Source organism: Calonectris borealis, chromosome 15 (assembly GCF_964195595.1).
Source record: "Calonectris borealis chromosome 15, bCalBor7.hap1.2, whole genome shotgun sequence".
Classification (NCBI taxonomy): Eukaryota; Metazoa; Chordata; class Aves; order Procellariiformes; family Procellariidae; genus Calonectris; species Calonectris borealis.
The window spans coordinates 16,137,372-16,207,314 of record NC_134326.1 but is presented as its reverse complement, the minus strand read 5'-3'; the positions used below and the strand labels follow the sequence as shown (position 1 = coordinate 16,207,314).

At 51.0% G+C, this 69,943-nt stretch overlaps 2 protein-coding genes across 2 annotated transcripts; one reads left to right on the top strand and one right to left on the bottom strand.

Moving 5' to 3' along the window:
- The first annotated feature begins 14,739 nt into the window (after nucleotides 1-14,739).
- SH3PXD2B (SH3 and PX domains 2B) lies at nucleotides 14,740-24,655 on the top strand. The gene is made up of 7 exons (XM_075164852.1): nucleotides 14,740-14,935; nucleotides 16,452-16,556; nucleotides 18,640-18,757; nucleotides 20,034-20,260; nucleotides 20,823-20,872; nucleotides 21,346-21,471; nucleotides 22,397-24,655. The coding sequence occupies exons 1-7, from the start codon at nucleotides 14,740-14,742 to the stop codon at nucleotides 23,891-23,893; spliced, it is 2,319 nt and encodes a 772-aa protein (XP_075020953.1). The 3' UTR covers nucleotides 23,894-24,655.
- A 7,301-nt stretch (nucleotides 24,656-31,956) lies between these two features.
- Nucleotides 31,957-66,271, bottom strand: NEURL1B (neuralized E3 ubiquitin protein ligase 1B). The gene is made up of 5 exons (XM_075164400.1): nucleotides 66,138-66,271; nucleotides 39,350-39,910; nucleotides 35,839-36,546; nucleotides 34,754-34,879; nucleotides 31,957-33,936 (listed from the first exon to the last, which is right to left on the bottom strand). Exons 1-5 carry the CDS (start codon nucleotides 66,166-66,168, stop codon nucleotides 33,692-33,694), a joined length of 1,671 nt encoding a protein of 556 aa, XP_075020501.1. The 5' UTR covers nucleotides 66,169-66,271; the 3' UTR covers nucleotides 31,957-33,691.
- Between the last annotated feature and the right edge of the window lie 3,672 nt (nucleotides 66,272-69,943).

Below are 69,943 nucleotides of genomic sequence, written 5' to 3'. Positions count from 1 at the left end.
TGAAGCAAGATCCTAAGTGGTTATTTAATAATTGTCCACAGTGTATAAGTGGGGTGTGCTGGGGAAGGAGCCGTCATCGTGCTGCTTCCCAGGGGCTGCGGAGCTGCTGTCCTCTGCACGGGAGGTACCCCTGCCCCTGAGAAGCCTCTTCCATTAAAAGCATCTTTCATCGTTTTCTTTTTGGTAGCTAAGCATCCCATCATATATAAGACACTTAAAGTTGTTGTTTTGAACCTTTTAGCTTATGAACCCGATTTTTTTTTGCAGTGGGGGCACAGGCACCTATAGAGCAAATTTACTATCTCTTAACATGCTTAAAAGAGCTTCTCAGGCACCCCTCCTCGCTCCCTCTGAGGGCTGTGGATTCACAGTCTGAAAGCTACTGGCTTCAGGAGGTCCTGATGTCTTTAAAGGTGTAAATTCCTCTTCTCTAAAGTATCATCTTCATCCTTATGTGCTGGGTCTGTCAGGCAAGCAAAAGGAGGGCAGGGCCGAAAGGCTGGCGTGGGCTCCCTGGCTGCCCAGACAGCATGCGGAGGCTTAGCGCAGGATTGGGGTGGGCAGCAGTCCTGGCACCAGGACTCTCTGAAGGCTTGTGTCCTGGTTTTGGCTGGGATAGAGTTACTTTTCTTTCTGGTAGCTGGCGAGGTGCTCTGTTTTGGGTTTGGTATGAGAGGAATGTTGATGGCACATTGATGCTTTAATTGTTGCTAAATAGTGCTTGTATGCTCAAGGACTTTTCAGCTTCCCATGCTCTGCCGGGTATACGAGAAGCTGGGAGGGAACATAGCCAGGACAGCTAACCCAACTGGCCAATGGGGTATTCCATACCATATGACGTCATGCTCAGTATATAAACTAGGAGGCGTGGTCCAGGAAGGGGGATTCACGGCTTGGGGCATCGATCAGCAGATGGTGAGCAGTTGCATTGTGCATCGCCTGCTTTGTATATGCTATAATTGTTGTTGTTGTTATCACTACTGGTCTACTTTGTTTTATTTCAATTATTAAACTGTTTTTATCTCAACCCACGAGTTTTCTCACTTTTACCCTCCTGATTCTCTCCCCCATTGACTGGAAGCAGGGGGTGGGGGGGAGGGGTGTGTGTGAGCGAGCGGCTGTGTGGTGTTTAGTTGCTGGCTGGGGTTAAACCACGACAGCTTGTTAAGGGCTCATGACCTCTACAAGAGCAGATGATAGAGGTGGAACCCATGTCTTAGCGGAGGCTGCGGCGCCTGGGATTACATCTGTGCCCGTCCTGTCTTTGGACACCCCAGCTGAGGGTTTGGCCGGTGAACTTCAGCTGCTGCTCCTCCCTGCTTGCTGAGGTTGCTTGGCTTTCCCAGCTGCTACCACCCGAATAGGTGTACTGGGAGCAGTGCTTTCCGCCTGCTGGGTGGGCCGTGGTGTGGTGGGAACCAGAGAAACCCTGTGTCTGACTTGTCTATTCTGCAGATGGATGAGAAACCTCCTGCCGCCGCTAAGCAAACATCCTCCAGGAAAGGCATTGTGCACATCGCTTGGGCTGCTGCTTCCCAGTTGAGCTGATCTTCAAAGCGGTTGGCGTGAAGCGAGAGTGGGTGGCTTTCCCTGCCGCCGTCTCAGTCAGTGGCATTGCTGTGGGGCTGTGCTTTGCTTTAGAAGGTGGCCTTTGGGGCTTGGTCCTCTCCTGGCAGGAAGGCAGCCCAGGCAGGCAGGGAGGTGTCCCTCTGCCCCTGATCTGCTAACACAGGTCCCGCTCACAGCAGTGGGTCCCTGCCCCAGCTTCCCTGCACTCCTGGGTCATGGGGGCTGCAGGTTCTGCTGCTACAGTTTATTGTTATACATCTCAAAGACGTTGAAAATGGAGAGAGGAAGCACTGAGGAACTACATTTTCATTCCAGTGATGTCTTCCAGCTCTGGCACTGAGCTGTAGGCAGGCACGAAGCCTCCCTGAGGATTTTGATCCAAGGTACTGGTCTGTGCTTTGCTCCTGCCTGCTGGGAAGCGTGAGCAGTGCTCAGGGCCAGGGTTCCTCCGCGGTGGCCTGGAGCCCACCTGGCGTGTGCCACCACACAGCAGGAGCAAAAGTGTCACTGCAGTTTCCATACCCCTGGCAGCGGGGCTGCCTCTCCTCCCCTCCTTCTCCCAGCTTACTGGAGAATGGCTCCTTTTCTCCTTCCTCCCACAAGCCTGGCATGCTGGAGCTCTTTGCTCCCCTGGGGCACCAGCAAAATGTCGCTGTTACTTTGGCCGCCGCGTGCGGCTGCGGCATTGCAGCTCCTCTGGGCAAACACACCCTAGGCAAACTCCACTTGCAGCAGGACCGCTGATGGCAGCCAAAGCCTGGGACAGCTTTTAAAAATGATTTTCTTCCTTCCTTTATGTACGTGCGGGCATTCTCTGAGCTCACATCCCTAGCTTGCATTCCTGCAATTTCTCCCAAACAGCCCTTGGCTAAAGGGAGATGATTTTGGAGTGTTTCAAGGGCAGTTCAGCTCTGCTGCTGTGGAGGTTTTCCTTGCTGGGGTGGAAGACCAAGTGCAGAGGGAGTAATCCTGCTCTTCCCTGCCGCGCGCCAGGGCAAGCATCACCGGTGGGAGAAGGGGGACAGTCAGGACCCAGGTCCTGTGTGGGGGCTGAATCCCAGCTCTGCTGAATCAGCAAAGGGCCGTGATGGCTGGGGGCTGCCTGTGCTCTCTGGGCTGGAAGGTGCATGATAATGAGCTGGGACCTGACCAGAGGAAGCGTATGCTGCTAACGAGGTTATGCCTGCAGCAGCTTCAGCAGTCCGTCATTATTCTATTTATACCGAAGCCCTGGTGATGTGCGGTTAGGTGGGGGTGGCACTGGCAGTCGCAGTAATGGATTGCTTCCCGCACGCAGACTGACAGGGACTCCAGGCAGGCACCAGCCCCAATAAATCAGAGAAGGGAGAACTGGGCTAAAAGGAGAATCAGCCCTGATGTGATCTGACTGTGCCAGCTTGTCTCCCATATGGGCTAATTGAAAGGTCCTGCTTAGGGCCACGGTGCTGGCAGCCATCGGTGGATAAAAGATTTCAGTTTGGTCCAAAGCGCCAGAAGCAGACGCTGGGCAGAAACGTGTTTCCATCATTGCAGCAGGGACCAAATGTGTTCCCTTCCCCTGTTTCCCTATTCCTTTCCTTGTTTTGGAAGTGCAAACTCGTAGCCAGTGCCTTCCAGAAGCAAGTCTCCTCTCTTCCTGCTTCCCTGTAGCTTTCCGTGTGCTTACCTTTCCTTGTGGTTGAGCTGTGCCAGGAGCAAATATTTTCCTTGTCACCCTTGTGTGGTGTTTGGGGGGCAATAGGGGCATGAACTCCTGGGCCAGGTGACAGGGGATTTAATAGAAAAAGGGGAGGCTCAGGTCCCTGCTCCAAGATGGAGTGGCTGCCCCATCTAGGAAGCCATTCCAGGAACTTTTGCTGGTAAACTAGAGATCCCTGAGTTGATGGATGTTGGTTTGGATAAGGGTGCTTGCTGGCTCGTGGCTTTTGAGCTGTGTCCCGCTATCCAGACAAATAACACCTTGTATAAGGAATCGTTTGTTTTGCAGTTCTGCCGGTGCCTACGTGCAGATTCACCAGGAGCTCGGGCTGGATCTCAGCTCCAAAATAGTCGTCTCCTTTACTCTGCTGAGAACTGTCTTTCCTAGATGACAGCGGACAGAAATATCAGAGGGGTTGAATCCACTCTGCAAAAATATGCTTTGTGCCCAGTGCAAGCCCCTTGCATGGACTGGATTTTCTGTGCTAACAGGGCAGCTTTCTGAGCCCGAAGGTTCAGCTTGGCCAACTCTCCAGTGGTTAAACACAGGGATGGCACGGGCACTGCAGCGCGGGGGACAGGGGCTCCATTCAGTGCTCGGTGGAGCATTTGCTAAACATCAGTTCTCCCAAACAAGAGCTCTGTTGTACCCCAGTTCTCAGTCTCTCTTGCCTGCATAAACTTTGCTAACATCTCCAACCTTGCTGAATACTTACAAGATTAACTACCTCCTGACAGCTGTTTTGATGGCATTACTGTATTACGGGAGGATTTTTTTTACAAGAGCTAGATTTTTTTCTGCGGGAGATGTTTTCTTGGAATGGTGACCTCAGATCCATCTCATCTTGTGTGGTTGGCTTTGCAGCAGCTGGAGTTGCCTTCCTTGCATTGGTGTTGCACTGTCCCTCTCCAGCTCCGTGAGCTGGCTGTGGTCAGGGCTGTGGTCAGGGCGGGGGTGGTACTGAGGTCCCCGAGCTGCGTGTCGGGACACCTTCCTCCCGCAAGTCCCACTGCAAGGTGGGCTCTTCTGCGTGGCAACCTCAGAGCCACCTCCCTGCAGCACATCACGGTCTGCCTAGCTTAGCAGCCAAAGTGTGAGTGCCTTAGGAAAGAGTTTAAAGTCAAGCAAGCGTGTAACAGTTCTTCTGTAGACACCGTCCCAGCCTTTAGGGTTTTCTTGGTTTTATAATTAATGGTTTTTAATTAACATTTCTTTCCTGAGTTATGACCTCGTAAGCCCATGAAGACTTTCAGTGTCCGCAATACCCTGCAGTAAGGAGTTCAACAGCTCACCTACATATTGCTGAAGAACAGCCAGCTTCTGTTTGTTCTGAACCTACCTCCCAAGCTGTTAGCTTTGCCTCGTGCCCTCACCGCAGCCTTGTGCTCCCCATCTCACTCCCTCCCATCACTGGATCCAGAGGGATGCTGTCTGATACACTAGAGAAGATGCTTGAGAAACCCGACTCTCTTGTCCTAAAAAAAAGTGGCATGGGGATTATTTATTGGTGCTAAGAGTTCTCCATGTGTAAAAGTTTCCTTTCAGGTTTGCACTGGGGGATTATTAGGTTCCTGAAGGACACTGAACTGAGCCCACTGCACCCTGAGACTGTCTTGTTGGCTCAGTGCTTTAGGTGAGACTCTGGTCACACAGGAACCCTTGCCTTCAGTGTTCCTGACAAGGAGCTGGGAAAGTCCTGGGAAGCAGCTGGAGAACCGGTCCTGGATTTTACCACCTGGGCAGCTTTGTAGGGCTGGTTGGTGGCACACAGTTATAGCTGTGTATCGGTGTAATTGTGCTGTGACTGGTCTTTGAAGGGTCAAGTCTTATGAGGAGCAGCTGAGGGAACTGGGACTGTTCAGCCTGGAGAAGAGGAGGCTCAGGGGAGACCTTATCGCGCTCTACAACTACCTGAAAGGAGGTTGTAGCGAGGTGGGTGTTGGTCTCTTCTGCCAAGTAACAGCGATAAGACAAGAGGAAATGGCCTCAAGTTGTGCCAAGGGAGGTTTAGACTGGATGTTGGGAAAAATTTCTTTACTGAAAGAGTGGTCAAGCCTTGGAACAGGCTGCCCAGGGAAGTGATTGAGTCACCATCCCTGGAAGTATTTAAAAGATGCGTCGATGTGGCGCTTAGGGACATGGTTTAGTAGGCATGGTGGTGTTGGGCTGACGGTTGGACTCGATGATCTTTGAGGTCTTTTCCAACCTTATGATTCTATGATCTATTACTGCCTGGTTCATCTGCATAGCCTGGCTGTTGTGGGGGTGAGAGCTAAATGAGTTTCACAGTGGAAGGCAGAGTGGCCTTTCCTTCTTCTCTTCTTCTGGAGCCACTGGTTTCCAGGAAGCCGTGCATGCAAGCTCTGCTGCATGCCTTTCTCTGGCCCACGGGGAATGGAGGAGGAGGAGATGCTGCCGGGAGTTTATTGCTGTTTCCTGTCTTGTCTGAGCTCTTGTCCCCTCTGAGGTGGCGGGCTGGGGCTGCTGGTCTTCAGACCTGCAGCTCTTTGTATCTGTGCCAGGAACAACCCAGCAACAAAGTGAAATTGCAGCTCCTTCCTTGCCCCCTCACTCAGACGGAGCAGCCGGTGAAAGGAAGCAGGGGGATGAGTTACAGTAATAGGTTTAGCAGATGGTAGGGGAAAAACAACAGTTATTTCCATCAGCGCCCTTCTGTCAGCACAAGGGTGCCATGCCCACCTGCTGGTCTCCAGCGTGCTCGTCTGGCCTCGCTTCACCTCCCTTCCCTGCCGTACCACTGAGCTGGGGTAAATTTAATGGGGCTTATTGATAAACTCTGATTTAGCTCTACAATGTGGTCTCTGTTTAGAAATGTCTTTGGGATGCTCTGTCCAGTAGATTCCTCCATTGGTCTCTATACCTGGGACATGGTATTCAGGTGTTTGCACAGTTCTGTGGTCTCTGAACGTAACAGATGATAGTCTCCAGTTTCTAGATAACAATGTCCCGTTTGTTTCTAGTATCTTTGTTGCATTTCATTTATTTGTATTGATAGCTCCATGGATGAGAATCAGAGGTTTAAGGTGCAAAGGCAAAGGGGGACCGGGAGAATAAGGCATTGCAAGCAAAACGCATTGCCAGGGTGGATGGGCAGTCTTTGAAGCCAAGTGCCGGCATCATCTCATCACTCTAGGGGAATAAAATGTCTGCGGTAATTATGGTCTGAAAATGCAGATAAGCTTGAAGGAGAACAAAGCATAGCCCAGCTCTGGCTGGCTTTCTTGCTAAGCATGGAGGGGTTTCTCTGCTTGGCCTGAAAACAAAAGGGAGGGAGGGGAAAAGGTTGTTTTGCTCGTGGACTTGATAAGCAGATGAAGGGCCTCCTGGGGTCCATCTGGGCTGGTCCAGCCACCTTTCCAAGTAGTGGTCGGGCAGCTCGAAGCCTCAGGAGGGTCCCCTTACCACCAGGTGAATGTTTTCCTCCTTGGAAGCTCTAGTGCCTGCTGTGTGCTTGTTACTCTTCCTGGAAATAACAGGGATCAATGCATGTCTCCTGGTACCAGAATATTTCATCTTGGCCAGATGGTCTTGATCTGTCACACGTGTGAGTCTGAGGAGTGGGGAAAGCAGTCTCCTCCATAAGTGAACAGGGAGCCGTTACCATCACCCCACGCTACAGCAGCATTTCAAGGCCACAGCGGTGAATTATGTGAAAGTGTTGAGGGCCCTTTTGTAGCAACATGGACCGCTGTGGTTGGGCTGGGAGCAGAGCTGGTGCATTTGTTTGGGTTTCAGGGTGGTTGGGTGTCTTGGTTTGTTACCCATGATTTTTTGAGGCTTTTCTGGGCCCATGTTTTCTTTGATTTGTGTTTGTTTTTTAATCATGAAATGCCCGAGATTTCATTGTGCCTGAAGAGGGTTGTGCTTGTGCCCTGGGTTTGAGGTTGTTCAGCAACCATGTTTCTTGGCAACATTCAGCTAAGAGAAGGGACCCAGGACCTGTGGTTTCTAACCCATCTCATCAGTGGTGTGGCCAGTGCTGGCTGTAGCAAGAGGACTTGGGCTGAAGCTACCTCATTGCCTCCTCATAACCACCAATAGCTCCTGCTTGCTCTGTCCTGGAGGCACTTTTTCTGCTGCCCAGCCCTGGTGTTTATCCTTTGTACAATACTTTAATGATTTGTTCTGTTTTGGGGTATAAATGTTTACCCCTTCCCCAACCACTCCCCATCCTTGTCCCTGAGAGAGATGTGGGACGTGGAGGAACTTCCGTATTTCCCTCTTTGTCTGTCTTCAAAGTGGTGCCCACTTCTGTGGGAGCTGTGGTCCGTGCTGGGAGCAGTTCTGGGGGTTTGGGCTTCCCCAGCTCCTGACTCTGCTGCCAGATCATCCCAATCCACCCGCCTTTGCCAAGTGACATGGTGGGAGTTGTGGCTGTCAGACCAAGCCACCGAGGAGCCCAAGCCAGCAACCGAGCCTCACCCTGGGAAAGATGAAAGCATTAAATTACTAAATGAGGAGGGGAGAGACGGGCTCTTTGCAAGGCGGGTGATGCCCCATGTCACTCGTGGGGACATTAGTTGGTTGAGGGAGGTCAGTGGCCCCACTGGGGCCAGCGCTGCTGTGCTTTCCTGCACGGATTTGTCGTTTGGCCAACAACTAACACAACTACCCCATCCCTCTGCTGACGCTCTTCCTTCTCTTTTTCAGGGAGCCCATTGGAAAGAAGAGGTCTGGTAAGGACTCCTTTCCTCTCCACCGGTTCCACCAGCTCCTCCTTTCACCCATAGCCATGGTCTCCTGGAGTGGGACAAGGGTCCAGCCTCATGGCAGGCCAACCCCCGGCTGTGTTTCCCCGTGGGATGTGGGGCTTCCTGACACGGTGTGCCCCCTCCATCCACCCAGGGTTTCACTGCAGCCTCCAAGTCCCGGTCTCATGTCCCCCTGTACCTCCCATGGTGCTCCCAAAGGTGGGACGGACGCCCGCAGTTCTCCACGCTGTGCTGGCCTCCCTGTTCACTCGTTGAGTCGTTGCCACCGTTGCTGCTACCCCCCTGTTCATTTCCCTCCCCACCTCATGCCTTGTCTCCCGTCATTTTGTTCCTCCATCAGGGTTTATCCAGAGAACGGCCTCTTTCCTGCAGAGAGGTAGTAACAGCCGCTCGCTACCTGGCCCTTGCTCTCGCTTTGCCTTTCGCCGGGGGGACACCTGCTCGGGCTGGGTGGGCAAGCCCCTTGCAAGAAGCTGTCACGTCCCCCGTAGCTTTCTGTGGTGGCTGGTGGACACGGGGCAGTAATGAAGAGGAGGTACGGTGGGCTCGGGGGACTGGCACTTGGCTGTCAGTACAGCTCCGCATGCAGGGGCTGTGTCATAGGTCTTGGGTGAAGGGCAGGGCTTGGTCGGCAGCCAGGAGGATGGGGACGCAAAATTTCCCAAGTCTGAAGGAGGGTCTGAACTGTGTGGTCGTCAGCGTGAGGTTGAAAGTCTCCTGATGCAGCAGTATGTTCTGCTTTGTGATTGCACCAGCTGGGAGCCTTTGGGTGGATGGTTGGATCTGGGATGCTCTACCCCTGCTCCTCAAGAGAGGGGAACATCTCTGAAAGACCCCCTAGTTGGTGTGTTTTAGCAGTTATCTGAGCTTCCCAGAAAGAGGAGAAGGAGACAGGAGGGGAAGAGCCTTCAGTCTGTGGGTTAGGGAGGGCATCTTTCAGCTACTGGAGCCACAGAAGGTACAAAAATAGCGTGAGGGTCTTTGGGAAGGAAGGTCTGAGTCTTGGCTGGATGGAGATTCTGCTGAAATACGTTGTGGAAAAGTTTTTGGCTTGAGAGTTGGCACTGCCATAAGCTGCATAAGCAAATTCACTTGTAGATGAGTGGGTTCCTCTCGGAGGAGAGAGAAAAGCTACAGGGGAGACTCAAAGAATTGATTCCACTTTCCTTTCTTTTCTACTGGATTTGCAGGGCATCCCTCCTTCAAGAACTGATGGTGTACCAGGTTCTTACCCGAGACTAGTTGTAGGATGTATATGAAAAGCTCAGATGTTGTCTGCTTGAACAGTGGCTCCTGGTTTTGCTCTGTTCTCATGGGTCATAACTGGGTGCTCTCCTGATTGACTAGCATGGGTTTACTAGTATAGTTAAAACCTTCAGACAACATTTTCTCCTCAAACTCTGACTGCTGCAAGGTGTGTCTGTCAAAGCTGGACCTTGGGATGGTCATTTTATAGCTCTCATGAGCCATTTGCAAGCACAGACTGCAGTTTTTGTACTAGCTTTCTTGTGCTGAGGTGGTGGGTCTTCAACTAGCTTTGGAGGCAGAGAGAAGTCTCTGGCTGTGGGTGGGGAAAAAAACAGGCTGCAATTTTTTTCCTTCTCTCTTCTGATAAGGATACAGAGGTACAACAAAGATACAATTTCCCTCGTCTTGAAAACTTCGCTTGTGTGCTGGCTCAGCAGGAAGATTTGGTGAATAAGGGAAAGGTGTTGTGCTTCCCCGTGAGATCAGTGTGTGTTTAGATCACTTTGAACCCAGTCCACTTATGTTAGGCAAGAGAAAAGAAGACTTCTCCAACATTGAGGAGAAGAGGAAGAAAATTTCTGCTGCATGACTCAGTTCTTTGAGGGCAGAATTCAATTTAAGGATGCTGACTGCTGGAGAAGCAGGAGTTTTTCTCCTCTTTGTGTACACAGCTTCGTCCTGCCTTCCCACTGCAGGTTCATGGGCAGCTTCATTCTGCCGACCTGTTGGCATGGCGGGTTTGGACGTGACACAGGGACGTTGCTGAGGTCAAAGAGAAAATGCTCTTTGGGATGCTGTTTGCTTGGCACCATTGAGAGGGAGGGAACAGGGAGTTTGGGTAACATCCAAGCCAGAGCCTGCCCTGGCAGGGCAGGATGCGATGTTTTGCCCATGGCACCTGGCATATGTGCAGTAGCCATCGGGGAAAGATGTTTGCGTGCAGTAAGGTTACAAAGGGCCGATGCCTTGTGCCAGATGTGTTCAGAGACTCCTCGCACTGTCTTGCATTTTCTGGCAGCAGAAACGGTTTGGTTCTGCTTCTGTCACCCTGAATCCTCTTCTACCTTGTGGAGGTCCCTAATGGTTGATCGATTCCTCAGGCCAGGCCTGCTTTGAGGTAGCAAATATGCAGCAAGGCACAAAAAAGGCTCTTTCAATAGGGGATCTCCCTGAGGAGGGGGCACGCAATAGCTGTTCAGAGTCAAAACCAGTGAGAATTGTTTCCCAATTGTTTATTTCTCCCAGCATTGCCAGAGAGGGGGTGAGCTGCTCTTCAGGAGAGTGTTGGAAAGAGCTCCCGAGCTCCTGGCACGGCAAACCCTGTTTTGAAATGGGATTTAAGCAAACACTGGGATGCAAAGTGGGTTAAAGTGCTGCCTGCCCTCAGCCTCCTGTGGTGACCAAGAGACTCAAGTGACATTTGCTGTTGCGAGGAGGGCCTGGTGTAAGTGAGCATTGGAAATAAAATCTGCTTCCTCTGCTGAGTTTTTTTACCAGTATTTGTAATCCCCCATGTCTGTGAGCTTTAGGCATGGGCCCAGGCTCCGTACAGCCTGCAGCTTGCAGGGGGGTGGATTATTCCCCAAGCTCTGAAGACTGACTTGGCCACTGATTTAGGTACATCTAAAAGTAGTCATCATATCAGTTCCCAAGACTGTTTTGAGCGTTTCTATTCACTCCTCCTCTCGCAGTTCAACAGAAAGCACAGATGGAGAGTCATGGCTTCGTTGCAGCACTGACTTGGTGCAGGGGAACCTGAAACTGTCTCCAGAGTTTATATTTGGGTGGAGCTGCCCAAGGAGGCTGGCACAGAGCTCCAATATCCCCCTGCCAGTTTTATTTTAGATGCTTTCTTGTGTGGCCACATCCCTTTTGCTGTGCTATGTAATGTGCCTGCAATGGCGTAGAGACCCCAAACCACGGTATTCAGTCTAATGAGAGACAGTGAAAACACAGCTGTCATATTCTACAGCAGGGGACCTTTCTAAAACTCCACTGGTGAATGGTATTTCCATGTGATTATTTTCCAGTTCTGGAAAAATCCCTGGAGAGATGAGAGGGCTTGCAAAGAGCACAGCGCAACGTCTAGTGCCCATTTCACGTGAGAGCAGAAAGAAACCCACTTTTGCAGTACTGATCTTCACAAACTCATCAGATCTGGGGGAGGAGGGGCTGTCCTGAGAGCATGGGACAGATTAGCACAGGCCAGAGGACTAGGAGGGAGAAACTTCATCCAAAGTTGGATAAAGCATGACATTTTTGGAAGGTGCATTAGGCAGGGGCTAGAGTGTACAGCAAGGGCAGCCTTCAAGGCCCCCTCTTTTATTTCAGTCCTGAACTCTTTGTTTCCCTCTGGAGGCATCAGTGTCCAAGCCCCATAAGAAAGTCCTCACTTTTGGCACTGATACTGCAAAGCCCAAAATTGGAAAGGCTGGAAATGTTGCAAGCAACCCTGTATCTGTGAGATTTCCTACCTGCTTTTATAGATCTCAGCACTTTGGGTGAATGGCCAAGTTCCTGGTCAAACAAAACCTGCAAAGATTTACAGGCTGACGCATCACTCGTATGTGACGTGTCTTGAGAGCAAGGTCACTGCGCTGAGCAGTCCTTGGGTTGGTAGCTGGGATGTCCACTGCCTGGAGGCAGCTTCTGCCTGGCCCTGCCTGCAGAGCTGAGTGCATCTCCCCGGCAGCTCTCCACAGCATGCAAGTTCTGCAAGTCCAGTCCAAGGACCTCAGTGGTCTCTTGACTCAATGCACATCCCTTCTCTAGGCCACGTTTGTGACAGTCTCACTCAGGTGAGGGGTGTTCAGGATACACAGTCTGTGCTCCTGCCTACGGCTGCCTGCAAAACTCACTCTCTTGTGGCCTCTGGACTCTACTAATGCTTCCTCCCCTCCCCAGCTGCAGAGCTTTAGTACTGTCTCTCATCTTAGGTGGTAAGGTTTACACCATTGCTATTTTTAAGAGACTAAGTCTGCCCATAAATAGGATGTTTTGTTGTTAACTTGAGTGTGTATTTTTGCGGTTAAGGACGATTATGCCAGGTGAAGACGCTCCTGAAATTAACTCCTACTTCTTCCTCCAAGCTCAGTTTACCACTTCTGTTGCTGGTTTAATAGGTACATTGGAGGATCCAGAATTGCCTGCTGAACCTACAAATAGCCTCAGAGCAATGGGTGTAATTATAGCAAGGGAGGCAGAAAAGAGAGTACTTCTCTCTTCCTATAGCTGTTATTCTTCTCTCAGGGGCTGGGTAGATCCTCTGATCACTTTAAGCACAAACCTTTAATTGAGCTAGTAGAACAGATAGTCCTAGCATCCACCATTCACTTTAGAGAGCTATTTTTAATTGTCTGGTGCCCCACCTCTGGGTTTTGGCATGGAGGAAGCTTTCATTAGCGGTAACAGATCCTCTGTACTTGGCCAGCTCACCTGGAGCTCTGCATAGTGCTGTTTATAGCAGAATAACATGGACAATTTGCCTCCTCTTCCTTTAAATAAGACTGTCCTGAAGATACATTGTTCATTTAAATCTTTGTTGTGGTCTTTCTTTCTCAGAACCAGTTGAGAGGCTTGGGCACAGGAGAACTTCCCTGTGGGGGAGCAGAGCATCCTAGGATTGCTGAAGACCTGCTAGATCTTGTCCATCTCTACTCATCTCTTCTTGTTCCCCTCATTGCAGGATTGTGCCCTGCAATAGGTTCCCCCATAGGAAAGATCTTTTGTCAGGCTGTGACCTCTCACGTGTTGGGGGAACCGTTGCAGTGTAGGTGCGCTTGCCCGTAGAAACTTCTTCCTGATACGTAGCCTGAATTTGTCTTTGCTGCATTTTGCCTTTATATCTCTCTCTGTCCATCCATCACTCTCTCTGTCACTTTTTTCTCACACCCTTTCGAGACTGGGAGGTAATTGTCCCGTGTATCTGCCGTGCCATAGAGGGCTGGGCCAGATGTGATTTCTGCCCCGACCCAAAACTTGAGGCTCCCTGCTCAGAGTACATGCACAGTCCCTGTAAATTTGACTTTTAACACCCATGATCAGGTGTGTGATTCTTCTGTATCATTTGTGCTATAATAATTAAGACTATCCTATTTCCAAAGCACTTGGCAAATATTAATTAATTCTTACCACACCTGGGGAGAACAGGGTAATATAATAGTGTCCTCATCTGACAGGTTGCGAAGCCGCGAGGCAAAAAGTGTTGGGTTGGAGGCCAGAGCCGGGGCTCAGGGTGGAGGGGAGTCGTGGGCAAGAGTTTCTGACGCCTTTTTGCTTCTTGGACGCTTTCGGAGGCAGATGGGGCAAGTGCTGCGGGTGCTGTGGGTAACCGAATGCCTTGTGGCTGGTTTAGCAGGAGGCTGAGCCCGAGCGAACGCCCTGCTCGGTGGGGCTGAATAGGCTGGACTCGGCCCTGAGCACACACAGTGCCTGCTCGTGGGGGCCTGCAAAGCCCTGGGTCCCTTTGTGGTCTCCCTGCACCCAGCAAGCTTCTGTGCACGTGTGGGAAAAGGGTGGCTTTGCTCGATGTATAGGGACAACCTTGGGGCCATGTTTCTAAAGCAGAGACGGATGCGAGTGGGAACCTCTGTTGCAGTGCGACCATAGCAAGCAGCGCCAAGCGAAAGGGTTGCATCTATACCCAGAGCACTCTCCTAAATGAAAATGTGCTTGGAAAATAACAAGCCAGCCTTGCCCTGCTGTGCCTCGCTGCTGGTCCCCTGGCAGAGGAGGGGCTGGCGGCGCTCCCGGGTGTCCCCGGGCCTTAGCCCGCAGTGCCACCTGCAGCCTGCCCGGGCTCTGCGCAGCCACTGCCGCAGCGCCCGGCTCTCCTCCGGGTGTCAGGCCCCTTTCTGGCCGAAGGAAAGCCTTGCTCCTGGCGAGTCCTGCCCCTTTGCTCCTCCTTGGGGTATTTTTTTTTTTCTTTTCTGACATGCAGTTGGGGTCTGCAGCAGGAGGAGCAGCAGCAGGAGCTGAGCAGAGTTAGTGGAGCAAATAGCAGAGAGAGCAAACTGTGCTGGCGCGTTGTGAGAAGGTGACTGAAATACCTAAGGGCAATGATGACAGGGGGATGCTGCTCTGTCCTACAAACGCCCCTCCGCCTGGGTGTCCAGGCTCTTTAGGCAGGACCAGCAAAACTTGCTGCAGATTGTGTGTATTGAGTTGGGATCTGAGCTGGTCCATGCGTTGGGGCGGCTGATGCCAGTGCACAGGAGACTGCCCTGAGCCCCCTCGGCCTCCGACAGCAGGGACCAGGCTGCTGTGCGCGTCCATGGCGGTGGTGGGGTTGCTTGGACGGCTCTGTCTGTGAGCAGGAAGGTGGGTAGCGAGTGAAAGGTCTCACCTGGCTGTACCCGTCTCACCTGGCTGCTGGTTTGGTCTCTCTCCTCCTCACTCTGCCCAAGTTTCTGGCTCACGTCTCTCACGCTGGGGTCCCCCGGGTGTCCTGGAGCTGCTCGCAGGCCAGCAGGTGCTCGGGAGCGGTGGCCCATGCTCTCAGGAGCTGATGCTGACCCCAGCACACGGGTCGGTTCTTGTCCCCCCTGTGCAGGAGCTGACTCTGCATCGGTCGACCCCTTGGTGCTGGAGCAGTATGTCGTGGTGGCGGACTACCAGAAGCAGGAGAGCTCCGAGATCAGCTTGTGCGTGGGCCAGTTGGTGGATATCATTGAGAAGAACGAATCAGGTACAGAGAGTTTGGCTTGGCAGAGGGCTTCAGGTCTACTCTGCGTTGCAGAGCAAGGGCAGGAATAGCCAGCCTGTATTGTCAGTGTTTTCCTAATAGGACCTTAAGCAAAACAGCCTCCAGGCACTTCACAGGGATGTCCTTGGATGGTCGGTTGAGGTGGGATGTGGAGGAAGCAGCTTCAGTCTGCAGGCTGTCTGTGTGAGCGTGGACAAGACTTCGAGGCTGTCCCTAAAGGGAGGGTCTGATTGCCCGTCTGCTGAGCGCCAGGCGCCGTCCATCTTTTACAGTCTCTGCTTTATGCTTCTTCATGCTGAAAAACTTGGCCGATGGGTCCTGAAGACAAAAGCCATTCCCGGAGTTGGCAGACTTGTTTTATTGACAGCGGGGGACACACTCATGGTGCCCATGAAAGCCCCCATTGTGCATTCGCAATTCCTGCCTCCGAACACAATGAAGCACCCGGCCGTAGAGCGGGGCAGGCAGCCAAGCGATTCACTTGCTTCAAAACTTAAACTTGCTCTTAACCTCTGCAAAGGCATCGACTCATATTGTGGGCCCAGCTTCAGGAGTTTGTTGAAAGTGGGAATTTATTCCCTGAATTTAGCAGAAGTTGCTTAGTGGGGATTTAACGATAAATCATGAAAATAGATTTTAAAATTCTGGAAAGCCGGTCCCCAGAGGATTAGTTGCACCAGCAGCTATGTTTGAGAATGAGGAAAATAAAAGCAGCCCTGAAGCAGGTGAAACCTATTAGCACAGCCAATTCAAAAGCTATGGCAAATAATTTATTTATCAAATGTCAGCCCTGATTTTCCCTTCCATGCAGGTGGCTGCTGATTCCCTCCTCGACAATCTAGTTGTCTTTCTAAATGACTCACTGCTTCTGAGGATAACGCTCGGTCTTTATTTTTTTCCCTCTAAAGACACAAATAGCTTGTGCTTTTAATAACTGAGGAGCACGCGTTTATTTTGATTGGACACCCAGGGTGGCCCAGAATTGCTTGTGGCCGCTAAGGAGCTGGCTAGGTTTCCGCTGGGAGAGCTCATGTTTTAATCCTGCATTTGCTCTTAGCCTTTAAAATTTGCTGTTTCCACAAATGTAAAGAAGGCGAGAGCGCAGCAGGAGTCAGCTATCGACTTGCAGACAGTGTATTCATCTCTGCTAATTAGCCTGGGCTTGCTGACCCAGACTGAGGGAAAATGAACCATGCAAGAAAAAAAAAAAAAGGAAAGCAAATGCGGTGGCTGGAGCCATTCAGTTCTCAGAGCCTCTCCTGTTTTTCGTGGGGAGGGAACCGTACGTTTAGATATCATTCAGCTGCGATTCTCCCATGCTGCTGTCTGGGCTCCCTTTCGGATAGCGCTTGGCTCTGTTGCTTTGGGGTCACCCCAGCTTCCCGTGTAGGCAGCAAGGAGGAGGCAAAGCCCCCCAGGCTCAAGGTTTGGAGGGAGGGAGGGAGTTTTGGGCTCGTGGGAGCCCTTGGCTGAGCCGCCTGCTGTGTTTTCTTCTCAGGCTGGTGGTTTGTGAGCACGTCGGAGGAGCAAGGCTGGGTGCCGGCGACCTGCCTGGAGGCCCAGGATGGTGTCCAGGATGAGTTCTCAATGCAGCCTGATGAAGGTAAGAAGCTGTTGGAGACGTCTGTCCCAGCTTCTTCGTGCTGAACCGCACTGAGCTGCTCGAGGACTGCTTAGCCCTCCCTGACTTAGGGCAAGAGCCCAGGGAAGGACAAACCCACACGTGCTGTTCAGTCATGTCTGTCCATAATGGTCCTGCCTGCCCATCACTCTGCTCCAGTGCTGTAGCAGGACTGGGACAGCTGGATACTGGTGGTGTAACTGCTGGCCTTTCTGCTCCCTCACAGAGGAGCTGAAGGTGCCACCTCCAGGGAACACCCAGTTCTGCCATCCCAATGCCTCCTTTAGGCCCCAGGGAGCTGTTTTACCTGCACTGGAGGAGGAGCAAAGCTCAGATCCCAGGACAATTCCCTTGTCTTCTAAACCCATGCAGAACAAAGAGCATGCATGAGCTCTCGTTATGAGAACAGCAAGGTTGCAACCTTTGCTTAGAGCAAATCTGAAACGCCCCTGGAGAATGCATCCTTCCCATTGACCACGGTATGCTCAAAGCAGTGCTGTAGCTGGCTCAGCCCCTTGCTTGGGGGGATGGAGGTGGGAGGGGAGGCTCAGACCGGGGAGGACCCCAGGCAATACAGTCTCTGTGCCACTCTCTGGTGTCAGCCCTGTCTCCTCTTGGACCTGAAGTGCCACCTCCTTACGTCCTCTCTTGTCCTTCTCCTGCTTCCCCAACATGCTCTTCCCAGTCCCATGGAGATACTGGTCTCTGCCGAGGCACGTTGGCCGCCGTCGGACTCTTGGGGACTTGTACACCAGTGGATGGGGTCAAGGTGGACTTCATAGAGACTTGTTCGGCTGCCCATGTTTTGTGCTTGGAGCCTTGTTGTCTGCATGTTTGTTTGCTTTGCATGTGATGGACCCTGCTTGTGTCAGTCCTCAATGTGTGCCGTACATGCTCCTCAGCCTTCCATTAGGCCCACTCATGTCCACCTCTCTTTCCTCTATCAGCTGTTCTTCCAGCTTTTTGAGGCTTGTTTTGTGTACAGAGCTGGAGTTTCTGCTTTCCCCCAACACACGTATGCAGACTTCTTGCAACTGCTGCCTTAGTTCCTGTAAGAGTAACTCCTCTGAGCCATGGCCTTGGGGTTGGTGGCTCGGATGGGGTCAGGAGAAGAGCCAGCTTGGTTTTACTGGATGTGACAGAACATTTCTGCTTTGACTTATTTGCATGAAGGGGGTGGGAAATCAGCCCCTTCGAGGGTTGTGCTCCTCCAAGAAGACAAAGCCAGGAAACATGCACAGTGGGGTTATATGAATGTCCAGAGGTGTGGGTTTTGGAGATGGACTTTTCCCAAAATAACCTTCTCCCTATTGTGGCACTACTTAAGCACAATTGCTTTCTTGGGTTTTCTCCAGAGAGGACAGGGCAAGCTGAGCGAGAGGGTTGGATGGCTGGACCTGTTTGTCTGACATGTTGTCCACGTGGCTGTTAGGATGTTTCCCCTTCCTCTTGAAGGGAAGAGCATCCCTGTCCCTGCTTACCATTGTTTGGTCTACTGGACAAGACATCAGACTCTACTCCAGGCTCACCACGTGGCTTTGACCAATGTCTTGGGGGACCCAACTGTTGAACAGGGAAGTTCAGGTAGACCTGCTGTTGTAAAGTGGTTTGAGAACTGTGCATGAGAGCACATCTGTGTGCGGGGGGTTACTCCCTGATGTCTATGGGATTTCTTTCCCTCTGTAGAGGACAGTTCTTCTTTAAAGGCTCTGAGGAAGAAATTTGAACTGAAATGGATGCGTGGAAGGACTTCTGTGAAGAGCAGGTGAAAGGAAAGCTGTCATGTAAAAGATAGTCTTTAGTTCTAAGGGAGAGGAGGAGCTGTTTTAGACAATTTCTCCTTGGACCAGACTAGCTCACCAAAGCTTACATTTCAAAATGCAGCTGGATTTGTTTTGAAATACATTTCACTGGCATTTCTTTTATGAATGGTTGTGTATCTCTGTGTGTTTGCACCTGTATTACAACAGGAATTATCATTATATAAAGCACTTAACCGTTGTTCGACTGAGTCCGGGTTTCCGTAAAACAATCTCTCTGTGAAACTGCACTTTCTTTCCAACAGAGGAGAAGTACACCGTTATTTACCCATATACCGCGAGAGACCAGGATGAAATGAACCTGGACAAAGGGGCTGTGGTGGAGGTGATCCAGAAGAACCTGGAGGGCTGGTGGAAAATCAGGTACCATCCCTACCTCTTCCTCTTCCCTGGCACTGCAGCTGGGGCTGTGCAAAGCAGAGACCTGGTGCGCGTGGGATGTACAGTCCAAAGGCAAGTCCCGGGTATTGGGAAGAGCAGAGTACCAGAACTCATTTCTCTCCATCCATTCTCTACAAACTGATGTTCAGGGCTTCAGCCAAGCATAGCTGTGGTTAAACATCTTTAAAATCCCCCGATTTGCTGTGCTGGGAGGTGCACTGCGTCACGGCATCACATGCCCCAGCAAAGGGAACGGGTGTGAGAGCATTAGTGTTACGTCATGTGCTGCTGATGGGAAAACCAGTGAGTGTTCTGAGGGCAGGCTGGATCTTCTGGCTGTGTCAGGAGGTTCCTGCGGAGAAGGGCTGCTGTCCGGGCCAGGTCTGCTGTGTGCAGGGTGTGATGAGGCCAAAGACTCCAGATCGTCCCGAGCTGATACTTGTTTTCTCCTGGAAGCTCATTTTCTCTTGTCTAGCAAATGGCCAGACTTGAGCAGGGTGGGAGCACATGCTGCAATTTTCTTAACCTTACATTGAACCTCTGGTCTTGGCAGCAGCAAAGCCCCAGAAAAACGTCCATTGACTTTTTTTAGCAGAGGAGAGCTGCCACGAGAGCTCTAAAGGCAATTACAAGCTCAGTAGCTGATGCCATCTGAGCGTAGTGGCTGCAGCCCAGCCAGCGGGGAGAGTCTCTGACGCTGGCACGGGACCCTCCAGCATGGCAGGGAGACTCGGCGGATGTGGTTTCTCAATCAAATCGCGGGGCTGGTTTCTGTCCTAAACAGTGCAGATTTAGAGCAGGGAAGGGATCCAGGCTGCCGGCGCTCAGGCAGAGGGCTTGTGCTTTCTCCAAAGACCAGGTACATCAGTCCTAGCAGCAACGCTCTGGTTTTCCCTTCTGCTTCCCCTGCCAGTGCGCTTCTTTCCTGAACCGGTGCCATTGCCGAGGTGAAAAGGAAATTGGGCTTCGCACCGTTCCCAGCCCTCAGCCCGCTAGCTGCAGGCGGCTTGCACGGGAGCATTAGCCATGGCTGGAGCTCTCCAGGTGCCCACGTGCCATGGAGCATGACACCGGGCAAGCTCGTTTTGCCCAGATTGTGCAGTACCTTCAGTCATCGTGTGTCCTGAGCTCTGGCTGTGGGGATGTCTGATGGCTCAGCACCGCTCGAGCGCAGTGGGTCGATCCTCCGGGAAGGGCTCGCGGCCCCGGTGCAGCGCGGGGGCTCGGCGCAGTGACGCTGCTGTTGTTGCCACCGCAGGTACCAGGGCCAAGAAGGCTGGGCCCCCGCCTCCTACCTCAAAAAGGGGAATGGAGAGATGTTCTCGCAGAAGCTGGGGTCAGGCTCCTCCACTCATTCGTGTGCCTTGGATCTGGATGGCATCTCCCGGCAGCAGGTCGTGGCGAGCCGAGAGAAGGATGGGCTCACTGGCCAAAGGGATGGGAGACTCGACAGCCGTCCCCTGCCCAATGCTGACATCCGACGCAGTAAGTGACCGGTCGGGAGGAGGCCGGCGGTGGCTGGGGTGTCAGCGCAGCCTTTCCTGCGGGCCTTTGGGTGACATATCGGGGTGTGAGGGAGGCAGAAGGCTTGCAGCTGCTGTGAGCTCTGCAGCAAGGTCTGGAGGTGACATTGCACAGGCAGATGGGGCACGAGCAGAGTGCTGACCTGGGACAAATATGATGGGGATAAAAGCCTCCCCCTCCCAGACTGGAGATGCTCTGCTCTCAGAAGCTGGGGCATTTTAACCCCTCTGCAGACCAGGTCTTCTGCATCAGGCCTGCAATGAAAAAGCAATTTCATGGGTGACCTCAGCTTCATTTCCCAGCAGCACCTGATGGTGCAAAGCTGGTTCCTCTTCCAGTGGGATACTCTCAAAACCTGGTGACCCATGCCACTCAGGGTGCTGGGCAGACAGGTTCCTCCTTCAGCTTCCTTGCCCATGGGGCAGGCTTGGTCCTTGCCTTTCTGTTTTCTCTTTCACTTGTCTTTTGTGAACACACGTGTGACCAAAAGCCAGAAACTCAACAGCATCTTCTTCCTCCACAGAGTCACCAAAGATGAGGCAGAGACCCCCTCCTCGCCGAGATCTCACCATAGTAAGTGCCAGCTGATGTAGGAGAGCAGCAATGGCAAAGGGAGTCGGAGAGGAGCACTGAAAGGAGCTCCGGTCACTGGTTATTCTTTGCCTGGGACCTTGCCCCTGTAGCATGGCCTCTGCTCTTGGTCAAGGCTGCAGTACTCGTCCCACCTCCCTGCTGTCTTAAGACTCTTCTCTTTGCATGTGGTCTTTAAATGAACTTTTGGCCAGTCTGACCCACAAGGCCGGGTTGCCAGTGGGAGGCTGCAGACTGGCTCCCTCCCTCTGGGGAAGGTGACTCTGCTCTCAGCAAGAGCTCTGGTGCTGAGCAATTTCCTGCTCAGCCTGGCAATGGTTTGCTGGTTTGTGTTGGTGAGGGTGCTGCATGGGCACGGCTGATCTCCCTGTCTCTGCAGGCTGGTGGTCTGTGTGGATGTTGTGTCACACCTTCTGTAGAAACACACTGATGGGTTTTCTTTTTTCTTGTCATAGCCACGTGGTTTGAACCTGCCTAAACCTCCTGTCCCTCCTCAAGTGGAAGAGGAATATTACACCATCGCTGACTTCCAGACCACCATCCCTGACGGCATCAGCTTCCAGGCAGGAATGAAAGTAGAGGTAAGACTGTCATCTTCCCTTCTCACATCTTCGTGTCAGTGCGGCGCTCCTGACTCCCATTACCCTGGGACCTGTTTCAGGCAGGAGCTCCCTTTCCAGGCAGGGAAGATCTGCTCATTGCGGCCTTCTGAGTGGAAACCGGGCATGGTGGTGCATGTGATTGCCTCTGTGGACTGTTAACACCCCAGGGCTTTCCTAAAGAGGGAGAGAAACCTGTATGAGCTCATGAGACTTCGGAGTCCCTGGTGCTCTTGGTGACCTCCTGTCCCCGAAGTGTGTGGGTGCTGTGTTGTCTGAGCTAGTGGAAGTTAAAACCACATCACAAATGGGAGTAGGGGTGGTGTTTTTTTCTTATTTAGGCCAGGTGTAAAGTTAAAAGCCCTTCCAGAACTGCTTTCCTAGCACACCCGCTTTTGCTGGCAGAATCCCTCTTGCAGATGTGATTTTGCTTTTCAAAAAGCAAGCTGTGCCTCTGTAAGAGGATTTTTCCCTTTACGGCTGCCCCAGTCAGCTCCTCCCAGGTCCCAGCCCCACTTCTGGAGCACGCAGAGGCCGGACAGTTGCTGATCCGTGCAGTATCGCTGCCGGTTGATCGCTCCAACAGTGCCGCGCAGTGGCCACCGCCAGAACCCAGCATCCCGGTCCTGTCTCCCGGCGGGATGGTGACAGCTCAGCCGCAGCTCCTTGACATGGCTATGTTGTTCCTCGGTCCCGTGGCACACAGGTCCCCTTCCCTGGCAGAGGTTGTTAGCAGGTTCCCCTCCTGTTAGGCTGCCAGTCCTGTGATTACAGGGCTTTTGGTTACCGGGACAGGGAGGCACCGCGGCCGAATACCACCCCGACATCATTTCAGAGACACCCAGCACCCCTCTTGTGCAGAGAGGGCTCCTGCGTGGATGTCTGAGGTTTCCTTTCCCCTCGGCAGGTTATTGAGAAGAACCTGAGCGGCTGGTGGTACATTCAGATTGAGGAGAAGGAAGGCTGGGCCCCCGCCACGTTCATCGATAAGTACAAGAAAACCAGTAACGCATCCAGACCGAATTTCTTGGCTCCGCTACCCAACGAGATGGCCCAGCTCCGGCTCGGCGACACCACGGCCGACAGCAGCGCCGGTGAGGAAGTGACGGGACCGTGCCGTCCTCTGCCGGAGGCTCCTCCTAATGGTACGGACTGTGGTGGGAAGTGGGCCAAAGACTGGAAGGGGAAGGAGGCTCCTGAGAGTGGGGACCTAGCCTTTGCCGGTGGCTACGAGGAGATCTCGGACCGTGACACAGAGGAGAAGCCCAGCCTGCCACCCAGGAAGGAGTCCATCATTAAATCGGAAGGCGAGTTACTGGAGAGGCAGAGGCCTCCCCCCAAGCCCCCGGGCATGATTTTGCCCATGATCCCACCCAAGCAGTCGGTGGCCCCGAAGGACAGCAAGAAACCTGAGCTGAAACCAGATAAGGGCAAACTCTTCCAGCTGAAAAACGAAATGGGACTGGAATGTGGACACAAGGTGTCAGCCAAGGAGGTGAAGAAGCCAAACCTCCGGCCTATTGTCAAGCCAACCAAGCCAAAAGCTGAGCCTGTGGAGGACAAGCCTGAGCCCATCGCCCAGAATCCATTCTTGAAGTCAAGACCTCAGATCAGGCCAAAACCTGCTGCGGCCCCCCGGACTGACCCACCTCCAGCTGATGATAAACTGGACATTTGCAGCCTGCGGAGCAAGCTTAGACCTGCAAAGTGCCCAGAGAAACCCTCCGAGCAGGATACCGCTGCCGGCGAAAACTCCTTCAGTAACGCCACGGTCTCTTCGGAGGCTTCTGGAAGGTTTCCGGAGCGACCAAGCATGGAGAGCAAACCCCTGCCCAAGCTGGACAACCATGCCGCAAAAGAGGCGCTGCCCAAACCTCCCCTGGGCCCAGCAAACACCCCGGCTGCCAGGGACCCCCCGCCGCAGCGCCCCGTTGTGCCACCCCGCAGACCACCCCCCCCGAAGAAAACGGGGGGTCCTCCCTCCGGCCCCGCGGCGGAGCTCAGGTGCCCGGCACGGGAAGCGCCTGAAATCAAGTCATCCCCAGTGCCGGGGAGGCCCATGCTGGTTCCTCCGAAAGCCAAGCCGTTCCTCTCTGCCTCCGTCCAGGATGAAGCCAAAGTGAAAAGCAGCGTAAGCCCAAAGGTCATATCGAAGCCAGTGGAGAGAGGGGAAGCCAAGGAGAGGACCTCAGCCCCCGTCTCCAGACCGGACATCTCCAGGGAAGCTCTCTATGTGGCAGTGGCGGATTTTGAAGGCGACGAGGAGACCAACAGCTTTAAAGAAGGGACTTTGTTTGAAGTTCGCGAGAAGAACAGCAGCGGCTGGTGGTTTTGCAAGGTCCTGACTGGGGGGCCATGCTGGGAGGGCTGGATCCCTTCCAATTACCTACGGAAGAAGCCATAGCCGCTCCTCTGCTTGCACGGCTGGAGGTTCCCTGGTCTCTCACCTGAGTATTTAATAAGCAGATTAATTTATAGTTTTCCGTGAGGCTGGCTTTAAGAAAAAAAGATAATAATTGAGATCCCACGCATCCCAGCTGGTGCCCGTTGGCGGCAGCGTGGAGGAAGCAGCTCGGCCTCCCCTCCCCACCCGTGTGCTCCCACCCACCCTCCTTCCTGCGTCCCCCCAAGCACTGCGCTCCCGTCGCCGCGCTGGCAGCCCAGCCCTGCAGCCAGAGCTGCTCTGGCCAAGCTTCGTGGCATACAATGGCTACCATGGTTCTCCATGCTGGGGAGATGGACCTTGATAGACATTTTTGCCACCTGTACGGGGAATTAAAAAGAAATACGGCAGTAGCCAGGGAGAGAAGTGAAGCGTGGAATGGTACCAACGAAGGAAATCCGGCCACACAAAAGGATTTGCCTTTCCCTGAGGCTCAGAGTCGTGGTCAAATGTTGTAGGTCGTGTTGCTTAGTCCAGGTGTGTAGGAGAGCCATAGGGAACGTGGCAAAAAGGAGGAGTGATTGCTGAGAACGGGGTCCCTGTAGCTCTGCGCGCACGTGCAGGCACAGGCTTTGCACTCTGGTTAAGGGCTGTGCCTTGCTCCCCCTCCCCGTGCATGCCACGGGACCGTCCCTTGGTCCTTCCCTGCTCTACAACGACAAGTGTTAACTTCAACATCCTCCTGGTGGAAAAAAAAAAATAGAAAAACACACACACATAAAACAGGTCCTCTCTGTGCTGATCCAGGATGCTATGCAGGCTTCTCCCTTGCAGTATTGCAACCAAACAACAAGAGGTGTTTTGCTTCGGTAGCTGAAGAATACTATGCAAGGCACAGAGGACCAAAATGACCCCAAAAGCCCTGGAAAGAGGATGCTTTGCTTTCTTTCCCACACAGACTGCCCTGCCTGTTGGACTAATAGGGGACCACCCGTTCCCGTGACCCACAGAGCTTCCCCGGGCTGGCGGGCAGCAGCCGGGAGGTGGGTCCTTCAGTAGGTGCTGATATTATCAAGTGCAATCCAGAATGTGGGAGTTCAGCTCCTCATCACAACCAGTTGCGAGGCGTGTCTGGTGCTCAGGGGCTCCCTGCCTTGTTTGTCACCCCATCTGCCTGTCTTCCAGGTACTTTCATTTCATCCTGCATGGCGGGCTCTTTGGGGGGCTTCAGGTCAAGCAGAGCCTGGGGTTTTTCCGCGCTGACATTCCTGCCTGCCAAGCCTAATCTTACCTGCAGTCTTGCTTATCCCAGCAGGAGGATGAGTGTGGAAACTGTTGTTCCCCAGTGCTGCTTTCTTCCCTTCTGTACTTGGCTACTTGCAGATTCAGGGCCACATTTCTCTCGCCGGAAGAGCTTTAAACCCGGTGCTTCTGCGGGTTTCTAGTTGACCAAGCCCCTTTGCCCTTTCTAGTCTAATTGCAAGCGTAAGCGCTGCAGCCGCAGCTCCGCAGCTGCATTGTTTTGTCGCTGAAAAAAATTGTAGTTTTCCCTCTAATTTGAGGCTGGCAGAATTGAAGGAGTGTTCTCCACCCCCTCAAGCGCTCACTTCCTTCTCTGTCCCGTATTTTCTACCCTGGAAACATGGAGTTGAAGATATCTCTGTGTACAGAATGAAAATGGTGGTACCTCAGGCCAGAATCATTCTGGGAGGGTAATGGGGCAGTTTTTCCCAGTCCTGGTTTGATCTGATAGAGAAGCCCTGACCATCCCAGTCCGGCCCAAGGTTCATTTTTAGCTGTGGGAATGCATGCGCCCCAGTCTCCGGCTGATTCCTCTCCCTCCCACCTACGGTTTTCTCTAGTGGCACATCAGCCTCTGATCAGGCTGACTCACCGGAGCTGGCAATAAGGAATACATCTGCAACCCAATCCAATAACAAGGTTCCTTGCGTGGCACATTGCGAGGTGTTGATGTGCTCCCGGGAGACTTGCAGGGTGGGTTGGGGGAACAATGCTGCCTTGTCTTTGCGCATCTCTTGCTCCAGTAAATCCCTTTTGCTTTGGAAAGGAATGGGGACAGGATGAGTTAAGCCAGAGCTGCCCGGCGGCCAAATCCAGCCCCCATCATATCTGGGGAGGGGGCTGGACCTGTGTCCCCCCGTCTGCTCTGGCAGTTTCACGCAGGGGGTGGAAGGGCTGTGTGCCCTTTGCCCGTGGCACTGTCTCCTCACTCTCTCTTTGCTGAATGGCCTTTTGATCTCAGAAGTGTCTCTCCTTTCTCCGTCTCAGAGACCTCACCGCCCCCGGCTTTCCTCAGAGGGGACAATGCTATTTCTGTTGCCTCCGTGCTAAATGAGGGCTATTTCTGCTTTCCTCCCAGACTGAACCTCAGAACTGGTAGTGCTCCATTTTGCTGACACAAGTACTGTATTTGGCTCATTGAGCGCGTGACAGGATCGCTCCCTTGTTCCCAAAGAGCTTCCAAGAAGGCAGGGTGAGTGCCCAATGGAGGTGGGGGGGGGGTGTCACCCTCTGTAGGGTGCCGACACCTGCAGCCTTACCCCTTCCTACCGCTCTTCCATCTGCGAAGGGACCGCAGGCTGGACAATGGCTCCCGTCGGAAAGATGCCGAGAGCCGTTGGGCTGGCAGGGCTTTGCCCCCCGCCATCTGACACCTGCCCCCCGGTTCGGCAGCCGCACGTGCCCTCTGCCAGGCTGCGCCTCCTCTCTGTACCTCGCACGTCAAATGCGGCCAAGCTCCCCGACTACCTCGTGAGGAAGAGGAGGGCGGCCAGGAGGTTCGGTTCCCTGAGCTTGGCCGCAAGGCGCATCAGCCAAAGACCAACCTCCCTCCTTGCCCACCACCAGCCCAGCCCCGAGGCCGGGGCTTGCGGCAACGGGGGGGGCATCACTGCGGCTTGGGGAGGAAGAGCCGGGTGTCGGGGGGGGTCCTGCGGCTCGGCACATCCCTGGCAGGCTGGAGGCCCCCGCTGCGCCCCGCTCCTTCTCGCAGGCTCTCGAAGCCCGTTTGTCTGTCTGTGTCTCGCTATATTATGTAAGCGCGTATAAATCTACATTACTGTGGGTGGGTGGGGGGTCAGCGGAAGATAGATGTAGCTGTGTAAATGCCGTATCTATACTTTCACCATTAGGGGATTGATTTTTATTCAGTGGGGTTTTTTGGTGGGGTGGTTTTTTTTTTGTTTGTTTTCTTTTTTTTAAGAAATAAAAAGAAACTGCTTGACTGGTTTCAAGCACCCTTGTGAACCCGTGTCTAGCTGGCATATGTCTGGTGTGCTGCCCTCCTGTCCAGAGCGATGGCAGCTCTGCCCGGGGAGCTGGTTCGGGCTCTGGCACGTGCCATCTGTCGCTGCAATGGTGGTACCGGCAAGGAGCCATCGAGCTGCACTCCCTCGTGCTGCGGAGGAGCCGTCCCCAGGTGAAGCATTTCTCTGTCTCGGGTGCTTTTTTCTGCCGGGAGATGAGCAGGGTGGTGCTGTCGCCTGGCTTCGTGGGGGCTTGCGGCAAGGGCTTCTGGCTGTGACAGCCCTTGCAACGGGGCTGGGGCAGGTCACAGCACTCGGACATTTGACTTACAGTTCCTGGCCATGAATAGCCCAGCTCCTCCACCGCTGCTGTGCCCCAGTCACCTCATGGGTGCTGGAGGCACTGGAGGGGCAGGGTTCAGGTGTGGGTACGTGTGTAGTGTCCGTGCTCTGCTCTGGCACGGGGAGATGTTTCTCCTGTGCAGCTGTGGCTGGGGGGGGCTGCTGCCGTACCAACACTCCCCATGTGGGATTTTAGCCTGGTCCCCACTTTGCACTGTGTGTACCCCAGTGCTCATGAGAAGGAGAAATGTCATTGCTAGATCAAACACTGCTCAGCAAAGCTTTGCTTTTTCTTCCCATCCCTATGACCCAGTAGACAGAGGAGCGTTGCACAGCTGACCCTCCCAGCTCTGCCTCGCTGGGACGTACCATCCATCCGTCTGTCCGGGCAGCCTTGGCAGTGCTCCCTGCCTCACAGCAGTGCCTGGGAGCGGCGAGGGTCCCAGGGACCCCGACCTCGGGTCTCGCCTTTGTGCCCAAGCCCAGATGGCTGTCCCAGCAAAGCACCACTTGGGGCAGCGCAAGTGTGGCAATCGTGTTACTTTGAGCTCAAGCCAGCAGGTTGAGCATGGTGATTTTGGGGAAGTGAAGAGAGAGCAAGCGAGCCTGCCCATCCTGGGGGGTTCAGGCTGGCCGGAGTATGGAGCCACATTAATTGAAAAGGCTCAGGCAAAAGTAGGGATTGGACCCCAGAGCCCAAGTACCTTCTGGCAGAGGGCTGTGGTATTGCATACATGCAGTGCTTGGTAAGGGGTAGGCGAGAAGGAGGAAAAAAAAAGACATGCAAGAGCATCTTCCACTGGCCCGGCTTACCGCCTGCCAGCCTGGGACCTGCAAGCCTTGTCCCCACTCACCCCTCGGCTTTCAGATGGCCATAACTCATCCAGCCCGCACAGGGCGGCAAGGACCGTACGCAGGGCTGTGCCGGCAGCAGGTAGCAAGCTGGTGGCAGCACGTAGCATCGGGGCCCGTCTTGCTTCTCCCTGACAGCCGGTGTTTGCTCACCTGCCTGCAGCACGTGCCCCGTGCCAGGAGCGAGCGCCTGCCCACCCGCGCTCGGTGCAGGGATTGCACATCAGCAGCCCAGCACCCCGCACCCACCCTGAGGCTGCCACTTGCCACCCAGCAGCAGATGAGTGCGCTGGGGAGAAATTCGGGGCCTGTGACATAACCTGGAGTATTGCACCAGCGTGGCCCATCCCACCTCAGGGAGCCCCTTGCAGCCGGCACGGTGCCACGCCGCGTCCCCGTGGGCACGCTGCTCCTGGCGCTGAGCGATGCCGGCTGCTGCCCAAATCCCCAGCGCTTGCGTGGCCGCGTTGCGAGCGGAGCTGGCAGAGCGCTAATGAGAGTTGGGCTTCAGCCATGGGAGGCTCAGTTTGGGCTGGTACGTGCGTCACGGCACCCAGGCTGGCAGCGGGGAGGAGAGCGGCGGGGGGGCTGCGGGCGCAGGTGATGGGAGCGGGCAGTGGTCCTCCACGCTCTCCCCAGGGCTCGGGCTGGCAGCGGCTGGAGCGGGTGCATCACACTAATGCCAAGTGTGGTGCAAAGTCGCTCCGTGGCCTGAGACCAGCAGCATTAGTCTGTTGGCAGCTCACAAGGATCAGCTCTCTGGATAAAGTGGGGCAGCAGAGTTTATAAAAAGGCATTTTGGCATAAATAGCCATTGTCGGGCTCCTTCGCCACCTGCAGTTCGCAAGGGTTTTTGTGCAAGTGCTTAACTATAGCTGTGTTCTTGCCAGGGCAGAGTTATGAATGAATTCTTCCACTCCGCTTTAAACCACATCTGAGGCTGCTTGACTGGTGTTTGGCTTCAGCAGGCCACATTTCGGGATATAAACAGTTTACAGAACAGCCTTCTGTTGTGAAATAAAGAACCAGGCATTGCTACAAAACCAAAAAAAAAACCAAAAAAACCCCAAACAAACAAAAAAAAACAAACAAAAAAAAAAACAAAAAAAAGGAAAAAAGAAAAAAAAAAAAAGAAAAACAAAAAGACAAGACAGCCCTCCTGCCTGTGTCTGCATCCCCCCCTGCCCGGGCCAGCCGGCGTGGTCCCCAGGCTGCCCCAGCCTCACCGCGGGCACAGGAGTGGGGCCAGGCTGGCAGCTGCCTTGCTTGAGACAGTGCAGGTTGGATGAGGAATTTGGGGCACTTGGAGAGGGCATCTGCCACAGGACCCCCCCACCTCGGTAGCCTAAAATACACCCTGCTTTTACTGCAGTGGCCGGCCAAACTTTCAAGGGTTTGCAAGGTTAAATGGACCAGGAATCCCCCCTACCCTCCCCTGCCCATCACTGTGCAGTGACCTCCCAGGAGCAAAGCAAAGCTCATGCAAGGTATTTAAAGTACCGAACATTTTTTTTTAAAGCAGAGGTGCCTGAGCTGAACAGAGGTGCCCTGCCTCTATGTATTAGCATTGCCACGCTTTGGAAATAAAGAATTTGCTCACCCTCCAGGTCAAACGCTTTTAAACGTCCAGGAGCACTCTTTACAAGCCAAAGTTTTATTTGTTTCATAAACAAGTAAAATTATATTAATGTAAAACAGGTAAATGGACAAAAGTAAAACACACAGCACTGAACACAACGCTATAGAGCACTGACATGTAGAAGTGCAGTTCCCTCCCTCGTGCGATGCCCTCCCCCCCTCCCCGTCCCCCAAATGATTTGCTTGAAAAGCCTAATACAGAGGTCCAAAATCTGATTCAGCTTAAACATGATGTACAGGTCACAGTACTGAATCATAAAGGTAACGATAAGAGAGTAACTGTCTTGGAACGGGGGGAAGGTAAAAGAGTTCCCCCATCTCTTCTTTTTCTTTCTTTCTTCCTTTTTTTAATTTTTAAACAAATAGGTTAGGAGGAGAGGGGGGGGAAATCCATGGAAATAAACTTTTTCACTCCAATATATATAAAAAAAAGCAGGGTTCTCAGTGAACACAAAATTCTATAAAACTACCATTGATCTGTGTTGTTTTCTCCCCGTTTTTTTTTTCTTTTTAAAAGTTGCTTTAAAAAGGATAAAAAGTGCACAGACACCCTTATAAGGCACAAACAGATCTTCTGTACAAATCATATATCATCGGACTGTTTAAAAAAAATAGCAATACGAATACTAACAATTAAATCTGTAAGAGGCTACCTTTTCCTGGAAATCTTTTATAAGAGGCCTATTTTGGAAAATTCCTGTTGCTCTCGGATAGGCAGGGCGACACGGCCACTGCTCTCACGTCCCGCTCGCTGCACGACTCCTGTCACTGCCCTGACTGAGCTGGCTCCCTTGCTGGCCCTGCTGGGTGCTGCGCTTCTGGAAACCGGTCTCGGCTGCTACAGCAAAAATTCAGCCTGTGCAACGTGTCCTGAACAGCTCAAAACAGCCTGGGGTGGATTTGGTATTTCTCCTTGCTGGCTTGGAAATAAAAAAAAAAAGAAGAGCTACACCAAAAACAAACCCACCCCAGGTACGCAATTAGCCCCGCTCATTGAGGACCCGAGGTGTCAGCCAAGCAAAGGCTCCGCTCTGCCCACGCGTGTGGCTGTGTGCAGCCACCGAAAGGGACCGGGCACCCCTGAAACCAGGGCAGCAGCCCCAGGGAGGGCTGCTGGTGTTTGCTAGCCCAGACCTGATCCAAGCTAACATTGCTTGCTGTGGATTCGGACAACTTTCCTTGAATTCCTCATCATGCAAAGGCTTCCCACTGCAGCCCGTTTACCAGGCAGGCACTAACCCCCCTGGCCCTTCATCCCATGCTCACGTACTTTGCCATCATCGTGCTCTTCGTGCTGTGCCCACTGACCGCAGCCGGACCCTGATCTGCAAACGCGGGACCGGGGAGGTCTCTGCAAAGGCCACATCTGCGGTCCCGGGGCGGAGGGCAGCCCGGAGGTCTGGGCAAGGCTCCAGCTGCTGGAAAGCTGCCCTCGCTTTGCTCCTTTTGCAAAGGTGTAAGTGAACTCGTGCCACAGTCGCAGTGCCGGTGGCTCTGCTGAGGGCTGAGCACGCTCGGCGGCGGCACAGCCAGTGGCATCAGCTGAGTTTCCAAAAAGGGGCTCTGCAAAGCCAGCAGGCTCTCGTGCCGATGCAGCAGGGCAATGGGTGAGAGATCTCACTCTACAGCAGCCTCTCATTTATACACTTAATTAAAATGTTAATTAGATCTTCAAGGAAAAAAAAAAAAAAGGTTTTCTCCATGCCCTGTGAGCTGGCAGCCACAGCCCGCTGCGGGAGGAGGACGAGCTGCTCCCCGGGGTGTGCTCTCCCTGATGGCAGAGCGGGGCTGGGACGGGGCCGGTTGGTAACCAAGCGCGGCACCGCCAAACCACCACCATGGCAGCGGTGCCGCGAAAGGTGGCAGTGCACCCACGGCTACCGGGGCCTCGGAGGAGAGAGTGAGCGGCGAGGTGAGGTGACAGACACCGACAACGTCAGGCTGCCCCTCTGTGCCCAGAAACCCTGAAATGTACAGGGGTTGCTATTCTTTTTTTTTTTTTGGACTAAAATATGATAATTGCACCTTTCTGAAGAAAGCCGTTCTTATGCACTTGGTGGCACATGGTCACCGAGCTAGAATGACACCAGCCCCTCTCATCCTCCCATTTGCATCCTCTCTCTTCCCCTCCTTACGAACCCAGACCAGCTGGAAACCAGCCAGGCTCAGGGTGAAGGACTGGACAGGAGCTGTGCAAGTGGGCAGAGGGCGGAGGATGGAGAATGGAGGGCAGCTCCTGCGGGAGCAGCAGGGAGGAGGACACCGAGCTCCTCGCACCAGCCCCAATTGCTGCGTGCTCAGATGCTGCCCAGCTCATCCAGGTTGCTGCTGCTTGTAGCTGGCTAACATCACAGCTGAAACCCATTTACCTTTTAAGTCCCAACATCTAATAGTAGCCCCAGAGCCTTTTTCTTTCCTCCTGCCAAGTAAAGCCAAGTGAGATAGATCCCAGTTCATCTCAACAAGTTCTCATCTACTGTAGGGACCCAGTGTCTGGGCAGCTGGGAGCTGTGCTGGGAAACCTGAAAAGGCAGGAGAAAGAGCAGGTAAAATCAGCACATACACAGTCCCCAGAAAAAAGGTGAGCCTGCTGGGACTGCGTCAGAAATGAATTTCCCACCACAGGCTCCAAAAAAGTCCCTGTGGTGGGGCAGGAGGAAGGCTGAGCCCTGCCGCGGCGCTGGCCGCAGGGGAAGGGCTAGGGGAGGCGAGCCAGGCAGGACGGCGTGAGACGGCAGCTATGCCGCCTGCGAAGAGGAGCCGAGCAAAACGCAGGCGTGTGTGCCTGGAGGTGACGGCCTCCACTGCAGACGGCCGTAGCCCTGCGCTTTTTCTAAGCCAGGACTGCAGTGTGCCCATCCAAATGCCCCTCTCGCCCGCAGGCTGCAATTTATGGCTTCAGCAGCCAGACGTACGGGCACTGCCTGCCCAGCCCAGCGCTGCTGCCCGCTGCTCCAGCGCTGCTGCTGCAGCAGTTGGGGTTGGCTGGGGCTCTCAGCGGGCTCGTGCTCCGCACTGCTACTCCGTGGCTGCTCCCCGGGTCTCTCCCTGGCCAAAAGTCCCTGCTCTGCCACAGAAAGCAAAAGCTGCTTTATCTAAGTCCAGACCAGCTTCTCCATGTGCCCCAGAGCCTGTTCAGGGGGGCGAAACCCAAACAAGTGAGAATCTGGCTGGGCTACTAGTTTGGCCTTAGCTAGTCCCCCTTACAGGGATGAACATGACATTTCCAGATCAGTTTTGTCCACTTTGAACCCTCTCACTGGGCCTCGTCCTAATTTTATTCCACCAAAGCGCAAGCACCCGGCAGCAGCCCAGAGCTGTTGGGGTTTCGGGGTTGGGAAGTCCAGTGGCACCCGGCACTGACCAAGTGGCAACCTCCCCTTCCCGATCCGCACCACAGCGAGCCTCCTCCTCCGGAGGAAGAGGAAAAAAAGAGCCTTTGCACGGGAAATTTCTCATTTGCAGCTGGGTTGTGTCCAGACCGCGATTCCCCGGATTCGCCCGTGGGCACACAGCCTGGCTGGCACGGCAGCCGTGCCTTTGGGCCCCGCATGATCCTCAGCTCAATTTTATCCCTGAATTGTGCCCTACCAGTCAAATAAGGAAACACAGATAACGAGCCACTTGATAACAACTGACCAGCACGATAACCCATAAGCAGGGACGGAAAGGCATGGTTACTGCTAGCGGCGTTCCCCCTTCCTACAGCCCGAGCCGGGCGCTAAGGGCGGTATATTTTAATAACATCTTTGATGACCCGTCGGCAGATTGGGCAGCAGGCGTTGAGCTGCTTCTTCAGCTTAAGACCGCAGGTGTTGCAGAGGCACATGTGTCCGCAGGTGTAGATCACCGTGTCCACCTCGCTGTCAAAGCAGACGGTGCATTCCCCGTTCTTGCTGCTTGATGGCTCCGGAGGGGGGAAGACGGGAGAGATGGGAGGGCTCAGAGGGGAGCTGGGAGCAGTCACTGCAAAAGAGGAGGAAGGAATGAGATCATTTAGGCACCAGGATGGTGCAAACCTGACACGGTACAACACACACACACTCAAGTCAATTTGTAAGGCTCTTCCTTCCTTAGTCATTGCCTGGTTCGTTTGGCCAAACGAGCCCCAGCGTATTCTAATTGGTAGCCCAGGTACAGCTCCGGGCAGAGCCTGCCATCCCTTTTCTACAGATGGGGCAAGCACGGCTCGCCTGGGCTTCCCCAAGCAGGGCTGTGATTTTGCACACCCATTTCATGGTGTGGGTGTGCAGAGCCCTGCTCTCCCCGAAGGAGCCGTGCTCCATGCAGGGTGCTCCTGCATCTCGCCGGCTGTGCCAGGCGGCTGCGGCACTGCACAACAGCACGTGCAGGGGACAGTACTGGGCAGGGCACTCAGGACCGTCTGCCTGAGACCCAAACACCAGCACGTGAGCAGTTATGTGGGCATCCCACCGGCAGTGGAGCCCTGGCAGTGCAGAACGCACTGGTCTGGGTGGTGTAAGACCCCCAGACACGATACCGCACCCCCCACTACTGCAGCACTGCTGCTGCAGCCAGGGCAGCCCCGCAGGGACCACTGTCATTAGACAGACTGACAAAGTGGGAAGCAACACGCAGCCTTCAGGCTGTAAAAATCTTCCCACCGCTTCGTGTCTTCTTCCAATTATTTCTGTTGGCCTCGCAGGAGATGTAACACCTCCCCCGAAACCTTGCCCTGCTGTCTTGCGTAGCCCCAGCATCGTCTACCAGCCCGGATTCCTGTCTCGGCGCAGCCGGGTGCCGAGGGCTGGGCTCTCCTTACCGAGCGATGACTCTGAAGCAGACGACGACCTGTTGACGCTGAAGGCCATGTCCGAGTCGCTGTCGTACTGCGAGCCGCCGGGGGATCCTGAGGGAGAGACGGTCACTGGGCTGGACTGCACAGTGCCTGCAAACACAGGAGAGAGCTGAGCCCGCCGCGGGGCCGCCGGACACCCAAACCCCAGCTGAACGCCCCTCAGCCCCACCCCACGTGCGCAGGGTGCTTTAGGAGAAAGTCCAGCTGCTGAGTTAAGTGTTGCCCCTTAATAACAATACAGGTGCATGATTTTGGATGTGACCTCCAGGGCCTGGACCTCGCTATGCCATTTTAAATTTCTGTTCAGTGCTTCAGCGAGGCGAGCACCCGGTTATCTGACAGCCATCATTTGGGGTGTAAAGTCACTTCCCTGTGGTCCCGATCTCTCCAGCAGCAGCGGCCTCAAGCTATCACTGTCTAACTGCCAGATCAGGGGCAGCTGGGAAAGGGCATTGCTTTAAATGAGAAAAACCTGCTTTACAAAGTCATCAACATCTGCTTTTCTGACAGAATCCGTAAGAAGAGGAAAGGAGAAGCCCTGTAACTGGTCACCAGCAATAGATCAAAAGCGACATCTGATACCCGAGCTGTGGCAGTGCCTGGGGAGCGATCACCGTCCATCAGCAACACACGTGCTTAAACCAGAGCTGTGCTCACAAAAATCATCACCCTTACCAAGGCAGGAGTTTAATACCTGTTGGCTGGAATAGTGGGTTTATAAAAAATCCCTTTTACAAACAAACCCTCTGAAAACCAGCCGTCCCCCCCACAGCCATCCCTGCCTCCCTACCTGCTGCTTATTTTCTCTCTCAAGTCTCATCCTTTTCTGGGAGACTTATAGAGGCTGCATACATCTATGTCATAGCTACCATGTCTCGCTCACTCTTGTTTGCAACCACAAGGTGAGATCAGGAGCTGCTTCCTCACTTCGGTGAGCGCCTGCTAAAGGCAACACAACACTGCGAATGCAAACCTGTAGCTCCTGTTCCAGCCCAGGAAACTTCACCAACCAGGTGCTCCCCATTATCATTTCTTTTGGCTGCACTCACCCAGTATTTTGAGCTGGTTGATTACACCGTGGATTGTAAAAAACACCCAGAGAGACTGCGAGGTGTCCACGCACATTAGCATTCCTCGGCTGGCTCCATTCACCCCATGGTGCACCTCTCCGTTTGGCAAGACCATGAAACTGAGAATGTCGCCGCTGTTGAGGACCGGGAACGCTCGGTAAACCACCCAGTACTCCTTGCGGTCCAAGAGAAAGTCTGGATCTGCGGGAAGCTCATTTGTCCGTAAAGTACTCGGATCACAAGAAGTGATGCCAAATGAAAGGGCCCCATAGTATGGCAACCCAAGATGTCCTACTTCCACAAAGAGGCTTTCACCGATGTGCAAAGGCCGGTCAGAAAACACTAAAGTCCTATTGCTTTCTTGCCAGTTGGTGCATGCAACCATCCGGTCCTGAGAAAAGGTAATGTCAGGTCCACGGGTGGGGTGGAATCGCAGGTCTGTGTCCAGGAAGGCTGGGACCCCCTGGGCACGCTGCCGTCGGTTTGGGCAACAGGGGATGATGTGGTTGTCTGTCGCAATTCCTGGAACCCGACTTAGGTTTAGGTTTGCAATTTTGGCCACCACTTGGTTATTCTCCAGTTCGTTGTTATTGAAGTTGGCTGAATCATGGTTGCTCTGCGGAAGGCAGGTGCTGAGACGGGCAGTGCTGAGACGGGCAGTGGTCATGGTCTCTGCAAACATGCTATCTGTGAGATAAACCCAGTGATAAGGGACATTAGAGTCAAGATACAATTGCCTACTTTTACAGTTACAATTGTTATTATTTCAGCCTACAGATTATCTGAATTCTGTTCCTCTGAATGGAAAAACAATGGAAAAATTAGCCAGAGGTCAACACTAATGAAAAGCTATCAGTGGAGAGTCTCATGTGGAGCAGGCAGAGAAAGGGGTGTATCTTGGCACTAGCTGAGGAAAAACAAGTGTTATGAAGTACCGATGTAATCTGGGAGCTCCTTGCACTGGTGAACTGGGAAAAGCTATAAACCAGTGTGGTCCTACAGCTTTCTCAGTAGAGGGGACTAATAGCTTTGAGGGTGCTCCGTAAAAGAAGGAGACATCTCAATATTTTGTTGTCCAAAGGTCTTGTGCAAGCCAAATCTGCAACACAGTGATGGGCAAAGGAGCACAAGCACGAATAGATGTTCCTTCCACACTGCTTGTCATTGCCTTACAGCTGTGAGGTCTCTAGCACAGGTGTGTCCAAGAGAGGTCATTTTACAAGAAGATTTCAAGCCTCGTATCTCAGGGGTGTTCACACCACCGCAGAGATTTTGAATTGAGAGCTTGTCACAACAGCTACTTGCTGCAGGTGTTACAAAGAAAATTTTTACAGTTAGAGAGTTGTTCTCCCCTTTCACAGCAAAGGGAAAGTCAGGATGCTGATTCTTAATTCATCTCCCAGATTTCCACCTCGTCCATGGCAGGGCAGGGATTTAAAGGTGTGGGGAGGTTCAGGAATGCCCTTCCTTCTACCTCCAGCACTGCCCAGGGTGGCTTGGACACTTTACTCCAAAGGTAAGGCATTAACCAGCTGAGCAAAGTCGAAGCACATGGAAGTTAAAAGTGAGCATGAATGAGGCAGACTCCTGGTCTTCCCAAAGATGGAGAGGGGAGAAGCATCCCAGCACCAACACTGCCTGCTCCTTGGAGGAGAAAATCACCAGGCTTTTACCAAAGAAGGAAAAACACCCAAATCCATCCAGCAGCTGCGAAGCAGAGGCTGCCTTCGCTCAGAAGCCCATGCAGGAGAGGCCACTGGTGTAGGCTGAGGGCTGAAGCAGCTGCTTCTAGCAAGCACAGGGTATCTGGCAAGAAATGCTGCCACAGAAGAGTAAGGCACATCCAAGCTTCATGATGCTGAAAGATGCATTTTGTGCATCTGTGTTTGGGCTATATTTCACAGCTTTGCAAAATTTTGGGAGGAAGAGACAGAGAGACAAACATGTCCGCTTTGACACCACCACATCTGTAGCAAGGAGGCTGGGTCCCCCGGTGCCCCAGATGGCTGAGCATCGCCCTGATTCCTGGGGCAGTTTGTGGGGCTTGGTACTTTGATTTAAAAATAATCGGAGTACAGGTGGCCTCAGCTGAGACTTTCACTCTGCACACTTGGATGCCGCGGGCAGGACTGGGGCCTGGGGGCAGAAATCAGCTGCATTTTACTTTTCTAACTATAATCTAATGAGGAAGAAGGACTGCTCTGGTGAAGCAGCTGCACTGTCCAAAACAGCAAACGCTCCTTCACCTCTGTGATGAGCACCAGAGGCTGGAGTGCATCGCAATTGCAATTACAGGATAAGCTACTGGTAAGGTTTAATTACACATTTGAGGCAGAGCAGGCAGGGCAAAGTGTTGTTTATGTGTAGCCTTCTCGGCTGTAAAATAATTGGTACCACTCAGAAGAATATGTGATGGAGCTGCCTGCCCACTGGACTAACCAGCTTATCGCTGGTGTCTGTTCAGTGTGAGGAGGGAGGCACCATCCCCTCGAGCAGGTGCAGCTTAGCTTGGCTGTTAAAACTAAATCAGCTCCTAGGAGCCTCCGGGAAAGGGCAACACTCTTCTATTTTAAAAGGATTCCCCGTGGTGTAGACCAGTTCAAATCACTCCATCTAACACTGAATTCATTTGAAATTTCAATGCCATAAAAGTCACAAAAGGAAAGTCATTCCATGGCAATCGGCTCCGTTTGCTAACGGGAACCAATTCTTCCCCTCTTGCAGCCCTCCCCAAGGACGATGCTTGTAAATCAGCCAGGCACCACCTGAATGCAGCGATCTGCTTAGGGGTGAGGGGAGATGAGGCATGCGGTGGCGAGGATCCCGAAGCACACGGGAGCTCCTGCTACGTTTTCCCATCACTCTTCAGCTGGCGGGCTGCATCCTGTGCGGCAGCCGGTGCTTTGCAGACATACAGTGATGCCCACGTATAAGGGAAGGGTAAGTGGGGTTACATCTGCAAACACAGCCGGTTGAACTGCCTGTCTAGGTGGGGACCACGGCCAAGAGTTGAGAGAGGGGCTGGGAAACTGGCCAGGAAACTCTTAGGGAATGGGTCGTAGTTTTCCAGTGGACTGGCAGCAACTGGTAGCTGGCAAAGAAAAGGGGAAGCCAGAGCTGGTCGCCTTTGTCTCCTCAGTCCCTGAGACCTTGCACCATGTTTTTCCATGCCATAGCAGCACATCTAGCTCAGAAAAAGCTGGGTAAAGTTACACGTAAAGATTTCCATCTAGCCCCTCACATGGCTGCTATAATGCACAGCCTTAGGACTTTCCATCGCTGACTTCTCTGACATATATTGCTTTCTGGATCCCCACTGCTGGCAAAAGAAAAAGGGTTAATTTGAAGTACAAAACCAACAGTAAATTAGTTTTTTTAAGTGTCCCATAGAAATAATCAGCCAGATAGATCATGCGTCTTTTCTCCATTATCATGCCTTTGGGGAAAGAGCAACCAGAAGAGCAAACCATGGGCCAAAATACACACTTACCTAGTATTTGCACTTCATGGGTAATTCCATAGACGTCTATGAGTGCCCAGAGAGGACCGGAAACTTTAATACCACAGTGAAACAATATTGGCTCCTCGTCATTAATACTGTAGAAGACTCTCCCATGACGGTCAACCCAGAAGGCCAAGATATTGTCTCTCACAGCAAACCTCTCTGGCAAAGCTTTGGCCCAGTATCCGGGTCGGGTCACTAGGTCCGGGCAGGCGTACTTTGGTATCTCGTCAGAGCTCATCTGCGATGGGTCGTGAACGGTGAAGCCGAAGCGTAGGGCCCCGCTCCAGCCGTGGTGCACAGCCACCAGCTTCAGCCTGACTTTCTCGTAGAGGTGGATGGGCCGGTTGGTGAAGGTGACCCCGTTGCAGAAACTGTTCCTCCGCGTGGCCTTGCGGGAGTGAGCGTCCAGACGCACGTTCTTGCCTTTGGCTTGGGAGTGGAAACGCGGCGGCTCCGTGATAGCGAGGACCGAGCGTCTCTCATGGCTGCTGTTGGGCAAACTGTAATAGGGGCGGCTGGAGACGGAGCGGGTCTGGTGGCTTGTGTCTGCAAAAGGAGAAACCAGTGGCTCTGTCAGCGGTGCTTGACCTGAGCCATGCCTTAGCTCAGCCCGAGCAACTGCAACCGACTTGCCACACGTGCTTTGCATTACTCGCCGGGAACCACACTATTTAATCTTAAAATGCTGTGCTTGGCCACAATCTGCTCTTTGTTGCACCGATTCGGCCCTCAGCTTTATACAAATATAAGGCAAATGTGGCTCTTGGGGCAAAGGTTAGGCAGCTTCCCTTCTACGCCCTGCAAAGCTGGCTGAAAACGAACATCCTTTTGTTCCCATCAGATGCATCCTATTGCACTCGGAAAGGCCTAACGCTTGCGGCTGAGGCTCCCAGTTTCCTATTTACAACGCATGTGCTGTGCATTCCTATTTACAACAGCATGGCACTGGTGAGGCCGCACCTCGAATCCTGTGTTCAGTTCTGGGCCCCTCACTACAAGAAGGACGTTGAGGTGCTGGAGCGTGTCCAGAGGAGGGCAACGAAGCTGGTGAAGGGCCTGGAGCACAAGTCTGATGGGGAGCGGCTGAGGGAACTGGGGTTGTTTAGCCTGGAGAAGAGGAGGCTGAGGGGAGACCTCATCGCGCTCTACAACTACCTGAAAGGAGGTTGTAGCGAGGTGGGTGTTGGTCTCTTCTACCAAGTAACTAGCGATAGGACAAGAGGAAATGGCCTCAAGTTGCACCAGGGGAGGTTTAGATTGAACATTAGGAGAAATTTCTTTACTGAAAGAGTGGTCAGGCCTTGGAACAGGCTGCCCAGGGAAGTGGTGGAGTCACCATCCCTGGAGGTGTAGATGAGGCCCTTAGGGACATGGTGTAGTGGGCATGGTGTGTTGGGTTGACGGTTGGACACGATGATCTTAGAGGTCTTTTCCAACCTGTATGATTCTATGATTCTATGATTCTATGATTCTAAATCACCCGCCGGTGGCCAGAGTCACACCACCTCTGAGAATCGTGGCTGTTAAGATCAGAGGTGCTCAAGGTGAACGCGGATGTAGGCTACTGATTTTTTGGGGACCTGCAGCCATTGGTTTCTCTGTCCCTTAATTTTATAACGATGAACAGGAGCTTTTGAACAACACAACTAAACCAAGACATTTAGCAGCTGGAGCACTACCTCTGCATCACCAGAATGTTCTTCCAAAACTTTCAACCCAGCCCCTGGTTCAGATATCAGATGCAACTGGCACATTAAGGAACATTTCATCCCGCAAAGCCTCGCCTTTACACAGAACCTCCCATTTGAGCTCAAAGCACTTTATAAATGATGATTGTTTTCAGCTTCACAGCACCACAGATGGCACAGAAATCCTGCCATCCTCATTTTACAGATGGGAGAAGGAGAATTTATGGGTGAGATCTTGCAGCATTTAAAGTCAATAGCAATTTCGAGACCAATTTCAAGAAAAGCAGATTTGAGGCCTAAAGTGAAGTTCACACAAGCGTGAAGCAGAAATGAAAAAAGCCCAACTTTTAATCTTAAGCCTTAGCTATAGGTTCCCTGAGGCGGGGACAATCTCTTTTGCATATCCCTGAATACATGGGGTCCTGCTCCGGGATCAGGGGTCCCAGGACCACCACCACCACCGCAGAGTTACAGGCACTTTGATCTCCCCATTTCCCACCCATCCCACTCTCCCCCTCTTTGCACCTGGCTTTGTAGATTTTTAAAGCAAAGAAAGAAGGCGTCCCGGGTGCTCAAAGTCATCCTGTTAAATATAAAACTGCATCACATGCACGCATTTATTTTGAAGTATTTTGCCACGTTTGAAGCTTTAGAAGCCGCCTGCCTGGCCCTTCCTTCAAGCTGCTTCCTCCCTGTGTGTAACCCCTGGCTTTGCTTCATGACAAGGGAAGGATTTTCTGACGCTTTCCTCAGAAGACGCCGGGAGCTCAGCTGGGAAAGCTGGCAGGAGAGCTGCAGTTGTGACACCTTTTTTGCAAGCAAAACCCTGGGACTTGCATTCATGTCTGAACTAAGAGAGGCTCTAAGCAACCGCTGCCTTTGCAAACGCAAGAGAAAGGGGGTCGCAGGCAAGACCTGAACACAGGATTAGAATCAGGCATCTGCAACAGGAGTCAAAGAGCTGCAAAGGCAAAAAGCTCCTGTTCACATCAAGAAAAAAGGTCAGTCCTACATTATGACAGGCAAACGCAGTGGCTAAATAAAAGGTCTTTTGTATCTCTTCGTTCGTACTGCATGTGACAATCGCCGCGTAGCACAAGGTAATGGTTAATCCTGTCGTGCACTAATGTAAATAAATACATCCTTGCCCTTACACCAGTGGGGGGTTTGCCATTTCGTGCCAGGGCCACGAAGGCAGAGTCCTGGGGGAGACAGGGAGGAGAAAAGCCCCCCCGGGTGTTAAATCCTCCTGGGGGAGTCCCACCGCCTGGCACAGCATCTCTCCTCGCAGCAGTGCCGCGGGCCAGGCTTGCCCCCGGGCTCTCCCAGTGCAGGAGGGGGTTCCCTGGGTCTGCGGGGTCAGCCCTGGCCATGCTCGCAAGATGTATAGGTATTTCTCTTGGGTATTCCCAGGAGAAATCTCATTTCTTGCCTGCCGAAGAGCTAAAATGCAGAAGATGGCTGCTCTCAGCACAGACCCACCCGCTGCTCATGTGGGTGCTGCTCCATGTGTCCGCCTGCAAATGTTCCCGACAAATGATGCTGCCGCAGAGGAAATACGGTTTGGGGTTTCCTTAGCATGGTGGCACGAACCCAGCCAGCACGTAACGCTGGGCAAGCGGCCCCGAGCAACGAGGGGTGAATCCTCTCCTGGCCACGCTCTCCCACACCGGCTCCGCGTTTTTCATCTGGATTCACAGAGCCTTTGCGCCGTTAAGCCAAGCCACCGGCGGGTGCTGCCGGGACAGACTCCGAGGGGCTCCTGCGGGACCCGGTGGGCTCAGTGCTGCTCTCTCACATCTCACCCCACCTTGCTGGGCAACAGCCTCCCCTTGTAGAGAAATCCTCGTTTTATAACCCACTGAGCTGCATTTTTTTCTAAAACAGTTAAAAATAATTCCCCTGTGAAAGCAAGTGCCCTGGCCTGAATGTCCCTGCGTCAGCCAGGAGGAGGAAGGAGGGAAGCCAGCTTTTGTTCCCCCGTCCTCTGCGCTATCACGAGAATCCCCTGCTTCCCACCCCCTGCGCAGCACCAGCCTTCCTCCCACATCGACCTGCCAGAGAAAAGACACGCGTAAAGCCCGAGCGCGGCAGGAGGCGATGCCCTCCCGCACGGCTCCCGGGCAGGTACTTCTCACGCCGCGTTCGGAACGCGCGGAGGACCGAGGCGGGAGTGACAGTGACAGCAGCGCGACGGACGGAAGAGCGATGGGCACCCACTTCAAACGCAGCTTTGGGTCCACCCTGCCAGAGAGGAACTTGGGGCCAGGGTTTGGCTTTTTTGTTTTGTTTTGTTTTTTTTTAAAAACAGGAAAGCATATTGTGGCTAAACAATAGGAAAGTCTCCAGAAGGAAATGAATGGATAATTTATTTATAATGCCGTTCCCCCCTCGCATGAACACCTGCCGGTTGCCACCAGGAATAAAGCCTGACATAACCCAAGGCGGGGGGGCAGAGCTTTCCCACTGAAACACGCCTGAAGCTAAGCCTGGGCATGTGCTTTACTCATTGTGTACTCAAGGGGACTAGGCAAGCTCAACAGGATGTTTGTGCCTTTGAATTGCCTAATTTGCAGCTCAGCTTCCATAGTTTGGATCACATTTCAGCCCCTCTGCTATTTCTCCAAACCCGCCCCCCCTCCTGTCTGTGCTTTCCCACCCAAAAGCCCCTCAGTGGGATAATGACAGCCAAGCTCGTGGCAGAAATGCCACCCTACCCAAGGGTGCCTGATGCCGTGACAGGCAGCTAAGAGCTACACCAACTCTTTTTTGCAGCTATGAGACTCCTACAATGCTTTGAGCAAGTAATTTCTTCTCTTTATGCCTCACTTCCCTGTCTAACAGAAAGCAATAGTATTCCTCCACCTCGCAGGAAGCTAAAAGGATTGAAAAATGTAAGGTTCTCAAATACTTCAATCCTTGAGCCCTGTAAGCATGTCAGCAGAGTGGCTAGATCATCAAATGGGACACGAACCCACTGGGTCCCCCTGGGTGATGTTTTGAGGTCCCATCCAGCATTTTGCTTCTTTTCATTCTGGAGTTTTCCATTTTTCATCCCTACTCTCACCAACTGCAAACATGATGCTCGCTGCATGAGTCCCTGAAACGCACGAGCAGGGCTTCAGCAAATATGAAGTAAGCCAGGAAAATGGAAGAAAAAGCTGAACTGAAGGATTAGGAATGGTGTAGGGCTCCTCACTGAAACCTGCAAAAGAAACCTGGCTGGAAGGCAGCATTTCCATCCACACGGGCTGCACCAAAATAGATTTGGGTTATGGGGACCCATGCTGTCAACCGTGAGCAGCTATCGCACATCTGAAACTTCACCTCCTTTCCAAAAGGCCAGCACATTTACTTCTTAGGTTATGCTGACCTTTTGAGAGGTATTTTAACAAACATGCATTTTGCATTTCAAAAAGGTACAGCAGGCAGACCCTGGACAAATTCCACATATTTATCATGGTTCCAGTTCTAAAAATAAACATTTTTTTCACCCATTTTACAGCATCGCATTTGCTGTGGCACTGTAATCCCACTGACAGCAGCAAACAAAATTCAGAACAAGAGCTCTCCCCGAGGCTGCTGCTCTCTGGGGCGCGGGACGGAGGAGGCTGCTTAGCTGGGGAGTTGACCTTAAGCCAGACTGATCCTGTCTTCACTTGCCCTGACAAACCGGGCAGGAATAATAATACAGACAGCCCTAAAATGAGGGAGAAGAGAATAACGTTCAAGGAAACCAGAGCTACAGCAGAGAGCTATGACGAGGGCAGCCTGACAGTTGGAGGAGGAAGGCACTGCCTTCCCGATGCGCATCGGGTAAATTCTCCGTCTGTATTAACTCTACAACCACTGCCTCAAAAGACATTCCCTGGCTCCCGCATCCCTTTCCTGAGGACCCCCTCCAAGTAAATCCATGACAAAAGATGCGCAGGATCACAAGGCAAGCAAACCACAGGGCAGCCAGGTGCCCAACAGGGATGCATACTGGATAAAGCAAGGGAACAGAAATTACTGGGACCACCACCCCGTGGTGAACAGCTCACAGGAGAACAGCTCATCAGCATGCAGCCGGAGTGTGGTCTCCCCGTGTTGTTCAGAGAAAAGGCTGAAAGGTAGCAGCCTGAAATCCATCCATTAACGCTCACTGCACAGGCGAATGGGAATCCACCTAACACGCCCGCATCTTATCTTTATGGCCGCTGCTTTATCAGTAACATTAGAACTTTTTCCTATTACAGTAGATAGTTAGGTCGCTGCGGCTGCAACAACCCTGTTGAACATTAAACAAAGTGTCTGGAGAGAGGGGGCAGGTGGCTTTTGCTTTGAAACAGGAAAATCCCAACAGGTGGGGACAGCGTGGTCAAGTTTACCGCACGGTTGCGAGCTTGTAGAAACAGCCCTCGCGGACTGGGAGTCAATCACAGCACGGTCCAGTAAAAGCACGGTCCTTGCCGTGCATCTTTACTGCTGGAGACGATGCAGCCGCCTGCGGGCGCGTGGGCTGGAGCCTTGCCGGAGGCTGGAAGAAGCAGGCTAGGCTGCTACTGCAGATAACAACCAGTAACAGTAACATGAAACAGGATTCTGCTCCGATGCGATCTTATCGTCTGAGAACGAGAGATAAAAATCTGTTCACATATAAATTTAGTGCGCTGCCTAGACTTTTTTTTTTTTTTAAATACAGAAAATGTGTCGGGGAGCTCTGCGGGAAGCACTGGTGTCGCCTATTCCACGCTCACCAGTGTGAATTTGTAAAGTTAGGCTACCAAATCCACGATAAGGCTGCTACAAAAAATCGGTCTCATCTCCGAACGTCCTGCTGGCTCAAACACTGGAAAACTCAACTTGACAATTAATGAATAGCCCCCATTTAAATTTCTGTGGTTTGCATGACCAGACCAGAGCCCCGCTTTGATGTAAAGGTCTCCCTGCCTGGTCCTCTAACCTGAGACAAATTTCCAGGGAGTTAAAAAACCCCACATGGTTCACTTGCAATAGAGTGATACAGAAATTGAGGCATTGAAGGGAGATTGAAGAGAGGAAATGTGACATTTTTGAAGAGACTAATTTGGGAAGGAGGGGAGGAGGAAAGACAGAAGTTGTTTTTTCATTGAAAGAAGGTGTGTTGTGTCACTGAGGTAACTCTCAAAGCAAGTATCTAATGGACATACAACATTTTTCATTGCAGAACAGTCCAGAAAAATCCCAGAGAACAGGGATTGACTTTAACTCGCAAAATCAGGTTGCGCCTGTCTCCACGAGGATTTTCAAGCGAGAAAACCCTCTTGCTTCTGTGGCTAATGCTTGAAACCAAACATTTTGTGGGGAATTTTTTTTAAAAAATGCTAAAACTGTTTTCTAGGCAGAGGCTAATGACACATTTATTCTGGTCTTCTAGGCATTCCTCCATGAAAGCAGAGAGGTATTTGCCAACCGCATTAGGTAAAATCCTTTTGCTCTGATCCTTCTCAATCCAGCAAACACGGGCAATTCCAGCAGAACCTTGCAATATGTTCCAGGCTGCTCCACCCTGTCTCCCACCATGTCCTCAGGAAACGAGCTCCTGCATCCTTGCTCCTTTCAAATTAAGCCCTTTCCTTGCAGTGGGGAGCTCATACGAACGCGAAGTTCAAGCACATCATTTAAAAGAACGGTTGCCTTGACAGGAAAGCCAACGCCAGGGCTTAGCTCTCCTGGTTAACCGAACATCACATCATGACACCGGCATCGGAGCCAAAAGACAGCAAGTGCAGTTGAATCTCCAAGATCCACCAGCTGCCTGCAAGCAGAAAATAAACCATGACAGAAGGCCTGCTCCAAGGATGAAAAGTGCCGATAGCAAATCTTCCACGACCTATACATGATCACAGAGCCCCAAAGACTGGGGAGAGCCAGTGCTCTCCCAGGTCAGGCAGGAATACTCTCCCAACCCACTTCCAGACCTTCTGCTTGACTTTGCTTTTTGGTGGTAAAGGAAATCAAACTCGACACAAAGAAAGTTAGCGCATGACTTTGATGGTGTGGCATCTTCAGAGTAAAGTGGGGAGCCCTGAGCTAAACCAACATGGTCTTGTGGATCAGGCTGTAGAAGCAGGATCTGCTATCAAAAAATCTACTGCTGGGTCTGCAAGTATAGGTAAGTCCACCTAACGCTCACCTCCGTCTCCCTCTTCCCCATCTCTCTCCTGCTGTGCCTCTCACTGTGTGCATCCATGAATTTTGCTGCAAAGTCGGCCCCATTTTTATTACAGGTTTTTAGTTCTCCTGCATATAAATAGCACTAAGAATACACAGAAGCCAGCGATTAAGCACGGAAAAAATCTCCTCTCCCCCATATTATTAGCGAATCTGGGTCAATGAGTCTGCAACTCTAGTAACAAATTCTTAGACTTGGTTAATGAGAGACAGAGCAAGAGCGCGCGGGAGAGGGATGGAGAAAAGGCAGGGTTCATGCCATAATCCCTGCTTAAGTCTTTCGGTGCGAGCGATGAAAGCAGCTGCATGATAGATGAGGAGCCTTGGAAATGGCACAGCTTATTGTAATCCGTTATATGGCCTCGACACCCAAGTCCACTGGCTCGTGTCAGTCAGAAGGCCATGCTCACGAGCCAAAGAGCTTTGAAAGACGTCAGGGATTTGAAATCATAAAATATGGGATGCAAAACTAGATGAAACTTTTGGCTACTGGCTAAAGATAAAAACATCTTGTCAAAAATAATCAGCCAGCCACTCTTGCTATAGCTCTTATCAGGAATTTTTGGACTATGTTCTCACTAATATGCCGCATATGCAATGTGTGTGATTTCATACACCAGGAGAGCAAACCTGAGCCTCTTACTTGATGTATTATGTTTTTGCAAAATTGTTACCTTCTTTAGAAAGTTAAGTTTAACCTGGGGAGAGCAGAGGGCTGCTCAGCTCACTTCATCTTCTAGTCCTAAACTCTGAGTCCATAGCACAGTTTTGGGAGGTGATCAAAAGCAATGAGAAGGGAGCAGTTGACGTCTGTTTAAGCAACTTCACAAATGGTTTCTGAGGACTGCTAGGTTGGAAGACTAAATATTTTCTAAATCTAAATGCTCAGCTTGTCAGCCAGTGATTAAAATATGTATTTTTGTGATTTATTATTTCCATTGTTTTCTAGAAACAGGTGATAAAGTGCACCATAAAGCAGAGAGCACTAAAAGATGTAACACTTCAGGCTGGGAAGACTGGCCTGGAGGAATGAACTCAGCTGGAGACCCAAAGATGGGAGGAGAGGAGCAGAGATGTGGAGGAAAAACCTCATGTTCTCTGGGGCAGTGGGGTTCTGCTTTGATTTACTAAATTCATACAGAAATGGCGTTTACAATACTAAACTATTGTTTTTTTCAGTGGCTGTTACTTCGGGCAGGTCTGAAGCCCACTCCCACCTTATGATGCACCAATTGTGTTAAATCATGTGCATTCTGCTCACTGCAAGTCAAACCCAGCTTAGAAGGCCAACATCCAAGGATCCCATTTCAACAGTGGTTTTGCTGTTATGTCAAGCACCATTTTCCTTGTGCATTCCCTTTTTCCACAGCCTGACTCGAGGATAGTCCCACGGCATGTGTGTCAGGGTGTGTTTTTCTCTAATGACTGCTCCTACAGTCATTAGAGGAGAAGGACATTGTCTTCAGTGGTTTCACTGCTCTACAGCATGGCTCAAATATGGATTTTCACGGTATCAAGACAGACACAGAGATAGTCTTAATTTTATAGGATATTGTGCCACTGGGGTCTGTCTCAGAGATCCCTTCCCCTTCCTCCCTGCTCCAGGCCAGCAGCGTTCACTGCTGCAGCAGAGACCACAGGGACAGCCTAAGAGCAACCCAGGAGACCCAAAAACCTGCTGTATTAGGGAGCGCTGCCGGTGTCTCGAGGCTTGAAGCCACCACGTGGAGGGACCCGTTGGAGGCGGGGAGGGACCCGTTGTTGTGTCTGCGGGAGACCCGCCGTATGCTCCTAATTAATCACACCGCACAGAAAAGATCCGAGTTAAGACTATTTTTCACAGATTAAAAAACAAATCTGGGTTTGTCTTCTTGCCCCCAATTCCTCTCCATTCATTAATTCTTCATTTCCAAGACAACTTTTCCCCTACAGACAGTATAAACAGCTCAGAACTGTTTTTCAGAGTAATGCTTTATGTTTAAAAGGCATCGTTCTGAACCAGTGTTTTCCTTTTCCAGTCATGACTGTGATTTGTTGAAGAGTTACAAGAACACGTGAGTCGCGTAATCACTGACATTGAAACGGTCCATGCCCTCACCGTCTCCCCTCGCCGCCAGAGGAGCACGTAACGACCATTAATGCAAATAGACGCCCTGTTTCCATTGAACCTCTTTTCTTCTGACCAGCTGTACCAAGTCATCTGCACTGGGGATTTATAAATAGTGACCATGTCATTCCAATGTTAATGGCTTTTAATGAAACTGGAGAATGAAATGCACTCCCTTTTAATATCCTCAGAGCAGAAATTTTATTCCATCACATGGTTTCAATACAGGGCTTTTGGAAAGAGTGCTGGAGCTTGGCACATCCTTCCCATCAGCCCGTCAATGTGTCGCTTCCAGCACAGACAGGAACAAAAAGAGGGAAAGAATTTTGTTGTCTCCCTGATGCAGGAAACCCACCCATCCCCTACAGACAGGCAGCGTCACGGCACCGCACCAGGAGGGCAGCTTGTGAAACAGGGAGAAAAAAAGATTTGAAAAGTAATAGTGGTAATTTAGCCTCGCTTTCGATGCATTGTTCTCTGAAAACACCCTAAAAGCCAGGGTTTACCTTGCCTTCATCCCTCTGAATTCGGACTGTATACAGTTTATACCCATGCCCTTCCCACCTCCAAAAAGCACGTTTGGAGAAAGGCCAGTACCTGAGCTGTGCTCCCCGCCCTCCCCGGTACCACACCGTACCACACCACTGCCCAGCGGTGCCGCGGGCGGCTCAGGTGGGGTGCACGATGCTCGAGCCGAGAAGCGTTACGAGCTGAGAGTGTTTTCCACGTTCAGTAAAAACACAAGAAAACTTTCCCGTAAGCACGGGAATTGTCCAGCAACGGGGCTGCAGAGGAAGAAAACCAGCAGATGAAGGGCGAGAGCAGCTCTCAGAGCGATGCTGCAGGGGCAGAAAGGAGAGCCTGGCCATTCAATTCCGCCTTCAACTTTTTCCAAGAAAACCTTATGATAAAAGGAACAAACCTGCTATTTTTCTTTGCCTCAAATTTGTTACAGAAGCCTCTTTCGTCTTTATCTCCTCTCTTCATAGTGGTTCTAAGGGTCTCTTTTTTTTCCCTCCTAATTACAACTTCTCTATGCTCAGAGGACAGGAAAGAATTCAGTTTAAAAGAAAAAACGGTGGAGCTATTTCAGTCCAAACAGGGACGGATAACCAGAGAGCCATTAGACTGAACGGTGGCACCCATACAGGGCGTTTGATCTGTCCTAAGGGAGCCGCAAAACCACAGGAAAAGGGGAAAAAAGGCCTCTAGGAAGATGTTCTTTCCAGCAAGCCCTGCTCCCAACATGGGGCAGCATTTTTAAATGTTGTCCACAGTTCCTTTTATATTTACACACAGTTTAAACAGTGATCTGGCAGCGAGAGGGGAAAATGCTTTGGGAGGAACGCATGACTGAGGAAGCTAAATAAAGAAGTGGCCAGGTCTTCAATCATCCTATATTTTATATATACAAAGGCTGCGATTCCACTAAGCTTTTCCGAAACAATATGTAAAGAATCCAAAACAGGGCAAAGGGATGGGAATAACTGGTTATAATTAAATCGGGGGGGGGAGAAAGCACAGCTCTTCCACTCTGCCAGGCTAGTTTCCCTGGAGGCATCGCAAAGCACAAAGGGATTGGTGGTGGTGGGAACTCCGATGGGATATAGGTACCTGCCCAGGGGCTGAGTCCAGACGGTGCTGGGTGGGCTGGTGCCTGAGGCCAACACTCTCCCAGCAGGGAGATTTTAAATAAATGTAATACTAGCCAAACTCTCATTCCAAGTGATCTGAAGGGCTGGTGACTTCACTCAACTCATGTACAGTCCAACCAGTACAATAGTATCACATATTTTGTTGGCTGTTTTAGTTAATGTTCAGACAAATAAGCTATAGCTTTTTCTAAATACAGTACATCTTCAGAAATAAAGCCAAAAATCTTTAAAAGAAAAAAAAAAAGAAAGAAAAAAAAAAGAAGAGGAGAGTTCTTTGCTGGTCCAGAAACAGAGGAAAATGTTCCACTAAAAAAAAGATGCATCTTTTTTTCCTTGGTTGAAATTTTTTTAAATGCATAGTTTTCTGCTAAGCTATGAAGCCAGCCCGAGAGGCAGGTGGTTGTGCAACACTTGGCTGCTGCATGGCTGAGCTGTGAGATCCTTTTCCATGATATTTACAGGAATTAATAAGAGGAAACAAGAGCCACTTCAAGACATTAAACTGTCCAAACAAAAGTAAATACAGTCATACCATTACTGGACACACAATGACCTCAGCCCCTTTTTTCATCTTAAATGTCTTCAATTGTTTCAACACAAAAAGGATTTGAGCAAGAGAGGTTTATTTTTAAGCCTCCATGTCAATCTTCTTAACACCAGGGATTTGATCCCAGCACACCTAACTCAACACCAACATTTTTCTCCCTTTACTCTCCCTTTGCGGTACCAGAGCCAAGAGACGATACAGGCAGGTGAACCGAAGAAATCTGGAAATGAGAGACAATTCCTTGCATTGTTGAAGATAAATGCTAGCTTTTTTTGGCCAGAAAAAGGCCTTTTTCTGCTCCCTCCTCCAGAGGAAGGAATCGCTCCCAAGAGATGGGGCAAATGTGTGAATTATACAGCAAACAGACGGCACCGCAACCTCAGCCGTGATTGCCCGTGGGCGCCTGCCTGCCAGGGGAGGTCCAGGCAATACAAAGTACTGGTTTTCATCACGTTTTCCCACCTTTTTAAGGTGGAGCTTGGACCATCGTTCAGCAGAGCACACTTGGTCAATACCTTCAAAACAGTTTACTGCAGAGCTGCAAGCTGCTGCTATTTTTATAGCTGTAGGGTGGGGTTTTTTGTATTCTTCATAGATCATTTACATCTATAAAACCCCCCACTGTATGGTCAAACAGCACACTCCTTAGTAACTATGGAATTGGAAATTTTAGAAATCCCACATGAAACAATATAAACGGCTGTCTACAACCTCCCGTTTCCACCCAGATGGCTCTTGTTTCAATTAACTGAATCAAACTTTAATTCAGAGTCACTCACTGGCCTTGTTTGGATTTACTTGGAAAAACACACCTATAAATGACATATGAAAAACTGTGGAAAGAAAGAATTTGTTTCTCTTTGGGTGGTTCTTTTGTTTCTTTCTTTTTTCCTCTTTTTTGGTAGAAGAAAATTTTATTACCAGATGAAAAATGTACAATTACATGTTGACAGCTTAGAGCCTCTGGTGGTTCTGGCCACAATACAACACAGGCAGCGGCACGACTACACGCTGTCCCGCCGCTTCTTCAAAATAGATGGTACCAAGTGTCTCCCATGCTGCGTGTGCCACTCGCATCATCGCCCAGGGACTTTTGAGCTGGAAACACGCTGAAAAAGGGATGCCAAATGTACAGAAAGCCTGAATTCAGCAAAACGGACCACACAGGTGTGGCCCCAAATCCACAGGATGCTGGGCTTTACTGGTGCCACCGCTTACCGAGTGCCTTCTTGAAATACCAAATTGAGCGGTCACTTGAAGAGCTGCAGGAGAGCCCTCTCCTAAGCGACTCATTCATTGCAGCGATCTGCTGCTGGCAGGAGGGGAGAGGCTCGGCTTCCCCAAAACCTCCTCGCACCCTACAGGAAGGCACGTTCCCCCGGAGCAGGCACGCTCCCGTCCGCCCAACACCTCATCTGCCAGCAAATCGAGGAATTGGCTTCAGCTGAAGCGAATTGCACTCAAGATGCCTAAAAATAACGCTGAAAATCATCGGAACGGCGGTGGCCAATGTCCACCCTGGCACAGCGCCGTCGGCTCAGGTCCACGGAGGACCTCCAGCACCGACGTGCTGCGTGTGCCACAGCAAGGTGTGCTTGCACTTTGGTATATGTCTGAGCTTTTCCTGATGGACAGGCAGACCAGAGCACCCACCAAAGACAAACTCATTACCCTTTGCTGGAGAAACCAGCCTTCTGCTTGCAAGAGCTGCTCATGGCAGATACTAGGAGGGAAAGGGGCCGGGATGCGGCACAGCCTGTCCTCAGCATCACCCTGGGATGTACACCATGCACAAACTTCTGCCCCGATCTAGCCCTCCGTACCCTCTCCATTTCCATGCTTTTGTGCATGCTGATATGCTTAAAACCACTGGTTCCCAATGAGAAAGCCCCCTCATTAGCACCACAGCGGCTTTTTTCAGACAGAGCCTGGGACATGGGACCAGCAAACCTTCTGCCCATCGACAGCCCCGAGGCAGAGCAGGTGCCTGCCTGACCACAGCAAATTCAGGGATGCTTTCCAGCTCAGCTTCCTACACGCGCAGAGCTTGGTGAGACAGCAGCATGTCCTCCTGTGCCCCTTTAGGTTTTTCTAGGTCATCCTGGTCAAGTAGGATCAATAGCAGAACCGTTTCACGCCGTTGCTAAACCACCAGGAGCCCTCACCTGCACACAAGCAGTGCCATATGGTCATGTATTCATGGCATTTAAAAGCTCTCTAACTGCAATGCTTCCTTCGCTCGGAGAACACAAGATGCTGCAAAACGGCGTCTTATTAGTTTGAGGTGGCACCTAATAAGGAGGAGCTGCTGGTGGGGCAATACCAGCAGACCCTCCCCAGAGCAGACCCAGCCAAGCCCTGAACCTCCCCAAGCCAGAGAGGCAGCACCAAGAGCCTCCCCCGGCACGGGAACGGTATTCCCCGAGTATTGCACAAGGCATAGGTCTGTGCCTAAATGCCCTGCCCATTGCTCCCATCTTTCCCATCTGCCTCACGTTGATGCCTCATTTCTCATAGCACTAACTGCTGAATTTGAATTTTTTTCTGCAGCTCCCAGTTCTGTGACAGCAGGGCAGGCCCACGGCGTTTTGGACAGGGAGGTTTCTTCCTCCTCTTCATTGGACTTAAATGCCCACATCGGGCAAAGCCCCGGTGCAGCACATGCACCCAGGGTTGCACGGGGCCACCAGAAGGATGGAGCTCAGCTGGCATGTCTGCCTCAGTCATCCCCCACCACTATAGACCCAGGGTTGCTCCCCAGCAGTGGATCCCACGCAGTGCTGTGTCTACACCCCAAACACCCCCTTTGCCACCCACCATGCCTTGCCTGAACACCTCTTTGGGGAAACAGTCCCTTCCCCAGAGAAAAAGCATTTCAGGTCCCCAAACCCACACCCCCTCCAAGGCAGCAGAGTGGTGAGCTGTAAGGCAGCATCGCTCCCTTCAGCTACTCTTTCGCTGCCACAGAGAGAGACAAGTCACAACTAGCGCTCCCAGCACCGCTGCTAGCCCCGGGGGAAAAAGATTACGAAAAAGACAGGGAGAGCTTTGGAAGAGCATTGACTCGGTAGGGCAGAGACCCGAGGTGATGAGTCTGCGGTGATGAATGACGGCTGGAGATGCACAACAGCAACCACTCCAAAGTGATGCCCTGGCTCAGTATAGAAATATAGGCACAGAAAGGGAAAATACAGGAATATAAGCACAGGAGGGTCCTCAGCCCTGACCTACCTAACGTTTCTGCCCATCACCTTTAGTCCATTGGAAAGGAGGAAACAAGAACGTGATGCAGGGCTGCGTTCAAGATACAAAAGGCAGGGAGCAAATCGGAGAGGGGGAAAATAGGGTCAAGATCCAGAGGCACACAGGAAAGCTTCTCCCCGTCCCTTCTGGGACTGTCTCATGAGGTTGTAACATTAATCTCATCTCAAAGGAAAATCTGAGCAACTAACTAAGAGGTGCTTGACGTGGTTTGGTGATTGATTCTACTGGCGTGCCCATAGATTTCAGTATTTACAGGAGTTTTTTGCATTTACTAAATAGGAATGCATACAAAAAGATGGTTTGAAAATAGTTTGTTTTAAAATGAGAAGCGGTTTTGACCTCTCTGGGAGGAATGTACCCCTGCCCTCTGCTTAGAGATGGTCAGCTGAATGCTTGAAGAGGGTGGGAGAAATAGTAAACACGCTCGGTGAGCTGGGAAGCAAATTTTTAGTTTTGTTTTGCTTCTAAAACTAGCTTTTGATATTTCTAAGAGCAAGAGGCATTTCAAAAGAAACACGATCCCTCACAACTCCATTTTGAAAACGGGCTGATTTTTAATCAAAATAAATTTTAAAGGAGAAAAATGCAAACACTTCTATTAAGTGATAAATTCCGGCTGTGCCACGTGGGGCCGGCATTTCAGGGAGAAAGGGCTTGGCGAAGCATGTTACTAACCAAGCCTCACAGTGTCTTCGTGAAGTAGATGAGCCGGCAGCAGAGCCGGGAACTCCGAGCTGCAGGGGACCCCCACCCTGGGCTCCCCACCCTGGCACCCATAGAAGGGAAATAATCTGCACTGCTATTAGGAAGCGCTGGAAACCATGATGTTGCTTGTTTGAGGGAGGAAAGGACTGTTTTAACTAATTTATTAATTATGAATATTAAACAAATCAAGTTTTGAAGTTTAGTTTGTAACGACTCAAACTTCTGCTATTGTTCTGCTCGGTGAAATCAGACTCTCCAGACAGCGTCTGTCAATCTGATTATTATGTAGTTAAATGAGGGAGAAAAAAAATTGTTCTCTCTCACCTGCAAAAAACTATCTGTGCCTTGTAATTATTTGCCTTGATAAATTTAATTTACTTAAGTTTTCCCTTCTAGATTTGGCTGGTCAAGTTAAACCATAAAGATTATTCATGGAAAAGCAACCACAGTTGGTTACTAGGATACAAAAAATCACTTAGTACGTTCCTCCAATGAATAATCCCAGCAGAACACACACAAATTCAATAAATTATTAATTTCTCTTTCTCTCTTACATAAACATTGGGGTTGCAGAGGCATTTCTTGGAACCCTTTAAAATAAATTAATACCTTAATTACTATGCAATAGCAAAACAAACAGAGGGGATAGCCGAGCCTTGCAGGTGAGCTGCATCCTTTGTCTAGACATGAAAGTTATTTTGGAACAAGGCAGGGTGCAAATGGACAGCAGATTCATTATTGCCAGTATCTATGTGCAGACACTGGTATTTGGCATGCTCGCATGCCTTTTCAAAGCGGATAACGTAAGCAGTAGACTAAGCTAATTTGGAAGAAGGCATTCTTATTTCAGAAGAAATCTCTCTTCCTGCACAATTCCATGTATACAAAAGGTCTTACATAAAAGCACTGGCTGCCAGATCTCTGAACCTACAAGGTGAAGCGAGAGAGAAGTTTTCCCACATAGGGAGGCAGCTGCCAAGCCAGTCCATACGGGGCCGGCATCCGCAGCGCAGCACAACTGCCGCTGCTGATGGGCAAAACAAACTGCAATCAGACTAAGTCTGCCCTGAGCCACTCAGACACATTTGGAAACAACACCCAGACTCAGAAGATTGATTTTGGATACTTAACAGCATTTTGTCTTTTTTTCTCTGCGTGTCTGTGGTTGTATCTTTCTCTGTCTTTTCCTAGCCCTCATAATATCCCCTAATAACAGCCATCCCCAGGCATAACTCGGCACAGACTGCTGTTCAAGGCTGTGGTATTTAAAGACACGCTATAGGGTCTGTTGGCTAAGATCAGTTTTTATAAACTTTTAACCGAGATGGATTTCCTTGAAATTCTGACTTGCGAAGCATCTGTCCTTCTCACCCTCTCCCTTTGATCACATCGGCAGCACAAGCAGTGCTGTTCTGCTGCTGGCAAATCACCCAGTAATTGCTATTTAAGACTCACAAATCAGATGCCAGTGTGAAGATCTGCCTCGTACTCTTCAGAGGACATCTCCTTTCCAGGAGAGATCAACCAAAATGCCTGGCATACTAAAATATCTGCAAGCCTTCTTCCATGCAAGTGCAGGGAAGCTCCGCTGGCATCAAGCTTTCCCTCCCTGCACACATGGTCTCGATGTTCAACTTTGATTTTTCAGCCCTCTCTGCCAACAAGGTTCTCGGGAAGACCCCATGCCGTGTCCCCGTGTCCCCGCAGGCTCGTCCCCAGCTCGCCCTGCACAGGGCTCCGTTCACCAGCCAGCCGCGGAGCCCCAAGGGGCACCGTGCTCCAGAGCAAATCCAACACTGGTCATCAGATAAAAGTTGGGCCACTTAAACACTCTTTCCATTGTGTAGTTTGTCCCCATGAACCATCATATGAAAGTTATCTCTGTTTTATAAGCCAGCACAATGGCCACCCCACAATATACAGCTAATGCTCTTTATCACCAAAGGTGAAGCAACAGCCAGTTAGTAAATGATTTCTGTTTTCATACTTGGAAACCCTTTCACTTTGCAGGACAAAGTAATCAAGAGTTTTTGACGACATCCCAAGGAAAGCACCGCCAAAGAACAGCCCCTTAAAGAGACGTTTCCTGGGAGCTCCTCTTCAGCAGGAGCCTGCAGGGATTACCTAGCTGGTCCCTCTGATGGGACCAGCTCTACCAATGCCATTCCTAGCTGATGAATAGCAAACTTGTTTTTAAGACCTGCTGTGATATAGATATTCCAATTTACTGCACTCTACCAAGGCTTCGGTGTTAACCTGCCCGGCTGCCTTCTGGAGAGCACGTGCTCAGAGGTCCTGGTCCTGTCTCCTTCCAAAAATCCTGTAATTCACTGCAGCTTCTTAGCTACCCCTCTTAGCAGCAATTTTGGCCACCATCAGGACACTAGACCAGACAGATCTCAAGCGCCAAGTGTCTTCTGTTACAAAAAAAAAGCTCTATCCAACTATGTCAAGTTCAAGACCTCAAGAAATAGCAATTTCCCCTCATTAGGAATTATGCTTCCAACCTTAGCATTACACCGAGGAGATAACTTTTGAACTCCGCTCTGTAAATTACAGAACACGTTAAGCTGAGAAGCTGGTGCCCCAATGAGACCAAAACAGATAACAGGCTGAGAAAAGCTGTTGCCACAGTGCTAGTTATCGCTGAAGAAAGAGAGATAAACCCGAATGAAATTATTTCATTTCTGCTGCCAAATAGGATATTCTATCTTTTATCTTTGGCTTGCCAAGGCAGGGCTTGGCAGATTTAACATTCGAGTTATGGAGGAGGGCAAAAATCAAACAACTTTTTTCCCTGACATTTGGAAACCTGATGGAAAACTTTCGCTCAGGGAAATTCTCTCTTGACTGACTATCTTCCCTGTGTTGCTACACGGGCAATGAAAAATAGAGCTTTGCTTTTATGTGGTCTATTTATTTCTCCCACATAGCCATAAGACATTATGCCATCAGGAGTGCAATCACAAGAAACCTGGAGCCACAGACAAATGGATGGTTAAAATAGAATTCCTAAAGTACAAAAGTCTCATTATTATGTAAATATCCACAGTGAAACAAGAAAACTAGAAAATGAAACCTGTTATATGCAACTATCTAGCCAACACCTCTTACAAACACAACTCCATCCATTTTTCTCCCTTCAAAGCATCAGTAGCTCTTAAAAAAAATCCTAAATGTGATTTCCCTGCTACACTGAAAAGCTTTGAAATGCAGTTAAATTGTTTTTCTTTAAAGAATCTTCCTGTGTAATTCTAGCAGCAAGCCAGAAGTCATTTCTTATCTTCTGATTTGGTTTCTCTACACCAGTCCTGTTGGTGTAGAAAGGAAAAAAAGACATGGTTTTGCTGGAGCAGGGAAGGGGATGGGGCCTGATCATCTCAGTAGCAGATCTGTGCACTGCTCCACTGCCAGAGGTCTGAAAGAACTGAGAGAGAAAAAACTCCTGGGTGGAAGGCAAGCCTGCTTACACAAAGCAGAGGAAGGTATCTCCCCGGACACAGAGGGAAAAACAAATTAACAAGCAAGAAATCACTTTCCCCTCCCTCCCTCCTCCCCAAAGCCCTGCTTCAACTGTTCACACCAGGAATTTAATGTTCCAGCACTCAGTAATTGAGACAACGGGGTATCCAGGTCTGAAGGGAAAAGCTGGCACAGGTATGCTGAGATACAGCTTTCAACCAGACGTCTCGGTGCCAGTGATTCATGCTTTTTAACATATAGAGGGAAAAAAAAATACAGCCATCAACAAGATATGGAACAACCCAGAGTAAACAGCATCTCCTTCCCACCAAGCATGTCCTCCCACGGGCACACATCTTATCCAAGGTTCCGTCGGGAAGGGGCTGCCCCAGCTAATGCCTCTGGGCAGTCCTGCTCTATTTGCAGCAGGCAAAAAGGTGCGATGGGGAGATCTTCAGGGACATGGTAGGACCTCACCACCTAAGGGCACTAGGGCCATCAAATAGACATATGGACCACTGACGCAGGGTCAGTCCCCTCCAGGACACAGCACGTTAGTGACACCAAGGGCAAGGGTGGAGAAGCTGCCTAAATGAGAAGACAGAACAAAGTATGGAAATGCCTCTATAGCAAAACTTCCTCCAGCTGCCACAGACAGAAAAGCCTCCCCAAGATGTGACATGGAGCCAGGTCCCTTCCAACAGCCCTTTGGGCTCCCACCTCTTTCTGCGCTTGTTGGTAAGCGAGCCCACATCTGCCCTCTGGGTAAAGGCTGGAGAATGGTTCACCAGCCAAGCTCTATTTTGATACCAGGAAGCCCCAAACGAGCGTGTGGCCGAGGAGCTCGTTAGGAGCAGGGAAGGTGCACGTCGTGAGTCAGCCGTGCGGTTTGGCTGCCGTGGCAAGAAGCAGCAGCAGGCACGGGATGCCAAAATGCTCCGGGCATGAGAAAGGAGACAAACAAAGGAGATAAGACAGATGGAAATACAAAGAGAAGAGATGGAGGAGACTGCACACACCTTCTCCATAGGGAAACTCAGATGGGACCTGACACGTGTTTCAGGAGATCACACCTGGCCTCATCCCATCTTGCAGCTCGTGAAGCCACCCCAGCAAGCGAGCCCCTGCTCCTGGGTTCTCGCTAGCTCTCCCCCTGCCTGGATCAGCAGATTTGCTTCCCTGCTTCTCTCCTGAACCCACCACATCCATCACGGTGACACGCACGCTCCACCTTAGGAAAGCCTGCTCTTATTTTAGCTACAAACCCGCACAGATAGGCTCTGTAAACAGTGGGATGATGATGAGAAAGAAAATGTTTCCTTTCAAGGCAAACCGTGCAGCAGGACACCGACTGTCCAAAAGTGCAACTCTGAAACTTAATGAGCTTGAATGCTAAATCCACTGGAGCTAACGAGGACCAAGGTGCTTATTTGCATTCCTAATTGAAAAGCCATTGAACGTGATGCGCAGGGATGATCCTTACTAGAATGGGAAGAGAAGCACGGCATAAGCTTCAAGGTGACTCATCCTTTTCACGTCAAGTAAACATTAATGCCCGCACATTCAAACTTGACTGCCTAAAGTTAAACACCTTAAACATACTTAAGCACCTCCATAGGTTGTCAAATTATAATGTGCCAGGAAGCAGCAATTTCCTTTGCCTGCGGTGAGGGCTCTCTGAGAGTTTTGCCTACACACAGGGACTTCGGGGTGTGATTTTAAGCATCTACAGTAGGGGCAGATGGTGACACACAGGTCCTTCCGACCTGCGGCAATTATCCAGAGAAATAAAAGGGAAAAAGTGCTGTTTGCCAGATATCCTACCTCTTAGTAAAGCAATTCCCCTCTAGAGCATAAACAATGAAATAGAAGAGGGGACACCTGCCCAGCACTATCCAGCGTGAGAGTGGAGAGCAAGGAGAAGCTCTCGCTTTAATGACACACTTGGCAATGTGCTGCGTGCGTCTGACAGCGCAGCGGCCATGGGGCACGACACCAGCTCCACTTAGCACCGTCTTGATAGGCGATGCCTTCCCGGATTCAAGTACAGTTGTTTCTCCAGTCTCAACAGCCGAGATGCCAATGGCAGCGCTGAATTAATCATGCCAGTTGGCTGCAGCACATTTTTGGGTATGTACTGTGTGAGGCTGGTTAAAGATAGTCCTCGGTATACGATCAACCTGTTCCAGCTCTAAATCACAGTGAAGGCTGAGCAGTTTCACAGTTTGAAGAGTGGAAAAGCAGAAAGCTACAAAAGAAGCAGCGAATTAATCTATTTTTTTGCACTTCTATGACCTTCTTCCTGGAAACGCTTCGTGCCTGCATGTTAATTAATTAACTCTCGTATACCCGTGTAAGCCAAACAGTGTTTTCTACCTCCCTTACATGCAAAGCAAGACAATGATAAAGCCACTTGCTCAAAGGTCACACAGGGAGTCAGCAGCAAAATCAATGATGGACTCTAGAAACTTCAACTCCGGGACTAAAAGAGGCAGGAAAACAGGCAAAATAGAGCTGTTATTGAGGCAGGATTAACATCTGTAATCACAGAGTTGAACCAAACCCAAACCAAAAACTGGTCTGAACAGGTACCTTTTTCACTCAAACCAGAACAACCTGAAGTGTTATTCTGTAGTTCTGTTGAAGTCAGACTGGAACCCAACGAAACAATTTACTGAACTAATTCCCTGCCCACGATACCGAGAACTCCTCCTACAGTACATCACTAGCAACTAAAGGGGGAGGAGGGACCAGAGCACGAATCTACACAAAAATGCTCCTTGAAGCTGAGATTTTAGCCCTTGGAAAAGGCAGAGAGATCTTTTCCCACTACATGGTTTTTGCTACTCATTTCCTACAAAAGAAGTGTGTATATTATGATAACAGGCATCAGTATTTTTAAAAAGATACACAGGAACATCATCTTTTACCCACAAGCTATAAATTCCTGCTGCCCTATGTAACCGACCATCACCGTTTTGCAGAAGACTGGCAGATGGGAGCATCAGCCCAGTGAAGGTCTAAACTTGGGTCTTCTGGCTTGCTGAGAAAGGGTTAATTATTAAAAGCATTTTTCTTAAGAATACAAAATAATTTCTTGAAAGTAAGAAATTGAAGTCACTTCTGCCAGAACAAGCCCCATTCTCCCTTGTGTTTACCAGACGCGAATGCCACTCATACTTGGTATTCCTCGCAGTTGTGAGGAAGGCTGTGGGAGAAGCGCTGCAATCAGATCCCAGCCGGATTCTTAAAAGGGAATTTTGCTCCTTTGTTAAATACCAATGACCCTATTTGGGCCAGGATCAACAACTGGATCCCAACTGGAAAGTCCTTTACTCGTGCTTCGGCCAGCGAGTGCCTCCTGCCCACCCTGCCCGCCCGCGGCAGCTGCTGCCCACGCTCACCCCACCACGACGAGCCACCGTGCGCTGCAAGGACACTTGCTGCCTGCCCGACTCTCCTAGATGTCGTTCCTCGCTATTTCCTGCACCTTGCAGCTCCATGTAAGGGCTTTGCCGGGTCAGAGTAATTTTAACCTCTCCCAGCCCGCCAGTCCTCAACTACCGCTGGGCTCCCTGCGTTTTCAGGGGAGGCTTCATGCCCCCACCTGGCTATTAACCATTTTCTGAGTCCTATTCAAAGTGTCTGCCAAGGAAAGCAATTAGCACGGAGAAATTAGCACTATCCACGACACTGAGGTGCGGACGTGCATTGCTTGCTGCCTCGCTCACCGGTGAGTTAACTCAAGAGAGCAACTCCTCTGCGGAGCACGGCAGGTAAGAGCAGCCACAAAGCCCGATGTCGGTATGCGACCCATCCACCACCACCACCACCACCACCACCACCACCACCATCCGCGCGGCCTCCCAGCCCACTCTGCAGGTCAGGACAAGTTCCGCCCATCGGCTGCAATGCCGCACACCTAGTTTATCACCTGTAGGAGACAGAAAAACGACGTGCCTCAATGATAAAGAATTCACTCTTGCCTAACCACCTGCCTGCAAATTGTCTCGAACAATGGGCAGTGGTAAGGGGAGGGAGGCAAGAAAATATCGACCTCCAAGCACAAATTCCCACACCGCACTGGAGATGCAGTGGGAGATTCTCCCACTGGAGATGCAGGAAGGGTCGGCAACGGGCTAGCGCCGAGCGGCAGCAGCCGGCACCACGGAGGAGCCCGAAGGTGAGGAGGTCCCGCTCACCCCTCCGAGGTCAGGCCAGCCGCAGGAGGCAACCGTCCTGCTGGAGGAATGTGTCGTGTATCATTTAGCTGTCGTCAGATAAGAGCGATTTCCACCACCACCTCAGGACCGTTGTTAAGCGTATCTGACACATCTCAGCTCTTTTCCATTCAAATGCCTCCTCAACCAGTTCAAATATAGAAGCTGCCTTTCATTAGCCCTAGCCTATTACTCATTTCAATACCACTGTGGTTAGAAACCTCGCTGTTAATTTGACAAAGCCTTCATCCATTGTGTGTTAACCATCAGATACTTGGCAAACACATCTCCCAAGCTCCCGATACAAATTTCGCCGGCACCGATAGCGTGTGCTCTTGTATCATTGCATGGAAACGTGGAGAGAAAGAGTGAGGCTGTACAAGGATTTAAAGATGCAACAAGCACAGAAAACATTCAAACAAATTTAGGTATAAAAATGAGTTGAACTGCGTTCAGTGGGATTTAAAATTGAATTCCACTATTTGAGAAGAGTATTTCCATTTCTACATAAAACCTGAATTGTTGATTGTTCGGCTTTTCCAGGAGCCAAATGATGAAGGTCCCTCCACATTTCCTCTACATTTGATCAGAATGGAAAGACATTTTCCACCTTCAGCTACTGATGGTGAATGAAACAACAAAAGGGGAACAACGTCTGTGGGCTTCTACAGTTAATCGATTTAACACAACAGGTAGGCAAATTTTAGTTTGGGGGTGTTCTGGCTTTGTTTTTTTTTTTAACTAAATAAACTACTTCAACCCATAGACAGGGGAGAGCGGTTCCTCTGTTAGTTAAAACGAGAGTGGAAGTGCATTGCTCAGTCTGCCAGGGTGAAGAAAGAGGTGCATTTTGGACAAGGAAAAGACTTAATTCTGATTGATTATCTTTAAGTAATTCTAAACAGTCATAGCATTTATAAATAGGATTTCATCCAACGATGCAGTCTTCTGGAAAAACTTTATGATTTTCAAAAGGACTGTTCCAAGAACAGTTCCAAACCTGCTTCCCACCATAATGCTGTTTGGATAATGAAAGACAAACAATGCATCCGAGCACATCAATATGAAAAACTGCTGAATTGTGTCCAACTTGACAAAATAAGTTTATAAACTTCCGAATTACAAACATCCAAAATCTCTTCTGCAGCCACAGGTCAACAGCTTCTTTTGACCATCATTACTCTGTAAACACTGAACACAACTGAATTTGGAGAAAAGATACATTTTCAGCATCTTCCAGCATATTAGCTAACGTTGTTCAAGTGTCCTGCGTGTTTTTGCCTTGCGCAATTTGACAAATGTTTGCAAATGGCCTATCCCCAGCAAAGCAATCCTTACAGACGGTCTCCACCTGGCAGGACAGGACACAGCTTTTCTAGGCCACCAGAACAATGTTAAAGTTGGGAGGTCTACATAAATCAAGCCTTCAGTTTTTTCCATCAAACTTTTCCTCTTTCTTAACGACTTCTTTTAAAAGCACTGCTAGGAACTCTTTAATCACAGAACTGCGGTACAACTGATGTCATCCCTTTTTTTAAATTCACGTGTGTAAGGTTGCGCGTATGAAGGCTGCTCAGGAGAGACTGTTCTAGCAATAGGCAGAACGCCTGATACAACTCTCAGCCTTCTGGAACAGAGCTCACAGCTAGATCCCACGTCCCAGCAGGTACAGATATTTTTTCTTTGGGAAGTTCCAGCCTTACCAAGGTAACCTGCCCTGACCCAAGGATATTTCCCTGGCTCTCCCATTTTTTTTGCATGTGCCCCTTGATGTTGCCTCTAGCTGAAAAGCCGATCCACAAAATGAATTTTCGCCAAGGTCATGCACTCCTTACAATGCCTTTATTTGCCAGTTGGTGAGGTATTTTAAAAAAATGAAAACTTCCTTATTGTGAAAGGAGCTAATTTACCATTTAAATGTAATAGAGAAAGAGAGGAGATGCAACTAGAAATCTAATCACAGGTTCATAGTTAAACCACAAGCCTAGCAGCTTTCTTTTGTGCCTTGAAGGTCCCAAGCACCCTCTCTTTGCAAAGACAATATATGGCACATCCAAATGCAAATCTATTCCTCTCTTTATTTCTATATTCAGCTCCCTGGCTGATTACAGGGAGGCATGTGTGTGTGTTCAATAGGTCCTCCTGCTTCTTTAAATAAGTTTAATAATACCCTTTTTATTTATGGGAGCCCAAAGTACAAAGGATGTAGCACAGGAGCTCTACAAGAGCAGAAAAGAAACGAAAAGGAAACTAGCTGAAGATACGGACTGGCAAGGGCTCAGTAATTCAATACTATTGATTCTATAGAGACCAACTGCTTTTATTATGCACCGATTCTCAGACAAGGAAAAAGCCCCACAGTTATGAATTTGCAAAGGAAAAGAATCTGTACATCTCTTGGGTAAGAGCAGAATTCACTAAAAAGGCAGTTTAAAACCAGTCTACCAAACATTTCAGACCTGCTTTCAAATAGTTTTCCTCTGGTGACGCTGAACAACTAACCTCTCCCCACATTAAAAAGTTGCATTTTTTTAAAAAAGAAGAGGAAATGAAAAAGAAAGCCCCTAAAAGGATTCGACTGAAAGGCTGGGGATCGCTGCTTCAGCTGCGAGAACAGCCCCGCTTCATGCGCTTTTGTCGCTCTCACATGGGCGAAGCTGCACCCCGCCGCTTAAGCATCCCCGCCTCGGTGCCGGTCGCGGCGGGGACCATTAAAAACAACGATAATAAAAATTTTTTTTGAAACATTCGGCTTATCCCGGGCCGCTCCGCAGCGGCGCGGGGCTCGGACCCGGGGGCGGCACGGGTCGCTCCCTGCGCCGCGCCCCGCTCGCCCCCCGCATCTCCCGGGACAGGACGCGCCCCCCGCCCCGCAGCCCCCCGCGGGGCAGCGCAGCCCCCCGCCGCCGCCCCGCTTCCCCCGCCGGTACCTGCCAGGGTCTTGTGCACCGTGTTGCCCATCGCTCCGCTCGGCGGCGCGGCGGAGCCCGGGGCGGCCCGGCGCTCCGCAGGGCCATGGACAGCGCCCGCCTCCCGCTGCCGCGCTCCGCGCCCAGCCGCGCCGCCCCCCGCGCCCCGCCCCGGCCCGCCCCGCAGCCCGGCCTCGCCCGCCCCCGGCGGAGCCGCCGCCGAGCCCGGGACGCCGCTGCCCGCCCCACCTCCCCTCCCCGGTGACTCTCCGGGACCTCTGGGGCTGCGGGGCCGCCCAGCCCGCCCCGGCACCGGCCGCGCTCCGCCCTGCGCGGGGTCGTAACGGGGGTGAGAAGCTACGGCGAAAAGCGGCTGGCGTCTGTGGCAGGAGCTGCCAGCCGGGGCTTTGGGTGAACACGGGCCCGGCTCTTTCCGAGAGGGTCCGCCGACCCCAGGAAACTACTTTTTGCCTCTCTCCCTTAGAAGAAAAAAAAAATCTTCTTTCTCCCTTAGGAAAAAAAAATGGTTTGGAGAGCAGGAGGGCATGGCTGGCAATTCCAGCTTTGTCCTCAGGACAGCCCTTTCCATCAGCAAAACCTTCCCAGAGGGTACAAGCTGCATTGGGAAACGCTGGGAGTCAATAAACCCAAGCTCTTTTCCCCTCCGTGGCATTTACTTACGAGGTGACCTTGGATAAGCCACTTTGCATCTCAGTGACACGGCTTCCCCATCTGGGAATTGAGGGTATTAGCAGGAGTGTTGTGTTGGCAAATTCGTTATTAGTTTGAAGCACACCGATACCATGGTGACGAAGGACACCTCAGCCGGCAGCCTGAAGTGCAGTATTGACGAGATTTGCCTCACAATTTCTCTCTCTTCCGATCTCAGATGTAAAAGCATGTTTATAGCTCCATTAGAGGAGAGTAAGGGCTTCCTTTTTGTTCCTGGTCACACTTGTGTTGCTGAGGGGTGATGCTGCCGAGCCTTTCTTCTCTGAGGCTCTTTTCTTAGTTTTAAGAATGGAGAAATGGGAGGATCAGAGCTACAAAACGTGCTGCAACCAACACATTGGGCTGATGCCGTGGTGCATAGCGTTTGGGAAAATCCACGGTGTCCCTTAGCAGAAGGCCCATCTGTGGACTATCACAGGTCCTGGGTCACAAAAAAAGTGCAAAGAGGGGGAGAGCCAAGCACCAGTGCTCAATGGCTTGGCAGAGATCAGGCTCTGATCTATTGTAGGGAAGCTAAAATAACAAGCTTTTAATCCCTAGATCATGTTGAACAGGTCAAGTATGGCTCAGGAGATGAGAAGGGACAGAAAAACCTAATTTCCAGTATATTTTGCCATCATATGGATTTGTTAAAAATGGGATTATCGAATGAGACACCAGCAGCTGTTCTTAAAAGCGCTTGCACCCATCTGCTGTCTTCTTAGGTTAGCATATGTCTCCCACTGTCTTTGGTGCCCTGAGCTGTAAACCACGGGCAGGAGCTGTCAGAGGGCAGGAGCGAGCGTGCTGAAGCAGAGTGCTGCCCTTCAGGGAGAAGGGGAGGGGGGCAAAGTCATCCTGTTTGCACAGAGGGGAAAGTCCTTGTTTCACTAGACAGTGGGGAATGGGAGGCTTTGGCTAATCCCGGCCGGTTTCCCTCAGCAGGGAGTGGTAGTTGTTATTTTAGGGCTTAAATGAGCCTTAAAAAGCCAGAGGCGGCAGAGGGGTTCTCCGCAGCTGGGTCTCTGCGGCTGCCTGGGGGCTGCGAGGGCAGCTCATGTGCGTGCCATGTGTGGGCTGCGTGCCACCTCCCCGGGGGCTGCCCGGGAGACGTGCCGTGTCCCTCCTTCCACACCCCGATCACACCAGCCCAGAGACGGTCGCTGCCTGTCCCAAGGGTGTTCCAGCCCTTCCTCCTCCCCAAAAACGAGGTAAAAATAGAAGACAATAAAATGGACATGCACATCCTTAGGACACGGAGGCAGCCTCCAGGAACGCAATCAACGCTCCTACTTCTTGGCATTGTAGAAATGTAGAGTTTGTTAAAATAACCCACTTCACACAATGCAAAACAATAAGCATGAGAAATAGTTCAGTGAGGATGACTTCACCCTCCCCAGAAACCACACTGAGAAAGTACAAGAGAACCAGAAAACGACGCTGAGCGGGGACTGAAAGGCAATGCAAAGTCACGGCTCCGCCTAGAGAAATGCAGAAAGGAAACCAACTGTCCCGAGCAAGGAACCACAAATGAAAGCTCATTAGCATGTTAAAATCCTTTCTGCTCCAGCAAGTTTTGATAACTATTGATAACACACTTCAGTAATTTCTTCTGTAAGCCTGACAGATGGCAGCTCCTCTGAAGAAATCCCCTTTCCTCTCTCACCCTGATTTTGATCAAGGGACAGGATGACCTGCATTTGCTTTGGTATCTGCATTTTCACTTATAGCTATAAAATAGTAACATCACCTAAGCTCCTTCCTAGTATTTTTTATTACTAGATCTTAAACCATTTTGCAGACAAGGTGAGGGACATTATCCTTATTTTATAGGTGATGAAACCGAGGTACAGGGAACCCAGGAGACAAGAACAAGGTCACCCCCTCGGCCATCAGCAGACTCGGGAGCAGAGGAGCCACAAAACACGTACTGTGTTGGATCCAGCTCACAGGACCGGACACTTTTAGCCGTGCACACTGTACTGCTGCTTCTCCCTCTGCATTTTCTGTGGTCCCCCCCGTAACGAATTCATCTCGGTGGGATCAGTGGAGTAAGATCAGGGTAATACCATGCAAGGGAAAAAGTCTCTGAAAGGCGTTCTGTGCTACACTGGTGTCAGGCATCTGCTTCCCAGCTCACTGGAATCACCTCTAAATCTTACTGTGCGTGGATGTGTACCCAGGCCTTTAAAATATGGGACAAAAAAGAAAAGACAGGCAAATTTCTTTCTGAATCAAAAATGTGATGAATTCCACCTAAGATTTGTCACAGACAAACTCTCTACACGCACATACACAGGCCAGACCTCTCACGGGAGGGTATGGGCTGCACTGACCGTTAGCAGCCACATAAATGCACTCGTATAAATGTAATGGTTCCGGAGATGCAAATAGCTTACAAAGAACAGCTAAATTTCCACTGATTGATACCAGCCTGAGGTGTAACTCTTCTTATGGCATCAAATTGGTTGCATTGTCTTTGTAAATCCCTTGGGGGCTCGAGTTTTGGGGGATGAAAGACGTTACGAGATGTAAGGTATCACCATTAGCAGCTGCCATTCTTGTCTATCTAACAGATGGCAGTAAATAATGACAGACTCATCTCTTTCAGCAACAGAGAGATAAAACACTGAAAAATCTGTCTGTCTTTCCCCTTCAGGGCAGCAAGCCCTCCTGCGCTTGAGCAGAGCAATCTCCCCCCATCCCCGATTGCAGCTGCAGCGCGGGGTGCACCTTCCCTGGCCCGCAGAGCAGGGCTGCGGTCACCCCTGCTGCTGGCTGCTTCCCAGCAAGCACCAGTTTTACTCTTCCACTCTCAAACTGGCCAGTTCTGTCTTGTTCACAGCTGAGCTCCACTAAAAACCTGTGGACCTCCCTAAATCTCCGTCTTTTAGCAAAGGCCAGGTTGCTGCTTGCAGACGTTTCCCTCCAGAGCTGTGTATAACCCCGCTCCGCAGCCTGGGGGCTGTCAGCTCTCGCTCCAGTTTCACACCTCTGCACCTTCCGTTGTTCTCTTTTTCTTTTTCCTGTGACTCCAAATCTGAGTAGATGCATGCGTTTCTCTTTCAGCCCCATCTGTCTGGAGCTCTGAGACTGTCCAAACCGCTTCCACTTCC

Coding starts and splice junctions, on each gene's coding strand:
- SH3PXD2B (XM_075164852.1), top strand. CDS start 14,740: ATGCTCTCAGGAGCTGATGCTGACCCCAGCACACGGGTCGGTTCTTGT. Junction 16,557..18,639: donor CTCAATGCAGCCTGATGAAG/GTAAGAAGCTGT, acceptor TCTTTCCAACAG/AGGAGAAGTACACCGTTATT. Junction 21,472..22,396: donor AGGCAGGAATGAAAGTAGAG/GTAAGACTGTCA, acceptor TCCCCTCGGCAG/GTTATTGAGAAGAACCTGAG.
- NEURL1B (XM_075164400.1), bottom strand. CDS start 66,168: ATGGGCAACACGGTGCACAAGACCCTGGCAG. Junction 36,547..39,349: donor CCATGAAGTGCAAATACTAG/GTAAGTGTGTAT, acceptor TTTATCTCACAG/ATAGCATGTTTGCAGAGACC. Junction 34,880..35,838: donor CAACCAGCTCAAAATACTGG/GTGAGTGCAGCC, acceptor CTGTGTTTGCAG/GCACTGTGCAGTCCAGCCCA.